The 72,089-nt window shown below is 36.4% G+C and overlaps 5 protein-coding genes and 2 long non-coding RNA genes across 7 annotated transcripts in view; 2 read left to right on the forward strand and 5 right to left on the reverse strand.

The window, feature by feature from the left end:
- Positions 1–9,042, reverse strand: part of LOC144341619 (uncharacterized) — a 28,869-nt gene extending 19,827 nt beyond the window's left edge. Inside the window, exons 1-2 of the mRNA XM_085499070.1 lie at positions 8,923–9,042; positions 7,558–7,733 (exon numbers count right to left, since the gene is read on the reverse strand). Of these exons, the coding sequence (XP_085355196.1) occupies positions 7,558–7,711 (154 nt within the window). The 5' untranslated portion in view covers positions 7,712–7,733; positions 8,923–9,042. The remainder of the gene's footprint in view (positions 1–7,557; positions 7,734–8,922) is intronic.
- Positions 9,043–10,645: 1,603 nt separating this feature from the next.
- Positions 10,646–12,091, reverse strand: LOC146742813 (uncharacterized). Its single transcript, XM_085499474.1, has one exon. It carries the CDS (start codon positions 12,089–12,091, stop codon positions 10,646–10,648), a length of 1,446 nt encoding a protein of 481 aa, XP_085355600.1.
- Positions 12,092–16,039: 3,948 nt separating this feature from the next.
- On the reverse strand, positions 16,040–18,162 carry LOC100369435 (AAC-rich mRNA AAC4 protein-like). The gene is made up of 3 exons (XM_006824167.3): positions 17,960–18,162; positions 17,243–17,448; positions 16,040–16,621 (listed from the first exon to the last, which is right to left on the reverse strand). Exons 1-3 carry the CDS (start codon positions 18,037–18,039, stop codon positions 16,428–16,430), a joined length of 480 nt encoding a protein of 159 aa, XP_006824230.2. The 5' UTR covers positions 18,040–18,162; the 3' UTR covers positions 16,040–16,427.
- Positions 18,163–19,504: 1,342 nt separating this feature from the next.
- Positions 19,505–50,571, forward strand: LOC100369586 (solute carrier family 22 member 15-like). The gene is made up of 10 exons (XM_085499499.1): positions 19,505–19,848; positions 21,873–22,078; positions 24,414–24,543; positions 27,743–27,834; positions 42,612–42,842; positions 43,326–43,460; positions 43,940–44,025; positions 44,281–44,392; positions 46,159–46,231; positions 49,936–50,571. Exons 1-10 carry the CDS (start codon positions 19,606–19,608, stop codon positions 50,176–50,178), a joined length of 1,551 nt encoding a protein of 516 aa, XP_085355625.1. The 5' UTR covers positions 19,505–19,605; the 3' UTR covers positions 50,179–50,571.
- A 5,990-nt stretch (positions 50,572–56,561) lies between these two features.
- Positions 56,562–57,464, reverse strand: LOC144341620 (uncharacterized). Its single transcript, XR_014929462.1, has 3 exons — positions 57,375–57,464; positions 56,865–56,930; positions 56,562–56,772 (listed from the first exon to the last, which is right to left on the reverse strand). It is a non-coding gene; the product is annotated as an uncharacterized LOC144341620 (long non-coding RNA).
- Positions 57,465–58,803: 1,339 nt separating this feature from the next.
- LOC146742814 (uncharacterized) lies at positions 58,804–59,133 on the reverse strand. Its single transcript, XR_014929463.1, has 2 exons — positions 58,990–59,133; positions 58,804–58,848 (listed from the first exon to the last, which is right to left on the reverse strand). It is a non-coding gene; the product is annotated as an uncharacterized LOC146742814 (long non-coding RNA).
- A 4,550-nt stretch (positions 59,134–63,683) lies between these two features.
- LOC144341621 (uncharacterized) lies at positions 63,684–64,837 on the forward strand. The gene is made up of 4 exons (XM_078005298.2): positions 63,684–63,887; positions 64,067–64,211; positions 64,480–64,588; positions 64,738–64,837. Exons 2-4 carry the CDS (start codon positions 64,076–64,078, stop codon positions 64,835–64,837), a joined length of 345 nt encoding a protein of 114 aa, XP_077861424.2. The 5' UTR covers positions 63,684–63,887; positions 64,067–64,075.
- Positions 64,838–72,089: the final 7,252 nt, after the last annotated feature.

Genomic DNA, 72,089 nt, shown 5'->3' on the forward strand with positions numbered 1-72,089 from the left:
TTGATGGTAAGGACGAACTTGATAGTTATTTATTGCGGTTTGAGAGGTTTGCAACGAATGCGAGTTGGCATAGAGATGGATGGGCCACAAAATTGAGTGCGCTGTTGACTGGTAGAGCACTGGAAGTATATTCTAGGATGTCCGACACTGATGCGGTTGACTATGATCGTATGAAGGTGGCGCTGTTGACAAGATACGATTTCACAGAGGATGGGTACAGGAAGCGATTCTGTGAAATTAAACCTGAAAGTTCCGAGAGTCCTGACCAGTTAATTGTGCGGCTTAAGAATTATTTTGCTAAATGGGTTGAGTTGTCAGGCACTGCAGCAACATATGATGGTGTTACCGACTTGATGGTGAAGGAGCAGTTTATTGGTGCCTGTACAAGAGATCTTGCAGTTTATCTTAAAGAAAGAGCACCCAAAGATTTAGATGAGTTGGCCGTAATAGCAAAGCAGTACCTAGTGGCACATGGTCGACAGTTATCCACAAAGGACCAGGTGAGGCGTAATGATAATGAGACTGCCATTAGAGATACTGATGTGGGACAGGGCAGTAGTATCCGGTGTTTTGTATGTCAGGGTGTTGGTTATCGAGCAGCACAATGTCCATCCCGCGTTACTGATGTCAATCATGACAAAGGTAAACAGTGCCTTCAGTGTGGTGCCATGGGACATGTGGCTAAGTTCTGCTGTAGTGGACAACACAGGGGTCAAGAAAGAAAGAGTGTCAAACCCAGCACTACTACTGGTGCAGCTGCAGTGGTTAAAAATGTATTCTAATATCAGTGCTAGCTGTGCTGTTCAAATTAGCAGTGATGTGCCTAAAATGATTGAGAAGGACCATTTGTTGTTAGCATCGGGGGAGCAGTTAAAGGTTGTGAATGGTGCATGTATGGAATGGAGTGGCGTTGTGGAGGACAGGACTTTGCCTGTGGGTCAAGGGAAGGTTGGTGACACAGTTGTGACCATGTTAAGAGACACTGGGTGTAATGGCATTATAGTCAAGAAGAGCTTGGTACCAGATGACCAGTATACAAAAAAGATGGGTCATATATTGATGGTTGATCGTACTGTAAGAAGGGTTCCAGTCGCCATGGTGGAAATTGATATGCCATATTTGAGAGGCACGGATGAAGCATTATGTGTGCAGGACCCAATCTATGAGTTAATTGTTGGGAATGTGCCCGGAGCAAGACCACCAGATGACCCGGATCCAGTGTGGAATGTGAGTGGAGCAGTAGCAACCAGAGTGCAAGCGAAGAAATCTGGTAAGGTGAAGCCGCTCAAAGTGTGTGATGTAAAGACTGGAGCACATGTCACAAAAGACAAATTAATCGAGATGCAGCAAGCAGACACATCGTTGAAGAAATATTATAATAAGAGAGAACCAGAAGTGAGAGGGCACCATACAACCGAGTTCCAGGTATATGGAGGCTTGCTATATCGTGTGTATCGGAATCGTTCAGTTCCAGGAGGCAAGACGGTACGTCAAGTGGTTGTGCCGAAACTGTTGAGGACTCGTGTTATGGAGATTGCCCATGATTCAATATTTGGTGGACACATGGGGATAAAGAAGACAGAAGACCGGATTGTGACTAGCTTTTATTGGCCTAAGCTACATCAAGATGTTACCAGTTTTTGTAGGTCATGTGATGTGTGCCAGAAGACTATATCAAAGGGATCAGTTGTGAAGGCCCCATTAGGTAAGATGCCTTTAATTGATATGCCATTCAAGCGTGTGGCTATAGATTTGGTTGGACCAATTACACCAGCCAGTGACGGGGGCCATCGATACATCTTAACTATGGTGGACTATGCTACACTGTATCCAGAGGCCGTTCCACTTAAAAATATAGATACAGAGACTGTAGCCGAGGCGTTGATTGACTTTTATAGCTGATTGGGGGTTCCAGAAGAAGTACTAAGTGACATGGGGTCTCAGTTTGTGTCAGAATGCATGCAAGAAGTATCAGGATTGCTCAGCATTAAGAGACTGACGTCTACGCCCTATCACCCCATTTGTAATGGACTGGTGGAAAAGTTTAATGGTACTTTAAAGAAGATGTTAAAGCGGTTGTGCCATGAACAACCAAGGCAATGGCATCGGTTTATTAGTGCTTTACTCTTCGCATATAGAGAGGTACCACAGGAGTCAACTGGTTTTTCCCCATTTGAGCTGTTATATGGTCGAACAGTTAGAGGCCCAATGAAGATCCTTAAAGAGTTATGGACCAAAGAAAGCGATACTCCTGAGATAGTTAATAGTTAGTATGTGTTTGAGTTGAGAGATCGGTTAGAACAGACTTTAGAGATTGCTCGAGAGGAATTACAAAAGGCACAGAACCGATACAAGTGTTACTATGATCGTAAAACGAAGAAGCGAGTGCTTAAAAAAGGATATAAGGTGTTAATTTTGCTACCAACTGACAACAACAAGCTATTGATGCAGTGGAAGGGTCATTATGTGGTGGAGCAGGTAATAGGCGAAAACGATTATCGAGTGAGGGTAGGTGACAAAGTGAAGATGTATCATGTAAATATGTTAAAGTTGTATGTTGAGCGGGAGACATCACCTACCTAACTACCTGAACTTTTGAACAGTATAGTAGAATGTTATTCGTTTATGACTTGTCGCATACGACTTGTTTACCACTTCCGTGTAACTGAGAATGTTCTAGAACCGTACTGTGTCTGGGTGGAAGTTTTAGAAGTTGGTTGAATAGGTAATAGGACACTGTAGAAGGCAATAGAAGGTAATGGAACATTCTAGAGTTTTGTAGTAAGTTCAAGACTCATTATGTATGCTGATGTAATGGTCTATTTATAGACAGTGTGGGTATATATAGGGGAGTTGTTCAGCACTGAGATCAGATCGGAGATCTCGTTGAATTGTATTGGAGTTTCTAGTTATTGGAGTAGTGGAGTTTTACCGCGTTATTGTACTTGATGTTTGCAGAGTATAATAATACCAGTACCAGTTGAAACCTCATCTGTTGGCTCCGTGTTCGTATTTTATCATCGCCGCCAGGGAAGTCTTTTTGTTACTGTTGCCATTTTGGTATTTGAACCATCACACCTGTACTATACCAATTACGGTAATAGTACGTTGCGTGTGACATCTGGGGGCTCGTCCGGGAGCAGTGAAGACATAGAAGACAACATGGCCAGCGGGATAAAAGATATGTCGAAACAAGAGTTGATGGAGTGGGTGGATGAACTGGGAATGACTGGAGAAGACAAAAGGAAATTTATTTTGGAGCAACTGAGTTCTCAGCGAGCTGAGAAACAAGTGGCAAGGGAAGAGAGAAAGGCAAAAATGAAATAGAAGCAGAGGTGAGAAAAATGGAGATTGAAGAAAGAAAGGAAAAGTTACGGCTGGAAGCGGAAGCAGGCTAAAGAGAGAAATTGCGAATGGAAGCAGAACAGCGAGAAAAGGAAAAGGAAGCAGAGGTAAGGAAAATGAAGATTGAGGAAAGAAAGGAAAAGTTACGGCTGGAAGCAGAAGCAGAACAGCGAGAAAAGGAAAGGGAGATGGAGGAAAGAAGGGAAAAGTTACGATTGGAAGCGGAAGAAAAGGAAAGAGAATTTGAGTTGAGGAAATTAGAGCTGCAAGCAGCTATGCCGGGGTTCCAACAGGCTGATTTTGGCGGTCAACGAAATGTGGTCAGTGATGCACAGCCACCAAAGTTGCCTGCATTTGTTGATGGTAAGGACGAACTTGATAGTTATTTATTGCGGTTTGAGAGGTTTGCAACAAATGCGAGTTGGCATAGAGATGGATGGGCCACAAAATTGAGTGCGCTGTTGACTGGTAGAGCACTGGAAGTATATTCTAGGATGTCCGACACTGATGCAGTTGACTATGATTGTGTGAAGGTGGCGCTGTTGACATGATACGATTTCACAGAGGATGGGTACAGGAAGCGATTCTGTGAAATTAAACCTGAAAGTTCCGAGAGTCCTGACCAGTTAATTGTGCGGCTTAAGGATTATTTTGCTAAATGGGTTGAGTTGTCAGGCACTGCAGCAACATATGATGGTGTTACCGACTTGATGGTGAAGGAGCAGTTTATTGGTGCCTGTACAAGAGATCTTGCAGTTTATCTTAAAGAAAGAGCACCCAAAGATTTAGATGAGTTGGCAGTAATAGCAAAGCAGTACCTAGTGGCACATGATCGACAGTTATCCACGAAGAACCAGGTGAGGCGTAATGATAATGAGACTGCCATTAGTAATACTGATGTGGGACAGGGCAGTAGTATCGGGTGTTTTGTATGTCAGGGTGTTGGTCATCGAGCAGCACAATGTCCATCCCGCGTTACTGATGTTGACCCTGGATAAAGCCAAGTTTGCAAATGACCGAGTGATGAGATGGGCGATGACTCTGCAAGGATATAATTATCGTGTTGAGGATATTCCTGGACGGGACAATGTGGTAGCGGACTACCTGAGTAGATTGATGGACTGAGGAACTTTTGAACAGTATAGTAGAATGTTATTCGTTTATGACTGTATTTCATATTTTATTATATTCTACTGTATGTGATTTCGAATTTTTGTACTCAGAGCTTTATTCAGTTCGATTTGATATATTGTATTGTTGTTTTATTTGAAATTGTTATCATATTTGTATTATTGACGTCGTTGCTAGTCATGTAATATTATATGTTATAATATTCTTGAGAGGGGAGGCATGTCACATACGACTTGTTTACCACTTTCGTGTCGCTGAGAATGTTCTAGAACCGTGCTGTGTCTGGGTGGAATATTCTAGATTTTTTTTAGAAACTGGTTGAATAGGTAATAGAACACTGTAGGAGGCAATAGAATGTAATGGAACATTCTAGAAATTGGTAGTAAGTTCCAGACTCATTATGTATGCTGATGTAATGGTCTATTTATAGACAGTGGGGGTATATATAGGGGAGTTGTTCAGCACTGAGTTGAGATCGGAGATCTCGTTGAATTGTGTTGGAGTTTAAGTATCTAGTCATTGGAGTAGTGGAGTTTTACCGCGTTATGGTACTTGATGTTTGCAGAATATAATACCAGTACCAGTTGAAACCTCATCTGTTGGCTCCGTGTTCGTATGTTATCATCGCCGCCAGGGAAGTCTTTATGTTACTGTTGCCATTTTGGTATTTGAACCATCACACCTGTACTATACCAATCACGGTAATATTACGTTGCGTGTGACATATATACTGTTGAATTTTAAATTACCCATAGCTATGTGAATTTACAATATTATTATAATCTTAATTTTCATTTTTTCCATTTGGTTTAATCATGAAATAAAATATCAGAGAAACTCAAAACAATGAAATACATAGTAACATACATGTACATATAATACAAGTCTGTAAATTATCTTCATGCAATAGTTTTATGAGGGTTAACTTAACACAATGCTTACTGAAAACTTCCATAGATAGCAACCATGTCAGCAGGCAATGTGTAAATAGAGATTGTCAGTAGTGACAGCACTTGTTACATTGTCAGTCTTGGAAAATGTTCCAGACCACTATAAGTGGATAGCCTCTTATACATAAATATATTTCTGAAATCCGGAATAAAATGTATTATATCTTCGATCCCTTTGCATTTCTGGCACAATCTTTTTTTTTTTTACTTCTATTTTCTTATGCCTGTCAATTTCTATTTGCAGATTATGTGAACTTAGTCTAATTCTCTTCTCCTGTATTTAACCCTTTTTTTCAGTTGCTGTGATTTAGTTATGCTATAATTTTGAGTCTGGTTGTTATTGTCATAATTCCATTTGTAAATGTAGAATTTGATACAAGAGTGCATAAACTGTTTTTTGGTGACAATACTTATGTTTGCCATTTAGCTTGGTTAGCCATAATTTTTTTTCACACATATTACACAAGGTAATAATCATTTTTTGGCATTTCAGACCCAGATGTTTCAGCCACTACTTTTTACAAAGGTGGTTGTTTTGCCTGCTGTTTTTTTTTTGTTTGGGAACATTGAGCATATCTACTATATCTACTATACAATTTAAAATAATTATTAGTTGGAATGGTACATGAAAAATTGCAAGGTTTTCAATTTTATGTTGTGTAGGTCTATTATAAATACCATGCAAAATACAACTTTTCAAAATCGATAAATATGACATGATTGTTTATTACACTTCCATACCGGATGTATTTAAAGTCTACAGAAACTAAATAATAATTATATAGGTTATACAATACATCACACATTACATTATTATTACATTATCAATATTCTAGAAAAAATAACAAAAATAGCACTACTAAAGTCGTGTCCAAAGGTGCATCATATTCTTGACTATGATCTTACTTATATGATTACATGCACATATACAAGTTTGGTTAGTTTATTCCTAATGTCTTAAAAAAATAGTATAGCCATTTATATACAACTTTAAAAAAATGATTTTGAAATGATCAAAACATCCAACATTGAAAAAAGCCTTGTTCAAAACATACTGGGGCAAAATGGCCAAAACTTTTGTGTACTGGTATGTACATTATATGCCATTTAAAAACTTTGAAGGTAGAACATGGCAAGCAAGGTTTGGCTAAAGACTTATTTTACTGCCACATTTAGGAAGCAACAGCACAAAAGCAAATTAAAAGTAGATCTGTAATTTAGACATTCTCTAAAAATCCATTTGTAACCTGTTGCTACATTACACACAAAACAAATATATTCTTTATGTTTGTAAATTACATTAAAACAAACCAATGCAGACAATGAAGGAGATATTGTGAATGGGATGTGTTTATTGCAATTCAAACAGATTACTTTACCAGTTCTTTTATTACAGCTTCTTTCATTGTGTGCAATTGTGTTAGCAACATGATTTCCCTGCTTTGTTGACTATTGACTCTATCTTTGATAGCTCCACTGAAGCTATTGATATTTAATGTGTTATTTGTAAGTTGAGATTAGTGTTCAGTATTATGGCAGCTTGACTTGTTTATACTTTAAAACACTGCTTAGTGTAAACTAATGCATTTTCATTGCTAGAAATTGTTTGGCATATCAAACTGTAAACTGAATTTCATGGAGCAACATGCAGATCCAAATCACAACAAGTAGCAGCAAAACTGTTTTACAATACAGTTACCAGTATCCCAAGGCACACAGACTACCAAATCATTTCCTAGGACTACCACTTTTTCAAATTAGTGCCCTACCTGGACTACAGGAAATTTCAAAAATTTTAGTAGTTTATATTCTAAGTTTGTTCCCAAATTATAGGTGTCCCAACAAAAATTAGTCAAAATGACATTTGATTATTTTAATTCATACTTTTCTGCATAGATGTAAGTACATAGATCATGGTTACTAAAAAAAGATATTCTGATCCTGATGAATACCCAATATTGCTATTGGACTACAAGCTCTTCATTTTTTTTTTCAATATTGAGCCCAGCAGATTATCTTAGTTTAAATAAAAAGACCTAATTTTAGCAGTACAGTTTAAAAGAAAACAATGTGTTTACTGGGTTTTACAATGATTTTTTGGGGGGGAGGTAGTATTACTAAATATACTCACTTTTCCTGATATCCACAAGTTTTTTGAGATACTTGGCTGAAAATTCATATATGTTGTCAGGCTGGGAGAAAAGAATTTCTCGTGACAATGTGTTAAGGATATTCCTAAATCCAGGTGGTAAAGCGAGTCGTTCTGGTCCATATTGGACTGACATGATTCAGCTGGATGGATGAAATCTGCAATACAGTATGAAAAACATGTAGTCATTAATAATAAATAGTCAGGCATATTATAATTGTTACAGTGAACGACAGAAATACAGGATACATCTCAAAGGTTTAATAAATTTTTATAAATCAAAATGGCTGTTAGATTTAAAATTGGCCAGTTGACCATTTTCCGTTCACTATGAGAATCACGCATTATGCGTGAAATCGAACGTAAAAACAGGACAAACAAAGATCATAGCGTCATAGTGTTGTCAAACATCGCGTGGCATTCAACAAACGTGAAAGTATTTTAGGGATATTTCCAAGCTTAATAATGTGCTGTACACATTTGATGATGGTCAATTTCGATGAAGGTATTCAAAAGCAATATTCCTCTGTCGAAGATCGGCCAGTCGATGTGAGCTACAAAATAAAGAAATTTGAGTTCAAAATCAAATCGTTCATTTTTGCGACAGAGGTTCGACGCGCATCTTTCATGCAACTCGCAATATCTCGCAGTTGAACGGAAAATCACCTATTCTGAAATGGTACTGTAACACCATTATAAGTTCTAAATATTATTATTATTATATTATTATTCTATAAATTATTATTATTTTAATTTTAATGCATGCAACTTTACAGTAAAGTAAATTAGCCACTCGTGTTTCACTTCTTGGTTTCTCAATGCATTCTTCAGGTCGTGAAACCCTTTACACTTCCATAAAAAGGTTGAAAAGTGTGACGTAGTCATTGGTCGAAAATAATATAAACAGCAGTTACACAAATGAGCTCCTACAATGAAGTAGTCTAATTTCTGTTCTAATTTCATATTTGATTGATGTTCCAGCGATTCACAAAAGAAGGGGGTCATTTGGATTTAAATGAAACTGATTTTAAAATTAGTTTATAAATTTTTTTAAATAATTTTTAAATAACATTTATAAATAAACATGCATTGGCTGACTTCAGTGTAACAATAAAGTGGGAAGGATTATTATCATACGACACATACAAAATACGACATTCATTCACTGGGATATCATATCAACCCTGTGTTGATTTGACATCTCAGCAAATGACTGCTAAAAGTGTGTTACGATCTGTTCGGAAAGAATCATGAAAAATGATGCATCGCCATTTTCTTTATTTTCGTAGATGCAGTTGCGACATCGTCGATTATGCCGTTTTAAAGATTGTTTAATTGTAAGCTTACCTGTCAAGGACGACTTATAACTTCCTTAGCCTTCGGTGACAGCAGAGTATGAAGTATTCGTTGTAAATACAATTACCATTTCAATGAAACCATGCGCTAAGTTTGTTTTGAGAGGGTACGGTTGCCACGCGCTGATTTGCGCATGCGTACGTTACCTCAAAAGTTGAGCTGGCAACTTTACAGATTTGGTACACCGACAAAGTAACACAGCCTGATATTTTATTATCAGAGCACACACACACACAATAAACAAAATCTGTATTAGCTAGGACTAACGTGAGGAGTGAATAGTTCTTTATTTGCTGGTGAAATGCTCAGATTCAACAACTCACACTCTAACGGAAAGAAATTAATATCTATGACTACGATAAAGTGTCACGTGGTACGAGTGTGAAATGTTCTCTGTCTGATATCAACAAAGTACTAGTACATGTATATGTCGGTTCACAGGTCTGCTAGTGCTCACTCCTGTCATTTTGGACTTTCCGTGACTTTTTTTCGCAGGATTTTCGATTTGTTTTGTCGGCACAGTTTCCCGGGCAAAGTTCATTGATCTTCATTGGACCAAACTACCTAACTGTTTAGGAATCCATGCTAACATGACATATAAAACTAAGCTTCAATCAAGTATGTATGAACTGTATGTGATTAATGTTTTAAATGAAGATACTCATACTTTGACTTCGTCAGATCTAGAGAAAGCGGAAATACTTAATACATATTTTAGTTCAGTTTTCACACAAGAACCTGAAGGGACATTGCCTCATTGTGAGAGGAAGAAAAATATTAATAATAATAAGTGTGTGGAGAAGAAGCTTGCAGCACTAAATGTATGCAAGTCACCTGGTCCAGATGAAATCCATCCTAGGAGCTTAGCCATGTACTATGTGTTCCCTTATCCATAATTTTTTAATGTATCATTAGAGAAAAGTAAAATTCCATATGACTGGACTTTGGCTCATATTTAACAACTATTTTACGATGAGTAATAAAAGGGTTGCTGGGAATTATCATACAATCAGTCTAACTATTGCAGTATGTGAAAGTACAAAACTCAATAACCTATTATCTGAAAAACAGTTTGGTTTTATTAGTGGTCGTTCCACTGTCCTACAATTATTGAAAGTATTGGACTCGGATGTTAGGTAGTTGATGTTCTTTATTGTGATTTTATGAAAGGATTTGATACGGTGCCTCAAGGCTGCTGCATAGGTTTGAGATTGCTGTGGAATATCTGATCCCGTATACTTTCCTGGATTCGATCTCTTATGACAAGTCATGGACAACTAGTGAAAAATAAGATGTGTGTCGGTATAACATTAAACTAAAAACAAGAACATGAAAATGTCTCTGTTTTGACATTTATCAAAAGCAGAAGCAATGAGACAAGAATAAATCAAACTAAATGACAACATTGATAAGATATAATGTTTATTTATTACGTTGTAATGAACAAAATTAGTTATTTTTAGAAAATTAAAAATATATAATAGCGAAATAGAACTTCCCATACGCATATTTTTATATTCAATATTTTTTTAAAAAACTATAAACTTTACATTATTAAACCCGGACATTATTTACCTGCCATAGACTTTATATGAACTTGCGTGAGAAAAACCGACGCTCGCGTACGGCATCGACTCGCTTAGCTATACGCAGTAAACGTTACCTCATGTGTTGGTTAAATACACGACATGGCACGAAAACAAGTATTCCCAGCTTAGTTGATTTTTGAGCGCATGGGCACGTGAGTTGAGTCGGCACCAATCAAAAGAGCGGCACCAATCAAAAGAGATATGTTCAAATCTTTATGGTTTACAGCAGGATGCGCTAGCTGGAGTCCTTTGATGTGCGGTAAATTCAGTACAGCTGGGCAAATATGATTGTTAATTGGATTGCAGATTTCAGGAACAATTAACGTAGATATTGATATATCAGGCCCCGTTGTTGTTTTTACCGATAGCGTTACGTAATTAAGCCTTTGCGGCGCGGATTTCTTATTGCCAAAGGTGGAGATTTGGACCGATGTTTGTCCCTGGTCTGGCGTAAGGTGTAAATGTTTGGCTAATTTCTCGGAGATAAACGATCTTGTAGCTCCTTCGTCAAATAGGATTGTTGCGTCGGCCGATGCTTTATCCGAGTAGACTTGAGTAATCGCCGTTTTGAGAAGTACGTTGCCGCTAGTTGATTGAAGGTCGGTTGACACAGAATTAGCGTGGATTTTCTGGCTCATGGTATTGCTTGAAGTGTCTGGTTTCGATAGTTTTGGCGATTGTTTGGACGCATGATGAATCGTAGTGTGGTGTTTGCTGTCGCATTTCCGACATTTAAAGACAGATTGACAAGAACGCGAAGAGTGTCCTTTGCTTAAACAATTAAAACATAGTCCTTTCTTTTTGATGATCTCGAAGCGTTGCATATGGTCGGTTACGTTCGTGCAATCGAAGGGACGATGTGAATTACTGCAGAAAACACAGTTTGGTTTGCGAGTTTTTATGTTGGTTAGAAGTGCTTTAGCAGAGAACTGTGTATTATGCATAGGCGATTCGTTGTAGGCGAAAAACGATACGGAATTGTTAGAGATTTCGCCAGCCTCCATTGCTTCGATCTCCTTACACACAGATTCACGTAGATTTTTAAATGACCAATCGTCGGTTCCATGGTCGCGAGTGATGATTCGACGGAAATTTCCTGGAAGTTTTTCTAGGATGATAGGTATGAGGAAATCTCCGTACGAGTCTTCGCTCTTCCCAAGTGCTTCTAAGCCTCTTCTGTAACTCTCCATGTTGTCGTAGAAAAACTTTAGTGAGGATAAGTCATTAGACGGTTTTGGCAATTCCCAAAGTGCTTTCATATATGCATTTCGTATTTTATGTTTCAGTCCGTAACGTTGTTTTAGTGATTCTAAGGCGTGTTTGTAGTTCTCGTTTGTCAGTTGTAATCCCTCGATTACTTTAGCCGCTTCTCCCTTTACATATGCTCGTAGGTATTGAAACTTATTTACCTCATCCAACATGTCGTCCTTGTCTATAGCCGCTTCAAACGTGTCAATACAACTTTGCCAAGAAAGAATATCACCTGAAAATTCTTCGAGATCTAGTTTAGGTAGATTTACAGTTCGTCTTCTGGACGCTGAGTTGTTACTTGTGAACGACGTGCTTGACATTTCAGATGATGTCTGTGTTGTTGGCGTTGTTGGTGTATCGCTGCGTCTCCATAGTTGGATGAAGTTCCTTATCTCCACGATTCTTTCTTTGATATCAATGACGTAGTTGTCTGCATCAAGAAATAGATTTTCGAACTCTGTTTCGTCGGCTCTCTTGAGAATTTATTCATCCAGTGCTCTGATCTGCTCCAATCTTGATGTAATATCTTCATGCGTTGCGATGAGAACGTCCTTTTCATGTTGCGTCAATGGGTCATCTTTGGACATGATGTCAGTGGCTTTTTGTAACTGTCTCGTCATTTGAGCACGGTGTCCTCTTCTACTTGCAGAATGTTTAACTCGTTCTGCCATGTTTCTATGCGTTGTAGAATTTCTTCCAAAGTACGTTGATCCTGGTCTCGGCACCAAATGTGCGCATGGGCACGTGAGTTGAATCGGTAGAAACCCGGAATAGAGAGATCGAGACGACAAGTTTACCGTGCGGTAACAATAACTCAACTGTTTATTCGCTTCACTAGATTACATGCAAGTTACAATGAAACAACAAACAAACTACTAATAGTAACACCGGGATGTGATTGGTTGAAATAACTGTGGGTGTGGCAACAGCAGTGGGTGTCTAATTAGGTCAGACTAACAGTCTCCACAATTCTCACTATACAACTTACAATTATTGAATGAACAAGAAGACGTGTAAGCAAACATATTACTAATCGAAAAAACGACTACCCTGCGAAGCGTCGCGTCGTCGAACGGCATCATGGGATACACCGACGCGCACTATTGTTGGAATTATGACGTAGTAGCATCTTTGCATACAAGTACAAGACCGTCCTGAACCGAGCAAAAACTGTTTTTTTAGTTGTCACTGGTCGGAAAACATCGACCATGGATGACAAGGGTAAAACATACAAAACGTTCAAGACGAGCTTTCAACTTGGAAGCGATAAAGGCAAACCATGCACTAGTTACTACACAGATTATATCGTGACTAAACGATATTTGACGGCTGGTCCAGATCCACCGTTTCCACCACCAGAGCCAGCAGAGGTAAGAATGCACGATTGAATATTTGTGAATGCATTTTCCCTCTCCTCCATGCATGCTCTCCACTCGCATTTGTAAACAAACTTAAGGAAATATTCAACTAATATTACTACCATACGGGGAATAATGAAAGGCGGTGGCTGTGTGATTGTGTACCAGTGATGCAAGTTGTTCATTTCATCCAAGTTGTATTGCGTTTAAAAACGCTTTATTTCGAATAATATATATATATTAATTGACAAGAGAAAACGTTAAATTATTACGAGTTTATGACTGACACAGATACATACAACGTATAATTGGTGCCATGGAGTATTAGTCAACAAAATCGCAGTGCCTATATCTGTCTTTTTTTATATTACAGGTGATTCCCAAGCAACACAACCCAATGGTGGAATGCACAACACATAAACGAGACTTTATTAACTATGGTAATGACACACTCTTAAACTTAGCGACGTCCAGACAAGACTCAATGAAAGCCGTGAAGTGTGCTCATACGCGTGACTCGGTGGTGATCGCCCGCAAAGACTATGATCCACGACACCGGCACGCTGCTACCATGACGACCAATAAATGGTACTTTCGGGATCGTGACGGCTTCAGACCAACTGAACAGGACACGTTGCAAGGCAATATATCTCCGCCGACTCACCACAGGTATCATAGACCGTCAACTATCATCAGACCTCGCCCTGGATTACGAATGAATTTACCGGCCCTCACGCGAGATCGTGTCTGGGACGTAATGAGGATGGTGAAGTCGCCGGAAAGAAGGAATGTAACAGAGTCCAAGAGCGCATATCGTTGGAGGGAATCCTCGACCAAACCACCTGCCGGTATTTTGAGATACAGTAAGGAGTTGAAGAAATGACGAAAATGTAATAGTTTATCAAACAGAAATTATCTCGAAATCTTGCAGTTCTAGATTTATTTAAATATTAATTTGAGTAGCATATACTAATACTAGTTGTACTGGAGTCATTATTTATAATGTATGTGTCATTACAAGAGATAAAGAGGAAGGGGACTCCTTCAAAACAAACTACCATGGACCTTGGTAGGTCCATGGTAGAACCAAAATAACGCGATGCAAAATCGTTCCTATCGTCCGTGCGCACGGTTTTGCTGCCGTTCAGAAATCCCTTACCACGTTGAAACGATTTGCTGAATATTTTACGTTGAAATTTCGTGACGATTTTTTATGCACCTTTTTCGATTTAGCCACGCCCTCTACCGACGAAGTGCTTCTGTTACTTATTGAAATTGGGATGTGTAGACACTGTTCATGTCAATAGAAATGAATTATTTTGTTACCCCGACTCAGATCGTAATCAACACTGAATGACGTAGTACCGAAATACTGGGGTATCATACACGCCTTATAATTTTCACTATTTTTTCGCTGCCCCTATACACAGTAACTCTGCTATATAGACTCTGTTTGGAGGGACTGTGCCTATATTTGCAGTAGTGTTGAGAATGTGCTAACAATCGTTCTAACCAGGCTTCAATACAGTTACAAGTTTCCTAACCATTTGGGAGTAAGCTAGGGTCACATGACGAACAAGTGTCAGCTAAAAAATCACATCGTCATTATTTAAATTTGGGGTCACAAGTTCCTATAAAATAAGGTAGTGTGGAGGAGTGTGAAAGTGGACGGTCGAGTCGACCGATAGGTCGATTAGTGAGACAAGTTTATTCGTCCCAAAGTCAATTCATCCCACAAGTCGATTCGTTGAACCGATATGCTATGTACATGTACTAGTATTTCTCCACAGCTATTTATTTCATTGCCATGATTGACAGACGACACGTGAACGTACAGCTAATAATTAGGCAAGATCAGTAAAACACCATCGAAAATAAAGTGAGAAGAATGTTCAAAAGTAATTAAAATGTAAGATATATGCGAGTACTGATCAGAAGTTAAAACTTGAGTAAACAACGCACAAAATGATTGGCAGTCGTGCTATATAAGTTGCGTTCACGCACAGCTCCTTAGCACGGGCTAAGAGGTCAAATTCTTTAGCCCGTGCTAAGCAAACGTGCTAACGCTTAGCACGGGCTAAGGAATGCTAAGTACGGGTTAAATCTGATCCGAATTTAAGATGCGGTCTAGACCCTTAGCACGGGCTAACGAAGTGTGCGCGAACGCTTAGCCCAGGGCTAAGCGCCCTCTGCAGCGACCTTTGGGTGTGAACATCATGCACGTGATTAAATATATCCAACTTTCTCATTCCCAAAATGGCAACCGAGCTCAGTGTACACGCTTCCATACTGATCGCGTCGCTGTAGTAGAGCGTACAGCAGCTCCAATCGTAGACAAAATAAATTTGGTTCGCTGTCAACGACAAGCATTAATAAAACTCTGTATTGTGTTACGCCGTTGTATACTGTTTCTGTGCATCCAAATAAGTTGGGTCCGTCTTCTCTCGCGTTCCTGTGCACGTCGCTTCAAAATTAGAACGAAACTTGTCAGCAGCAGAAATATAACCTCGCGCTTGTCATCCATTTTTCGTTCGTAAATAGCGGCTTACCAAAGGTCACCGACTAATGGCACCCCTTAGCCCGTGCTAACGACTGGCCCTCCCTGTGCGTGGACGCAATTGGGTCTAGCCGAAATGCAAATATGCTAGATAAGCCTAAATCAGCTTAAATCTTAGCCCGTACTTCGTGTAACGTGAACACAACTATAGACTCTGTTTGATGTCAACTCCCTGTACTCAAACATAAAAATTGACATCACGTTGCCCAAGATCATAATCCTGACGACCAAAAAAAAGTTGACTAATCGACTTGCGGGACGAATGAGAATTGGGACGGATTGACTGAATTTGCGACAGCAGCCCCAGAACTGATTCTCAGTCGTTCATTGTATCACACTTTGCAAAACCTATGTATGTTGACATTTATATTTATATTTAAAAGTGAAAAAATAAAATACATTATTTTACAATTACTTGGATATACATGTACATATAAACAGTTGGTATCTTATTGTACTTGGGGGGAGTGGGCTCAGGTAAGTCTCGCGATGTTTTCAACATGGCACCATAACTTCTCGGATCGACAACACGTAATTATGTCACATAGAGGGTAAGTTACTGTTATCAATTTAATGACGATGGTAAAAATATTGAATCAATAAAAGAATACGGAAGTGGGTGGATATCATTATCGTCGCCGGGGCGCCACTGTGCGATATGAGCGTGTTCATCAGTAGTAGTCTGTCATTGGCACGTAGCGATCTTCGACGTTGTTGTCCGTGTAGTAGTAGACTCCCGTATTATTCATTGTTTCTAAAAATAGATTCGTGTTTATTAACTGTGGTGATGAGAACAACAGTATTTGATGTGATCGTACTGGGAAGTCCATTATAGGCTTTTATCACTGTGTTAGTCACGTGACTCGACGTAGACCAAATATGTAAGATTTGTTTGGACCAGTCTTCTAGCGAGTTTTTGGTGGCATTGATGACACCTGTAAATAAACAACGATTAATTAATGAATTTGCTCGAGACAAAGACGATTACGTCACATAATAAGCACAAGTCTCGTGATTGCCGGTATCTCGCATATAACAAGATTCAAGTCATCGTCTTCAATGTGCATGGGCCACTGGTACATTTTACTACTCCAACAACATTTAATTTGAACAAAAATATATTTATATATCTGTGTTATGGTAAGTCTCTGTCACTAGTAGTCTGCTTTACGTGTTCATGTCCGATTATACCTACTTACTTACTAGAATTGATAATATAGATCAATTGACCGCGGTATACGATTATTGTCAGTACTATCACGGTTACTAAAACTTCTAATAACCGCGGTATGTGTACTATGTATACAATAGGCGATATCGTACGAATCCAAGACGTTTATAATACATATACATGCGTACGGATTCAGCATTTGTCTTTTATCGCTGTTGTGACTTTGTCGGAACCAATTTGTTTATTTTTGATTTTCTTATGTAATATACTATTTATCATAGCAAGACTCGCTGTGCTATTATCACCTGTTACCGCCAGGAATGATGGTTGTCCTGCTTTCACGTGACTGAATTACTAGTAATCTCAAAAATGTATGATCACTCACCATTCAACTTTTTGTTCAGCAATTTTTCTGCATCTTCTATGTCGAATTCTCCTTTGTATTTCATTGCCCTGGTAACAGACACGCCCAGTTTTGTGTTGAATATCTGACACGTATAGTCAGTAATAGAACCACCATATGGAAAGTACGCAACCTCCATCTCGGTTTTCAACAACTCAGCTCCATAACAGCGTTTCAACAATTCATAGCTATAATAACAAATAAAAAAAAATCACTAACTAAACTTATAACTGGTGTACATTACAATGATGTAACGTCTTAATTAGGTTCACTTTGTTCTGTAATGCATTCTGCATTCAGGTATCGCTTTCTACAATATGGTAACCACATATATGGGTAACTATAGCAACTCTCCTTTCACTGCAATTATATGCTTATGTTTTTATTCTAATTTTCCACTTTTTGACTGTGATACCCCCACACGAAGCAGGGAAAGATCCAGAAATTTATCTGGTTCTTTCTATGTAAAAATGAAAAAAAATACAAAATCTTTAAGGACGTAAGAAATTTACCCATATTTATCTGCCGTGTGAGATACGACACTAAAGACGAAGTTGTCAGCACCGAGAATTGTACCTGAGCCGGCATACTCTACTAAGCGCAATAAGTTTTGTGCAGTTCAAACATTTACGAAAACTATGATATCTATGAAAGTTGTCAAATGCACTGATGAAAGAGAATGTATGTTCGATGATTTACCTCAAAACTTCAGACTCGACGGAACTTCCACCAGCATTCGGACATTCTTTCATTCTTTGAGCCGCTGCCGAAAGTGACATATCACCAAATTTTCTGAACGGTTCGTACTCGCAGTGTACCACGTTGTGGTCGTTTCTATCGGCGATACATTTCCGGAATTTAAAGACGTCGTGCAACCTAACGGCGAAGTTTTCCCCCACGTAAATGTGACATGGGGAGGACGAACGTTGTCTGACAAACCCCTTATATCCCCCTTTAGAAAAAGCAGTCCCCACACTTCCCAGGCCGTGGGGGACGTGTCGTGTGCCACCCGATAAAATTCCTACGCCCGTGTTTGCGGTGCATGGCGTTCCCTCTACGTCGTGTTGTCATACTTGCCGTGATCGTCTACATGCGTTGTTTGGCTATAACCCTGGAATACTCTCACGTCACTCGTACTACTGTCATACTTGCTAGTCAGTGATTGCATAAGTCACTCGACAGGTTGCAAGTTATTTATGCAGCTAGTGAATGATCTAAATATAGCAAAAAAAGTGATACGTCATCACTAACCAATCAGCAGAAGACATTAAAAAAGACGTCATTGTACATAAATAGGTTGGTCATTGGTGGTTCGTTTCCCTCGCCCTACAGCCTGAGTGACGTCGGTGGCGTATTGACCTGATGTGTTTCATCTTATTGTCGGCAATAACAGTATAAAACCATCATTATAACCACCTGAGAGAAAACACAAAACTTAAATACCCTGCACAGACAAAAAACAAACAATACATTACATGTAACTATTAAAAAGAAAATATTTATCACAGAAATAAAACTTACTGTGTTTATCTAGTTACTAGTATGTGTATTATATTATGACAATTGCATATTGTTATAAAGTTGTTTAGTTTTGCTTTATTCCCTCTTCTTTCACAATCTAGGATAGGGAGGGGGTAATTGTAGTTTTCTTCTACCTAATTTGCTTTCCAACTTGAAATTATGGCCGCCGTTTTCTGGAGAAAGACTGAATCTCTAGTGCGTCTATTTTTTCTAAAAGTACATTGTCGCTCAGTTCATTAATTGAATCGCTTGTTGATTAGATAATGATGACTATCTCCTAAATATTAATTACAACTCACGATGAGAACACAATATGATTTCTAGATTGACCAATACAATGTGTACTTATAAAACGTCTTATAACAATGTTGTGGATGAAAAGTGTTACATATTGTGTGAGGCGATGTAACGTGACTACTTAAACTGAAAGAGTAAAACACGTAGGAAGTCTTAGCTATTCGGTCGTTTTGGCGAATCCGATGCTACGGAGAAGGAAAACAACTACCTCGCCCTAAGCGTGAATCCGATGCTACGGAGAAGGAAAACAACCTCGCCCTAAGCGTGAATCCGATGCTGTAGCATTTCTTTGATTTATTTGCCACATTTGGCAATAATAAAGAATGTGATGTGCGAAAAATAATGAACATTTTTATTTTCGATTCCGATGCCAATACGATACCAATCCGTTTCCGATGCCGACTTTACACTGCTGAAGCAGCCGATCTGACATGTACATGTGTAAACCCCCTAATCTGAATGATGGAGCAGATTTGACGAGATACACCGTGACTGACTAGGAACTTTTGGAAACCGTAGAATTGACAATGGACTTTGATCGCATTTTGAAGAATATTGGTGAATTCGGGAGACAGCAGAAGCAGCAATTTGTTGTTGTGTCCACAATATGTTCGTTCTGGGGGCCACCACATATGCTATGTCTGGCGTTCGCCGGTATCACTCCCGACTTCCATTGTCGAGGTCAAGGCAACATTGCCGACGATGACGTGTGTGCAAGAGACTGTCAACGTTATATTTATAACAAAGAAATCACATCCATAGCAACAGAAGTGAGTATAATTTGACACGTGAGCATCGTTCCTCGAGGTCATGACTGCCACGGTGGCGTGGACGACTGACCTCAGATCGGAAATCCCGGAAGTGAAATATGTACAACTGACACTATCCCTGGGTTGGGGTTACCGGTACATGGTGGGTTGTGTTGGGGTTATATGGTGGGTTGGATTGGGTTGGGTTGGGGTTAGGGTAGTATTTGTGCAAATGCAATACTGGTGATGGTGGTTGCCGTAGTGTTGGTGCTCTGAGTTCCCTTGGGTGACTTTCTTCCACATGTTAATTTCTGTTCACATTTGGACTTGACATCACCTCAACACAAGATTCCGATGAAAACGATCAATTTTACACTCACAGACCTGTGTACACAGACCTACCATATATTATGTCTGCACTACTATGCTGCTTTCCATTAAAAATAATGCAACTTTATAGGGGAAGTCTAGGATAACAATATATAAAAGTGATCAACATAAAAGTGATCAACATTTTTTAAATTCATTTTTTATTTTTTTGACGCATCGAGCCACTGGTGGCACTGTATACAATCAAGAGGAATGCTGTTTTACAGTTTTCTATTGACCACAATAGTCAGAGTGGCTCAAGACCAAATATACATGATTCCATCGTTTCGTACTAAATGCTTTCTATTAATAATTTCACTTTCAAATAATATTCATGAGATATGTCTATGTCATAACCTTGTTAAAGGTTATTAGCATATTGTGTACTAACTCTGTTTCTCGTTTCCGCATGCAACTATGCGCCTCAGACGTTTTTCCTTCTAAAGCATTCCAAAATGCGCTTGTACTCACACTTGTCGCAAATTTCTTCCATTTTAGTTGAGTATTCAAAAAAATTTTTTTTTTTTAAATTTTCATGAAAGGAGAAATTGCCTTTTTTGAAATTTCCATGAAACGAGAAACAGAGAATTTTGTTTTTCCTGGCCTTAGGGCTGTTTTTCCGTATTCCACAAGACATGCGTCATCACAGTGAGGTCAATTGAAATTTACTTTACATGCATCATCACGTTCAGCATCGTCAATGAGGTTTCACCACATTGATGGTGCTGAAGTTTGTGGTTATATTTGAGGCCCACACATAAGCGATGCTACCAATACATACACCAGCTAACAAGCCACACCAACCCAGTGACAGCTGAGGATTTGTACACACTCCCACCATATCATACGCTGTAATATGCAATTACAATTCTGGTTTCTCAAAACCATACAGTGTATCTAGTCCACCATCTTGATTCTCCAGCAAAGGGTTATGGGTAAAATATGACTTGGCCATTGCTGTAGAAAATTGAGAAATGAATTTATCTGTAAATTCTAAAGTAGGATGTCAAATTTGTTGCAGGTTTAGAACATGGTACAGTGAAAGGCGTAAAGCAGTGGATGCTATAAATGTTTTATAATTATAAATTTTTATAAATCAAAATGACTGGTAAAATTCAAATTGACCAATCCAGAAATGATATGAAATCTAATTAATATTAATTAGTTAGTTCAACATCATTCAATCAGCAATCATTTCAATTACACCTTGAACTTATTGAGCATAATTTAAGTTGTAGCAAAAAAATAAAAATATTTCATAAATTATTTTTCAAAACACAAACTGTTTTGTATAAAATGTTGTCATCTACAATGAACTTTCTGGCAATAACTTTGCAACATTTTAATTCCCATTATACCACTATTAATATTATATTATTGTGTAATTATCATGCACAAGCAAATATACACACTAACAATTTGAACTAATTCTCATCATTATGTCCCAGATTATGAATGAAATCATGTGGTAGTAGTGATGTCATATTTTACCCATAGTTACTTAGTAAAATATCAAAACGATGGACTACTTGTAAAAAGTTGAATATGTATAGAACGTACAGTGATTATAGAAAAACTAAATTGTATTCCTCTATGTTTTCAGAGCTCTTTCCCCTGGAGTTGTCAGCTTTCTACATCACTTGTTATTTTAACTTGAAATCATATATCTCTTTCAGTGGGACTTGGTTTGTAGTGAAAGTTATAAAGTTGGTTTGGCGCAATCCATGTACATGTTAGGTGTACTGTGTGGTAGTTATGTATTTAGTTTTATATCAGATACGTATGGAAGAAGGAAAGCATTCTACCTCAGTACTTGTTTTCTGACGTTGTTTGCTTTATCAAGTGCATTGGCTACATCATATCAAATGTTTGTTGCATTAAGGTAAGATTTAAATAAAGTAATAATTTGTACAGATTCTTACATGTACCCAGATGAACACAATCATGATTGACCATAAACTACCATGATTGACCATAAACTACCATGATTGACCATAAACTACCATGATTGACCATAAACTACCATGATTGACCATAAACTACCATGATTGACCATAAACTACCATGATTGACCATAAACTACCATGATTGACCATAAACTACCATGATTGACCATAAACTACCATGATTGACCATAAACTACCATGATTGACCATAAACTACCATGATTGACCATAAACTACCATGATTGACCATAAACTACCATGATTGACCATAAACTACCATGATTGACCATAAACTACCATGATTGACCATAAACTACCATGATTGACCATAAACTACCATGGTTTACCATAAACTACCATGATTGACAATCAACTACCATGGTTTACCATGTTTGACCATCAACTACCATGGTTTACCATGTTTGACCATCAACTACCATGGTTTACCATGTTTGACCATCAACTACCATGATTGACCATCAACTACCATGGTTTACCATAAACTACCATGATTGACAATCAACTACCATGGTTTACCATGTTTGACCATCAACTACCATGGTTTACCATGTTTGACTATCAACTACCATGATTGACCATCAACTACCATGGTTTACCATGTTTGACCATCAACTACCATGGTTTACCATGTTTGACCATCAACTACCATGTTTGACCATCAACTACCATGGTTTACCATGTTTGACCATCAACTACAATGGTTTACCATGTTTGACCATCCACTACCATGATTGACCATCAACTACGATGGTTTACCATGTTTGACCATCAACTACCATGATTGACCATCAACTACCATGGTTTACCATGATTGACCATCAACTACCATGATTGACCATCAACTACCATGGTTTACCATGATTGACAATCAACTACCATGGTTTACCATGTTTGACCACCAACTACCATGATTGACCATCAACTACCAAGGTTTACCATGTTTGACCATCAACTACCATGATTGACCATCAACTACCATGGTTTACCATGATTGACCATCAATTACCATGGTTTACCATGATTGACAATCAACTACCATGGTTTACCATGTTTGACCATCAACTACCATGATTGACCATCAACTACCATGATCAACCATCAACTACCATGATTGACCATCAACTACCATGGTTTACCATGATTGACCATCAACTACCGTGATTGACCATCAACTACCATGGTTGATTGCATTTTGTTAATTGAGACCTGACCATGATAGTTGATGGTCAGTGAAAATGGTTGAAATCATTTAGTTAAATGGGACTTGAGCATACTCAGTGACAAAGTCGTTAATGGTCAATGGTCAACCAGATCTTTTTTAATATGATTTGCCTATGTTCAGTGACTGTGGTAGTTAATGGTCTTTGGTCAGTCGTATTATTCCACTAGTTCATTTGACTAGCATTATAATTTATTTGATGGTAATTCCCTCAATTTGTTTTGCTTCAGACATAACACATGTATTTGTATCTCCATTTCAATTACACTTTTGATCTTATTGAGGATATTTTAAGTTGTAGTGAAAACAATTATAAATATTATAAATATTTCATAATTCATTTATTTTTCAAAACACAAACTGTTTTGTATAAAATGTTGTCATCTACAATGTTTCAATATGAGGTGATACTGACTAACATAAATTTGCTGTGATACAACTCGTTTGTGCAAATCACTGGCACAGACAATCAGACCTTGAACATTATCTTGTTATAGTTTTTTGTAATTTTGTATTTTATTTTATAAACAAAATAAATGAAAAAGACAAATCTGGATTCACAACATTTTCATTCATGTCTCAAGTCAAGTGCCTATAGTCACATACAATTTTAATTTTTTCTCAAAGACTCAAGAAATTACTCACTCAACTTTATTTGGAGGATTCCATTTTTACTCAGTCTTGTCAGAGGAAACACTGGTCCCTATCATGTTGTGATATTTGATGAAGAAATTGTTTGGAATATAACTTTGTGTCTCATTTCTGAGCCAAAGATATATATATATATATTTTAAAATGTAAATTAGGCTTGACCCTGGCAACCATCAACTACTATAGTTGACCACAGTTTAGAAAAGATATTTTAACTGTCAGTTTGTGGCTTTGACCATGCTAAGGACCATTTCATTTGATGGTTGACCATCAAATATCTTGGTGTCCATGGTCAAAATTGGCAAACCATGGTCATTATGTTGCCTGTGTAATTCTGTATCCCGGAAAAACCTAATAAAGTCATATTGTTTTTATTACAGGTTTTTTACAGCAATGTGCAATGGTGGCGTTGGATTAACAGGTTTTATCTTGGCCACTGAAACTATTGGACCAAAGTATAGAGCATTGGCTGGAACTTTGGTCCAAGTACAGTTTGCATTAGGCATTGTGGTGAGAGAAATTTATTCTGGGTCATCCTAGCGAGGGTCACTCTGGGTCACTCCTGCAGGCTTTATTCTGGGTCATCCTAATGAGGGTCACTCTGGGTCACTCCTGCAGGCTTTATTCTGGGTCATCCTAATGAGGGTCACTCTGGGTCTCTCCTGCAGGCTTTATTCTGGGTCATCCTAATGAGGGTGACTGTAAATCATATTACCTGTATTATGAAGTTAATGTATTTATACAATGATTGTATCTATCTGTACATTAATACCTCTGACATGCCTGGGCTGATTTTGTTGATACACATACATAATTCACTTGGAATACACATTTTTTTGTAAAGATTGGTTTCAAGATGGCCACATGAATCCGTGATACCTGGCGGCCATTCATTATATAAAATACATGGCACATAAAGTAAACATGATTATGACAAAAAATCATTTCTCAATATTGAAAACGACAACGGAAATTGAATGTTACCCATATTTTCAAATGCGCATTTGTCGAATTGAAATACAAAATATGCTATAGAAAATTACATTAGCTGTGTGGGGGGGACAATTTGATACTGAATAAGTATCTGGGACTCGTCGTTAAACTTGGTCCCCACGCTAGGTTCGAAATATTTAACTTGGGGTTTCACCTGGAATACTGCCGCAATGGACAGTTCGCGGGTTGACAGAATCATGATCACAGCGATAACACTGAACTCGAACAACTTTATTATCGCATAATTCTCGAAGGAACCAAACACTAACACAATGTAACACAATGTCCAGTAGCAAGTACAAAACTATGTAGGTTTACAATGTAAAGTTCCACGACAAAACTTACAGCAGACGGCACACTGGTAAACAATAACACAACTCTCGAATTCTACTTTTTTTGAATGGGGGGGTCCCCTATTGAGAGTAAAAGCCCGCGAAGAGTCCTGATTGGTCAAACAGCGATCACTCTTACATCATGAATAAATGGAACAGTAAAACGATATAATCGATGTACTATGTAAAAATACAATAAATGATAACGATATAAATGATATATTATTGATTGCAAATATTCTCAATGTATTATCGATAGTCTCAACGACAAGCTGCGGTACATAATACGACCATTTAATATTTAATTAGGAACGTTCCAATAAACATATCACAATATGTGATGAATTCAACATTGGCGAGTGTATAGCGCACAAATCTAAATTGATGTATTGAAATCAAAATTTAAATATTCAATGCGTCTTGGTAGGACCCGACCTAGTTTTGACGTAAACATCGTGAGGCGAGGGATCAACCAACAATATTTCAAAATGGGTATTGGAGTAGAGGGCGTGTCACTTTGTCAGTTTATTGCTAGTAAATGCTTCATCTTAAAATTTATTTTGTGGACGTAATGCGGAGTAATTCTTCTGAATACAGCGGTACTCTGTTTACATGTTTTTTCTTTTCAGTTTGATCTTGATACGACTTTCAATACAATGTAGATTGTTCAATCCCTATGCCGACAAAATTTGTAACCATAAGACTGTTTTATTTGTTATTTTGTGACATTGTAGCAACAAAAGACACCATATAAAACCAGTGTAACGAGTACAGTGCGTATCACTGTATTACGTGCTAACTTGCCGCTGCCTTTCCTAATCATGGCGTTAAATTCTGCGTTGAAATTGGATAGCAACTATATAAACCAGTCATTCATTAAAACATTCAGTCTACCAGCTCTAACCGGTAGTTCTAATTCCAGTATTTCTTCCTGCACCCTGATATTAACCAACATACTGCACGCACCAATCCCAACATGACTATTACGGGCGAGCTTCGTACTGTTCTATGCACTGTTTCGTCGTGTGTCAGTGCAAGTCATGTCGACATATTTCAACTACCAGCTAATAGAAAACGCCGTAATATTAGAGGAGTGGCTTAAATGACATTCCACTAGCTGTTCACCCAATGTTTAACCAGCAATTAGAGTTTTTCAGTTTTCAGCTGGTTTGGGTCTCTATCCGGTTCCCCCGCCGAAAATGTTTCCATGTCAAAGGGCCGGATATGGCAATGCTACCATGTATCAAATGCCGCAGCTTGGGTTTTTTTATAACAGGTCAAGACCCAGATGAAATAATGAAATTTGACTCCAATAATCCAATTTTCAATTTGCAGAATAAATCAAGAAAACTACACAAATTGACTCCATTTAGGAATTCCTAACGGTTAGTCCGAACGCACGACACCGTTGGAGGCGTGGCCTGTTCAGAATTTATCAACAACCAATCACAAGGCTGGTTACGAACTAGTTGAGCAAGGCTAACCGAGTCGTGACCTCGATGAGTAAATTTGTGTAGTTTTCTTGATTTATTCTGCAGATATCGGTAAAATGTAGGTAGGGCTTTGGCGAAATTTGAAGAAGCAACTAATATTCTTCAACCTGGTATTTTTTTTATATTTTATTTTTCATTTTTTTCATCTGTTTTTTCGAGTTTAAAAAATGTGAGCTGGCTGGAGCCTTCATCCCTTGTCTATTTCTTACACTAGATACCAGCCGATAAATCAACAAAAAAGTGTTAATAAAGTTTGTCCATTATTCATGTTTTATTTATGGTAATTGCACAGCAATTGGCAACAGCAAAAATTGAATTTAGTGAATTTGCGTAAGGACATCAGGTGACCGTCTAATGCAGTTGTTTTGTGATCTCATTAAAACTGGTGACCATATTGTTTTGTGATCTCATTAAAACTGGTGACCATATTGTTTTGTGATCTCATTAAATCTGTGACCATAATGTTTTGTGATCTCATTAAAACTGGTGACCATATTGTTTTGTGATCTCATTAAAACTGGTGACCATATTGTTTTGTGATCTCATTAAAACTGGTGACCATATTGTTTTGTGATCTCATTAAAACTGGTGACCATGTTGTTTTGTGATCTCATTAAAACTGGTGACCATATTGTTTTGTGATCTCATTAAATATGGCTAACTGGTGACCACTTTAGTTATATATATATCCTTACATTCAAATGCTTAAAGAATCATGATTTATTATTATATTTGTGGCAATCTCTGTTGTCATTGTCTCAAATTATTGACAGGGAATGAGTTATTGATTGATAAGGATTTATTTTATTTATAAATGTACATATATCTATTATACAATATATCAATATTAATATTTGTTTTGTAAAGTAATACAAGTCTTCGTAATTCTAGGTGTATGGTATATTGGCGTATTTTGTGAGAGATTGGAGATATTTAATAGGATTATCAACGGCACCTGGATTAGTGTTTTTAATGTCATATTGGTAAGTCGAAACGATAAAATATGGACAATTGATTTATTGAACAAATATGCTGTCAATATTTTCTGAATCTACATTCAGCCCTCTTTATTGTCTACAATTTTTTATATCATTTTCCATATTGAGTCTAAGTCACCCTGTCACACGCAACGTAATATTACCGTAATTGGTATAGTACAGGTGTGATGGTTCAAATACCAAAATGGCAACAGTAACATAAAGACTTCCCTGGCGGCGATGATAACATACGAACATGAAGCCAACAGATGAGGTTTCAACTGGTACTGGTATTATTATACTCTGCAAACATCAAGTACAATAACGCGGTAAAACTCCACTACTCCAATAACTAGATACTTAAACTCCAACACAATTCAACGAGATCTCCGATCTGAACTCAGTGCTGAACAACTCCCCTATATATACCCACACTGTCTATAAATAGACCATTACATCAGCATACATAATGAGTCTGGAACTTACTACCAATTTCTAGAATGTTCCATTACATTCTATTGCCTCCTACAGTGTTCTATTACCTATTCAACCAGTTTCTAAAAAAAATCTAGAATATTCCACCCAGACACAGCACGGTTCTAGAACATTCTCAGCGACACGAAAGTGGTAAACAAGTCGTATGTGACATGCCTCCCCTCTCAAGAATATTATAACATATAATATTACATGACTAGCAACGACGTCAATAATACGAATATGATAACAATTTCAAATAAAACAACAATACAATATATCAAATCGAACTGAATAAAGCTCTGAGTACAAAAATTCGAAATCACATACAGTAGAATATAATAAAATATGAAATACAGTCATAAACGAATAACATTCTACTATACTGTTCAAAAGTTCCTCAGTCTATCAATCTACTCAGGTAGTCCGCTACCACATTGTCCCGTCCAGGAATATCCTCAACACGATAATTATATCCTTGCAGAGTCATCGCCCACCTCATCACTCGGTCATTTGCAAACTTGGCTTTATCCAGGGTCAACATCAGTAACGCGGGATGGACATTGTGCTGCTCGATGACCAACACCCTGACATACAAAACACCCGATACTACTGCCCTGTCCCACATCAGTATTACTAATGGCAGTCTCATTATCATTACGCCTCACCTGGTTCTTCATGGATAACTGTCGATCATGTGCCACTAGGTACTGCTTTGCTATTACCGCCAACTCATCTAAATCTTTGGGTGCTCTTTCTTTAAGATGAACTGCAAGATCTTTTGTACAGACACCAATAAACTGCTCCTTCACCATCAAGTCGGTAACACCATCATATATTGCTGCAGTGCCTGACAACTCAACCCATTTAGCAAAATAATTCTTAAGCCGCACAATTAACTGGTCAGGACTCTCGGAACTTTCAGGTTTAATTTCACGGAATCGCTTCCTGTACCCATCCTCTGTGAAATCGTATCTTGTCAACAGCGCCACCTTCACACGATCATAGTCAACTGCATCAGTGTCGGACATTCTAGAATATACTTCCAGTGCCCTACCAGTCAACAGCGCACTCAATTTTATGGCCCATCCATCTCTATGCCAACTCGCATTCGTTGCAAACCTCTCAAACCGCAATAAATAACTATCAAGTTCGTCCTTACCATCAACAAATGCAGGCAACTTTGGTGACTGTGCATCACTGACCACATTTCGTTGACCGCCAAAATCAGCCTGTTGGAGCCCCGGCATTGCTGCCTGCAGCTCTAATTTCCTCAACTCAAATTCTCTTTCCTTTTCTCGCTGTTCTGCTTCCATTCGCAATTTCTCTCTTTTGCCTGCTTCCGCTTCCAGCCGTAATTTTTCCTTTCTTTCTTCAATCTCCATTTTCCTCACCTCTGCTTCTATTTCCATTTTTGTCTTTCTCTCTTCCCTCGCCGCTTGTCTCTCAGCTCGCTGAGAACTCAGTTGCTCCAAAATAAATTTCCTTTTGTCTTCTCCAGTCATTCCCAGTTCATCCGTCCACTCCATCAACTCTTGTTTTGACATATCTATTATCCCGCTGGCCATTTTGTCTTCTATATGTCTTCACTGTTCCCGGACGAGCCCCCAGATGTCACACGCAACGTAATATTACCGTAATTGGTATAGTACAGGTGTGATGGTTCAAATACCAAAATGGCAACAGTAACATAAAGACTTCCCTGGCGGCGATGATAACATACGAACATGGAGTCAACAGATGAGGTTTCAACTGGTACTGGTATTATTATACTCTGCAAACATCAAGTACAATGACTCGGTAAAACTCCAAAACTCCAATAACTAGATACTTAAACTCCAACACAATTCAACGAGATCTCCGATCTGAACTCAGTGCTGAACAACTCCCCTATATATACCCACACTGTCTATAAATAGACCATTACATCAGCATACATAATGAGTCTGGAACTTACTACAAATTTCTAGAATGTTCCATTATCTATTCAACCAGTTTCTAAAAATTCCACCCAGACACAGTACGGTTCTAGAACATTCTCAGCGACACGGAAGTGGTAAACAAGTCGTATGCGACACACCCCAAAATACCATATTACCATTTTACCATATTATTTAATATGCATTCGCTTACAATGTTATTAAATAGTCACATTTAAGTGTACACGTACACCACATTAGACTATTAATCAACTGATTCTATTGAACACACGATATGTAATGATTAAAATATGTAAATTATCATTTTCTGACTTTATTTAGAAACTAACTATTATATAGCATTACCTCATCCAATTTGTCTGAAATGTTTGCTCATTTTTCTTATGCATATTAGCTAATACAATGTGTATCAGATATTCATTAGTATTAGTAAAATGGAAGAATTTCCATTATCAATGGCCGAAACAAACAAAACCTGAACAATGAACTTGTCATCACTTTATGGGTTAAATGTCATCACTTTATGGGTTAAATGTCATCACTTTATGGGTTAAATGTCATCACTTTATGGGTTAAAAGATTTCTGAAACAACAACATAATGATTGTATAAATCTGATTAGGTAATGAGTATAGTGAGTGAAATACAGTGTAGATTCTCAGCAAATTATTCTTCAAACAGGGTCTATGTAATTCTTCAGACATGGTCTATGTAATTCTTCAAACAGGGTCTATGTAATTCTTCAAACAGGGTCTATGTAATTCTTCAAACAGGGACTATGACATTTTTCAAACAGGGTCTATGTAATTCTTCAAACAGGGTCTATGTAATTCTTCAAACAGGGTCTATGTAATTCTTCAAACAGGGACTATGACATTTTTCAAACAGGGTCTATGTAATTCTTCAGACAGGGTCTATGTAATTCTTCAAGCAGGGTCTATGTAATTCTTCAAACAGGGTCTATGTAATTCTTCAGACAGGGTCTATGTAATTCTTCAGACAGGGTCTATGTAATTCTTCAAACAGGGTCTATGTAATTCTTCAGACAGGGTCTATGTAATTCTTCAAACAGGGTCTATGTAATTCTTCAAACAGGGTCTATGTAATTCTTCAAACAGGGTCTATGTAATTCTTCAAACAGGGACTATGTAATTCTTCAAACAGGGACTATGACATTTTTCAAACAGGAACTATGACATTTTTCAAACAGGGTCTATGTAATTCTTCAGACAGGGTCTATGTAATTCTTCAAACAGGGTCTATGTAATTCTTCAGACAGGGTCTATGTAATTCTTCAAACAGGGTCTATGTAATTCTTCAAACAGGGACTATGTAATTCTTCAAACAGGGACTATGTAATTCTTCAAACAGGGACTATGTAATTCTTCAAACAGGGACTATGTAATTCTTCAAACAGGGACTATGTAATTCTTCAAACAGGGACTATGTAATTCTTCAAACAGGGACTATGTAATTCTTCAAACAGGGACTATGTAATTCTTCAAACAGGGACTATGTAATTCTTCAGACAGGGTCTATGTAATTCTTCAGACAGGGTCTATGTAATTCTTCAAGCAGGGTCTATGTAATTCTTCAGACAGGGTCTATGTAATTCTTCAAACAGGGACTATGTAATTCTTCAAACAGGGTCTATGTAATTCTTCAAGCAGGGTCTATGTAATTCTTCAGACAGGGTCTATGTAATTCTTCAGACAGGGTCTATGTAATTCTTCAAACAGGGTCTATGTAATTCTTCAGACAGGGTCTATGTAATTCTTCAAGCAGGGTCTATGTAATTCTTCAAACAGGGTCTATGTAATTCTTCAAACAGGGTCTATGTAATTCTTCAAACAGGGTCTATGTAATTCTTCAAACATGGACTATGACATTTTTCAAACAGGGTCTATGTAATTCTTCAGACAGGGTCTATGTAATTCTTCAAGCAGGGTCTATGTAATTCTTCAGACAGGGTCTATGTCATTTTTCAAGCAGGGTCTATGTAATTCTTCAAACAGGGTCTATGTAATTCTTCAAACAGGGTCTATGTAATTCTTCAAGCAGGGTCTATGTAATTCTTCAAACAGGGTCTATGTAATTCTTCAAACAGGGTCTATGTAATTCTTCAAACAGGGTCTATGTAATTCTTCAAGCAGGGTCTATGTAATTCTTCAGACAGGGTCTATGTAATTCTTCAGACAGGGTCTATGTAATTCTTCAAACAGGGTCTATGTAATTCTTCAGACAGGGTCTATGTAATTCTTCAAGCAGGGTCTATGTAATTCTTCAAACAGGGTATATGTAATTCTTCAAGCAGGGTCTATGTAATTCTTCAAACAGGGTCTATGTAATTCTTCAAACAGGGTCTATGTAACTCTTCAAACAGGGTCTATGTAATTCTTCAAACAGGGTCTATGTAATTCTTCAAACAGGGTCTATGTAATTCTTCAAACAGGGACTATGACATTTTTCAAACAGGGTCTATGTAATTCTTCAGACAGGGTCTATGTAATTCTTCAAGCAGGGTCTATGTAATTCTTCAAACAGGGTCTATGTAATTCTTCAGACAGGGTCTATGTAATTCTTCAAACAGGGTCTATGTAATTCTTCAAGCAGGGTCTATGTAATTCTTCAAACAGGGTCTATGTAATTCTTCAAACAGGGTCTATGTAATTCTTCAAACAGGGTCTATGTAATTCTTCAAACAGGGACTATGACATTTTTCAAACAGGGTCTATGTAATTCTTCAGACAGGGTCTATGTAATTCTTCAAGCTAGGTCTATGTAATTCTTCAAACAGGGTCTATGTAATTCTTCAGACAGGGTCTATGTAATTCTTCAAACAGGGTCTATGTAATTCTTCAAACAGGGACTATGACATTTTTCAAACAGGGTCTATGTAATTCTTCAGACAGGGTCTATGTAATTCTTCAAGCAGGGTCTATGTAATTCTTCAAACAGGGTCTATGTAATTCTTCAGACAGGGTCTATGTAATTCTTCAGACAGGGTCTATGTAATTCTTCAAACAGGGTCTATGAAATTCTTCAAGCAGGGTCTATGTAATTCTTCAGACAGGGTCTTTGTAATTCTTCAAGCAGGGTCTATGTAATTCTTCAAACAGGGTCTATGTAATTCTTCAAACAGGGTCTATGTAATTCTTCAAGCAGGGTCTATGTAATTCTTCAGACAGGGTCTATGTAATTCTTCAGACAGGGTCTATGTAATTCTTCAAACAGGGTCTATGTAATTCTTCAAACAGGGTCTATGTAATTCTTCAAACAGGGTCTATGTAATTCTTCAAACAGGGACTATGACATTTTTCAAACAGGGTCTATGTAATTCTTCAGACAGGGTCTATGTAATTCTTCAAGCAGGGTCTATGTAATTCTTCAAACAGGGTCTATGTAATTTTTCAGACAGGGTCTATGTAATTCTTCAAACAGGGTCTATGTAATTCTTCAGACAGGGTCTATGTAATTCTTCAAGCAGGGTCTATGTAATTCTTCAGACAGGGTCTATGTAATTCTTCAAGCAGGGTCTATGTAATTCTTCAAACAGGGTCTATGTAATTCTTCAAACAGGGTCTATGTAATTCTTCAAACAGGGTCTATGTAATTCTTCAAACAGGGACTATGACATTTTTCAAACAGGGTCTATGTAATTCTTCAGACAGGGTCTATGTAATTCTTCAAGCAAGGTCTATGTAATTCTTCAAACAGGGTCTATGTAATTCTTCAGACAGGGTCTATGTAATTCTTCAAACAGGGTCTATGTAATTCTTCAGACAGGGTCTATGAAATTCTTCAAGCAGGGTCTATGTAATTCTTCAGACAGGGTCTTTGTAATTCTTCAAGCAGGGTCTATGTAATTCTTCAAACAGGGTCTATGTAATTCTTCAAACAGGGTCTATGTAATTCTTCAAACAGGGTCTATGTAATTCTTCAAGCAGGGTCTATGTAATTCTTCAGACAGGGTCTATGTAATTCTTCAGACAGGGTCTATGTAATTCTTCAAACAGGGTCTATGTAATTCTTCAAACAGGGTCTATGTAATTCTTCAAGCAGGGTCTATGTAATTCTTCAAACAGGGTCTATGTAATTCTTCAAGCAGGGTCTATGTAATTCTTCAAACAGGGTCTATGTAATTCTTCAAACAGGGTCTATGTAATTCTTCAAACAGGGTCTATGTAATTCTTCAAACAGGGACTATGACATTTTTCAAACAGGGTCTATGTAATTCTTCAGACAGGGTCTATGTAATTCTTCAAGCAGGGTCTATGTAATTCTTCAAACAGGGTCTATGTAATTTTTCAGACAGGGTCTATGTAATTCTTCAAACAGGGTCTATGTAATTCTTCAGACAGGGTCTATGTAATTCTTCAAGCAGGGTCTATGTAATTCTTCAGACAGGGTCTATGTAATTCTTCAAGCAGGGTCTATGTAATTCTTCAAACAGGGTCTATGTAATTCTTCAAACAGGGTCTATGTAATTCTTCAAACAGGGTCTATGTAATTCTTCAAACAGGGTCTATGTAATTCTTCAAACAGGGACTATGACATTTTTCAAACAGGGTCTATGTAATTCTTCAGACAGGGTCTATAATTCTTCAAGCAGGGTCTATGTAATTCTTCAAACAGGGTCTATGTAATTCTTCAAACAGGGTCTATGTAATTCTTCAAACAGGATCTATGTAATTCTTCAGACAGGGTCTATGAAATTCTTCAAGCAGGGTCTATGTAATTCTTCAGACAGGGTCTATGTAATTCTTCAAGCAGGGTCTATGTAATTCTTCAAACAGGGTCTATGTAATTCTTCAAACAGGGTCTATGTAATTCTTCAAGCAGGGTCTATGTAATTCTTCAGACAGGGTCTATGTAATTCTTCAGACAGGGTCTATGTAATTCTTCAAACAGGGTCTATGTAATTCTTCAGACAGGGTCTATGTAATTCTTCAAGCAGGGTCTATGTAATTCTTCAAACAGGGTCTATGTAATTCTTCAAGCAGGGTCTATGTAATTCTTCAAACAGGGTCTATGTAATTCTTCAAACAGGGTCTATGTAATTCTTCAAACAGGGTCTATGTAATTCTTCAGACAGGGTCTATGTAATTCTTCAGACAGGGTCTATGTAATTCTTCAAACAGGGTCTATGTAATTCTTCAGACAGGGTCTATGTAATTCTTCAAGCAGGGTCTATGTAATTCTTCAAACAGGGTCTATGTAATTCTTCAAGCAGGGTCTATGTAATTCTTCAAACAGGGTCTATGTAATTCTTCAAACAGGGTCTATGTAATTCTTCAAACAGGGACTATGACATTTTTCAAACAGGGTCTATGTAATTCTTCAGACAGGGTCTATGTAATTCTTCAAGCAGGGTCTATGTAATTCTTCAGACAGGGTCTATGTCATTTTTCAAGCAGGGTCTATGTAATTCTTCAAACAGGGTCTATGTAATTCTTCAAACAGGGTCTATGTAATTCTTCAAACAGGGTCTATGTAATTCTTCAAACAGGGTCTATGTAATTCTTCAAACAGGGTCTATGTAATTCTTCAAGCAGGGTCTATGTAATTCTTCAGACAGGGTCTATGTAATTCTTCAGACAGGGTCTATGTAATTCTTCAAACAGGGTCTATGTAATTCTTCAGACAGGGTCTATGTAATTCTTCAAGCAGGGTCTATGTAATTCTTCAAACAGGGTCTATGTAATTCTTCAAGCAGGGTCTATGTAATTCTTCAAACAGGGTCTATGTAATTCTTCAAACAGGGTCTATGTAACTCTTCAAACAGGGTCTATGTAATTCTTCAAACAGGGTCTATGTAATTCTTCAAACAGGGTCTATGTAATTCTTCAAACAGGGACTATGACATTTTTCAAACAGGGTCTATGTAATTCTTCAGACAGGGTCTATGTAATTCTTCAAGCAGGGTCTATGTAATTCTTCAAACAGGGTCTATGTAATTCTTCAGACAGGGTCTATGTAATTCTTCAAACAGGGTCTATGTAATTCTTCAAGCAGGGTCTATGTAATTCTTCAAACAGGGTCTATGTAATTCTTCAAACAGGGTCTATGTAATTCTTCAAACAGGGTCTATGTAATTCTTCAAACAGGGTCTATGTAATTCTTCAAACAGGGTCTATGTAATTCTTCAAACAGGGACTATGACATTTTTCAAACAGGGTCTATGTAATTCTTCAGACAGGGTCTATGTAATTCTTCAAGCAGGGTCTATGTAATTCTTCAAACAGGGTCTATGTAATTTTTCAGACAGGGTCTATGTAATTCTTCAAACAGGGTCTATGTAATTCTTCAAACAGGGTCTATGTAATTCTTCAGACAGGGTCTATGTAATTCTTCAAGCAGGGTCTATGTAATTCTTCAGACAGGGTCTATGTAATTCTTCAAGCAGGGTCTATGTAATTCTTCAAACAGGGTCTATGTAATTCTTCAAACAGGGTCTATGTAATTCTTCAAACAGGGTCTATGTAATTCTTCAAACAGGGTCTATGTAATTCTTCAAACAGGGACTATGACATTTTTCAAACAGGGTCTATGTAATTCTTCAGACAGGGTCTATAATTCTTCAAGCAGGGTCTATGTGATTCTTCAAACAGGGTCTATGTAATTCTTCAAACAGGGTCTATGTAATTCTTCAAACAGGATCTATGTAATTCTTCAGACAGGGTCTATGAAATTCTTCAAGCAGGGTCTATGTAATTCTTCAGACAGGGTCTATGTAATTCTTCAAGCAGGGTCTATGTAATTCTTCAAACAGGGTCTATGTAATTCTTCAAACAGGGTCTATGTAATTCTTCAAGCAGGGTCTATGTAATTCTTCAGACAGGGTCTATGTAATTCTTCAGACAGGGTCTATGTAATTCTTCAAACAGGGTCTATGTAATTCTTCAGACAGGGTCTATGTAATTCTTCAAGCAGGGTCTATGTAATTCTTCAAACAGGGTCTATGTAATTCTTCAAGCAGGGTCTATGTAATTCTTCAAACAGGGTCTATGTAATTCTTCAAACAGGGTCTATGTAATTCTTCAAACAGGGTCTATGTAATTCTTCAAACAGGGTCTATGTAATTCTTCAAACAGGGACTATGACATTTTTCAAACAGGGTCTATGTAATTCTTCAGACAGGGTCTATGTAATTCTTCAAGCAGGGTCTATGTAATTCTTCAAACAGGGTCTATGTAATTCTTCAGACAGGGTCTATGTAATTCTTCAAACAGGGTCTATGTAATTGTTCAGACAGGGTCTATGTAATTCTTCAAGCAGGGTCTATGTAATTCTTCAGACAGGGTCTATGTAATTCTTCAAGCAGGGTCTATGTAATTCTTCAAACAGGGTCTATGTAATTCTTCAAACAGGGTCTATGTAATTCTTCAAGCAGGGTCTATGTAATTCTTCAGACAGGGTCTATGTAATTCTTCAGACAAGGTCTATGTAATTCTTCAAACAGGGTCTATGTAATTCTTCAGACAGGGTTCATGTAATTCTTCAAGCAGGGTCTATGTAATTCTTCAAACAGGGTCTATGTAATTCTTCAAGCAGGGTCTATGTAATTCTTCAAACAGGGTCTATGTAATTCTTCAAACAGGGTCTATGTAATTCTTCAAACAGGGTCTATGTAATTCTTCAAACAGGGTCTATGTAATTCTTCAAACAGGGACTATGACATTTTTCAAACAGGGTCTATGTAATTCTTCAGACAGGGTCTATGTAATTCTTCAGACAGGGTCTATGTAATTCTTCAAACAGGGTCTATGTAATTCTTCAGACAGGGTCTATGTAATTCTTCAAGCAGGGTCTATGTAATTCTTCAAACAGGGTCTATGTAATTCTTCAAGCAGGGTCTATGTAATTCTTCAAACAGGGTCTATGTAATTCTTCAAACAGGGTCTATGTAATTCTTCAAACAGGGTCTATGTAATTCTTCAAACAGGGTCTATGTAATTCTTCAAACAGGGACTATGACATTTTTCAAACAGGGTCTATGTAATTCTTCAGACAGGGTCTATGTAATTCTTCAAGCAGGGTCTATGTAATTCTTCAAACAGGGTCTATGTAATTCTTCAGACAGGGTCTATGTAATTCTTCAAACAGGGTCTATGTAATTGTTCAGACAGGGTCTATGTAATTCTTCAAGCAGGGTCTATGTAATTCTTCAGACAGGGTCTATGTAATTCTTCAAGCAGGGTCTATGTAATTCTTCAAACAGGGTCTATGTAATTCTTCAAACAGGGTCTATGTAATTCTTCAAGCAGGGTCTATGTAATTCTTCAGACAGGGTCTATGTAATTCTTCAGACAAGGTCTATGTAATTCTTCAAACAGGGTCTATGTAATTCTTCAGACAGGGTTCATGTAATTCTTCAAGCAGGGTCTATGTAATTCTTCAAACAGGGTCTATGTAATTCTTCAAGCAGGGTCTATGTAATTCTTCAAACAGGGTCTATGTAATTCTTCAAACAGGGTCTATGTAATTCTTCAAACAGGGTCTATGTAATTCTTCAAACAGGGTCTATGTAATTCTTCAAACAGGGACTATGACATTTTTCAAACAGGGTCTATGTAATTCTTCAGACAGGGTCTATGTAATTCTTCAAGCAGGGTCTATGTAATTCTTCAAACAGGGTCTATGTAATTCTTCAGACAGGGTCTATGTAATTCTTCAAACAGGGTCTATGTAATTCTTCAAACAGGGTCTATGTAATTCTTCAAGCAGGGTCTATGTAATTCTTCAAACAGGGTCTATGTAATTCTTCAGACAGGGTCTATGTAATTCTTCAAACAGGGTCTATGTAATTCTTCAGACAGGGTCTATGTAATTCTTCAAGCAGGGTCTATGTAATTCTTCAGACAGGGTCTATGTAATTCTTCAAGCAGGGTCTATGTAATTCTTCAAACAGGGTCTATGTAATTCTTCAAACAGGGTCTATGTAATTCTTCAAGCAGGGTCTATGTAATTCTTCAGACAGGGTCTATGTAATTCTTCAAACAGGGACTATGACATTTTTCAAACAGGGTCTATGTAATTCTTCAGACAGGGTCTATGTAATTCTTCAAGCAGGGTCTATGTAATTCTTCAAACAGGGTCTATGTAATTTTTCAGACAGGGTCTATGTAATTCTTCAAACAGGGTCTATGTAATTCTTCAGACAGGGTCTATGTAATTCTTCAAGCAGGGTCTATGTAATTCTTCAGACAGGGTCTATGTAATTCTTCAAGCAGGGTCTATGTAATTCTTCAAACAGGGTCTATGTAATTCTTCAAACAGGGTCTATGTAATTCTTCAAACAGGGTCTATGTAATTCTTCAAGCAGGGTCTATGTAATTCTTCAAACAGGGACTATGACATTTTTCAAACAGGGTCTATGTAATTCTTCAGACAGGGTATATAATTCTTCAAGCAGGGTCTATGTAATTCTTCAAACAGGGTCTATGTAATTCTTCAAACAGGGTCTATGTAATTCTTCAAACAGGATCTATGTAATTCTTCAGACAGGGTCTATGAAATTCTTCAAGCAGGGTCTATGTAATTCTTCAGACAGGGTCTATGTAATTCTTCAAGCAGGGTCTATGTAATTCTTCAAACAGGGTCTATGTAATTCTTCAAACAGGGTCTATGTAATTCTTCAAGCAGGGTCTATGTAATTCTTCAGACAGGGTCTATGTAATTCTTCAGACAGTGTCTATGTAATTCTTCAAACAGGGTCTATGTAATTCTTGAGACAGGGTCTATGTAATTCTTCAAGCAGGGTCTATGTAATTCTTCAAACAGGGTCTATGTAATTCTTCAAGCAGGGTCTATGTAATTCTTCAAACAGGGTCTATGTAATTCTTCAAACAGGGTCTATGTAATTCTTCAAACAGGGTCTATGTAATTCTTCAAACAGGGACTATGACATTTTTCAAACAGGGTCTATGTAATTCTTCAGACAGGGTCTATGTAATTCTTCAAGCAGGGTCTATGTAATTCTTCAAACAGGGTCTATGTAATTCTTCAGACAGGGTCTATGTAATTCTTCAAACAGGGTCTATGTAATTGTTCAGACAGGGTCTATGTAATTCTTCAAGCAGGGTCTATGTAATTCTTCAAACAGGGTCTATGTAATTCTTCAAACAGGGTCTATGTAATTCTTCAAGCAGGGTCTATGTAATTCTTCAGACAGGGTCTATGTAATTCTTCAGACAAGGTCTATGTAATTCTTCAAACAGGGTCTATGTAATTCTTCAGACAGGGTCTATGTAATTCTTCAAGCAGGGTCTATGTAATTCTTCAAACAGGGTCTATGTAATTCTTCAAGCAGGGTCTATGTAATTCTTCAAACAGGGTCTATGTAATTCTTCAAACAGGGTCTATGTAATTCTTCAAACAGGGTCTATGTAATTCTTCAAACAGGGTCTATGTAATTCTTCAAACAGGGACTATGACATTTTTCAAACAGGGTCTATGTAATTCTTCAGACAGGGTCTATGTAATTCTTCAAGCAGGGTCTATGTAATTCTTCAAACAGGGTCTATGTAATTCTTCAGACAGGGTCTATGTAATTCTTCAAACAGGGTCTATGTAATTCTTCAAACAGGGTCTATGTAATTCTTCAAGCAGGGTCTATGTAATTCTTCAAACAGGGTCTATGTAATTCTTCAGACAGGGTCTATGTAATTCTTCAAACAGGGTCTATGTAATTCTTCAGACAGGGTCTATGTAATTCTTCAAGCAGGGTCTATGTAATTCTTCAGACAGGGTCTATGTAATTCTTCAAGCAGGGTCTATGTAATTCTTCAAACAGGGTCTATGTAATTCTTCAAACAGGGTCTATGTAATTCTTCAAACAGGGTCTATGTAATTCTTCAAGCAGGGTCTATGTAATTCTTCAGACAGGGTCTATGTAATTCTTCAGACAAGGTCTATGTAATTCTTCAAACAGGGTCTATGTAATTCTTCAGACAGGGTCTATGTAATTCTTCAAGCAGGGTCTATGTAATTCTTCAAACAGGGTCTATGTAATTCTTCAAGCAGGGTCTATGTAATTCTTCAAACAGGGTCTATGTAATTCTTCAAACAGGGTCTATGTAATTCTTCAAACAGGGTCTATGTAATTCTTCAAACAGGGTCTATGTAATTCTTCAAACAGGGACTATGACATTTTTCAAACAGGGTCTATGTAATTCTTCAGACAGGGTCTATGTAATTCTTCAAGCAGGGTCTATGTAATTCTTCAAACAGGGTCTATGTAATTCTTCAGACAGGGTCTATGTAATTCTTCAAACGGGGTCTATGTAATTCTTCAAACAGGGTCTATGTAATTCTTCAAGCAGGGTCTATGTAATTCTTCAAACAGGGTCTATGTAATTCTTCAGACAGGGTCTATGTAATTCTTCAAACAGGGTCTATGTAATTCTTCAGACAGGGTCTATGTAATTCTTCAAGCAGGGTCTATGTAATTCTTCAGACAGGGTCTATGTAATTCTTCAAGCAGGGTCTATGTAATTCTTCAAACAGGGTCTATGTAATTCTTCAAACAGGGTCTATGTAATTCTTCAAGCAGGGTCTATGTAATTCTTCAGACAGGGTCTATGTAATTCTTCAGACAGGGTCTATGTAATTCTTCAAACAGGGTCTATGTAATTCTTCAGACAGGGTCTATGTAATTCTTCAAGCAGGGTCTATGTAATTCTTCAAACAGGGTCTATGTAATTCTTCAAGCAGGGTCTATGTAATTCTTCAAACAGGGTCTATGTAATTCTTCAAACAGGGTCTATGTAATTCTTCAAACAGGGTCTATGTAATTCTTCAAACAGGGTCTATGTAATTCTTCAAACAGGGACTATGACATTTTTCAAACAGGGTCTATGTAATTCTTCAGACAGGGTCTATGTAATTCTTCAAGCAGGGTCTATGTAATTCTTCAAACAGGGTCTATGTAATTCTTCAGACAGGGTCTATGTAATTCTTCAAACAGGGTCTATGTAATTCTTCAGACAGGGTCTATGTAATTCTTCAAGCAGGGTCTATGTAATTCTTCAGACAGGGTCTATGTAATTCTTCAAGCAGGGTCTATGTAATTCTTCAAACAGGGTCTATGTAATTCTTCAAACAGGGTCTATGTAATTCTTCAAACAGGGTCTATGTAATTCTTCAAACAGGGACTATGTAATTCTTCAAACAGGGACTATGACATTTTTCAAACAGGGTCTATGTAATTCTTCAAACAGGGTCTATGTAATTCTTCAAACAGGGTCTATGTAATTTTTCAAAAGGGACTACCGGTATAGAATTTTTCAAACAGGGATTATGTCATTTTTCAAACAGGGTCCATTTCATTTTTCAAACAGGGTTTATGTTATTTTATTATAAATTCTAGGATTGTACCAGAATCACCACGGTGGTTGATTACAAAAGGACGAACTCAAGAAGCTGAAGATATCTTGCACTATATAGCTATTAAAAATGGAGCAAAAACTAAACTAGGATTGGTTCATGTAGAAGATCATAACAAGAAACCTAACCAACCACCTGGCAAGATTTACGGATTTCTTGATTTATTTAAATCTTCTGAAATCAGGAAAAGAATGCTGATTATGATATATACATGGTAACTACCAATTTCAACCACTAACTAACCATAACTAGTAGCAGACACTGTAGATAAGTAATAGTACAGGTATTTGTATTTCTGCTTTATCTTGGATTGAATCAATAAATGAATCCATACCCTGGTACAACAGGAACCTGGATTGATTCACTCTTTACTTTTAGGGGATAGTACCGGTAGTTGAGGTTTTGTTTGTTATAACCTGGTTTCAGCCATATCTGGCTATTGTATCTTCACTATTGGTCCAGTTGTCAGCTCAGTTGTCAATTTGTGTTTGAACTTGGCAGTCAACTCAAATCTCAATTCATTTGTTATTTTCAGAGTCAAATCATATCAAGTTAATGCCTAGATACTATATTAATGTCATTATGATAGGATTCAAATCACATATAATTGTCAAACATGGAATATAATAACTGTGAAAAGTGCACTGTATGTAGAGTTTACACTTATACTATGATTGCTATGTGTTGTCTTATTCAGGTTTACATGTAGTATGGTATACTATGGTTTAACTATGAATGCCAGTCAGCTTGGAGGTAATAGATATCTAAATTTTATGTTGTCTGGAATCGTTGAGTTGCCAGCATATTTTGTATGCATGTTATTCATTGATAGGTAAGAAGTTATAAATATCACCACTTTTTGAAATCTGTGTCATCACTTTATGGGTTCAATGTCATCACTTTATGGGTTCAATGTCATAACTTGATGGGTTCAATGTAATCACTTTATGGGTTCAATGTCATCATTTTATGGGTTCAATGTCATCACTTTATGGGTCCAATGTCATCACTTTATAGGTTCAATGTCATCACTTTATGGGTTCAATGTCTAATTTTATGGGTCCAATGTCACGACTTTATTGGTTCAATGTCATCACTTTATTGGTTCAATGTCATTACTTTTATGGATTCAATGTCATCTACTCCATTGTTCATTCAGTGTCACCACTTCAGGCGTTCAATGTAATCAAATTAATGGCTTAATGTCACCACTAGTTTTAAATTCAAACCCAAAGTAAATGGCTTTAGTGAGATGTTAATCACACCTACCAACCTTTATATAACTTGTACTTGACATTGACCATATTGTAGGTCTGGCAGGCGGAAAACATTGTTCTGGTCAATGATTCTTGGTGGTTCAGCATGTTTACTGCTGCTGGTTATCCCAGACTCATTGGGTGAGATATGTTTGCTTTTTCTCACACTGGATGAAATATTTTTTTTATCAACACCATGTGTTTCGAGCAAAATATTGAATTGGATGAAATTAATTAAAGCTGATAACATCAATTCACATTTTACATATTTAATAACATCTACATATTTGCATAATTTCGGCAGTTTGCAATGTTTTGATATGACCTGATTACAGTTTTCTTGTGAAAGTATTTTACAGCATTGCTTAGTAACTCTTGTACCTCTATTTGTTGCAGACTACTCGTCATCATTTAAAACAATGTTTGCGTTGATAGGTAAAATGGGAATCTCTTTAGCGTTCAACGTGATTTACATTTATGCTGCTGAGCTTATACCGACTGTACTCAGGTATGTACCAGTGTAAAACTATGTTTACATTGTTTTGGTAACAAACTTATACCGACTGTACTCAGGTATGTATCACTGTAAAACTATGTTTACATTATTTAGCAACAAACTTGTACCGACTGTATTCAGGTACGTATCAGTGTAAAACTATGTTTACATTGTTTGGCAACAAACTTATACCGACTGTACTCAGGTATGTATCAGTGTAAAACTATGTTTACATTGTTTGGCAACAAACTTATACCGACTGTACTCAGGTATGTATCAGTGTAAAACTATGTTTACATTATTTGGTAACAAACTTATACCGACTGTACTCAGGTATGTATCAGTGTAAAACTATGTTTACATTGTTTGGTAACAAACTTATACTGACTGTACTCAGGTATGTATCAGTGTAAAATTATGTTTACATTACCCACCATGCCCACCATTACCCACCATAGACTCTTTCATCTCCGCCTCATCAGGAATTATTCTGAGCGGCTCTGCCTGGCTCTGTTGCTTTTTCCTGTCCGGGTTTCTAGCGTGGGTCATTGCCGCAGCCGTGGCATCCGACATTCTAGCTGGTAGAGTAAGTTTCTCTTGTCTTTTCACCCTTGTGTCGTTTTCCCCTTTGTGTGTTATGTTTTTCCACAACAAAGAAATTAAAACCCGGCGCCACCACGTAGCCACTTGTTGGTTTCATGGCGACACCTTTGACAATTGTATTTTGTTTTCCTCATGCATGTCGTCTTTTATTTACAATGTATTTAGAAATGGATAGATGCACTGGCAATGCCAGAAGCTCGCCGCCGGTATTGTCCCCTCAGTTTTTGAGGCTGACCAGCAACCATTGTACATGGAACTTGCAAGACTGGAACCCGCATGCTAAATGCTACCGATGTATTACCTGCGTTTGGGGTTCGTTGTCTGCCCAGAGAATATTTGCAATCACTGGGGTTCTGAAGCCTGGGATTCTTTCCAGCAAATTTTTGTTTTGCTAACTGGGTAAAGCGAGATGGCCGCGTTCCATGGACATTCTCATCGACCCATTCTGAGACTATCCAACATGCCCTGAGAGTGGAGTTGCGACCCATCAATTTCCTTGAATTTGTGGGCGCCACACTGGAGCGCATTCTTGTGCGTGCCCAGGACTCTGAGATCTCAGATGCAGAAAGCACTCGCCTCCTAGAGCAGGCGACACAGTTAATGGTAGGCCACCGTACGGCTATGTGCGAAATCCTCAAGTGTCATATGGCTCTCTTGGCCAGGGCTTTTACTGTGCAGCGGGCGCGGTCTTAGACGCATGTGTTTTCAGCAGCGAACTGAGTTAGGGAGTACGCCACCACTCAGTTACGCAGACTGGATATCGCCCACCCTCTTTGATGGGGAGATAGCGGGTGCAGTCGCCGAGCTTTGGGGTGTAACAAACCAAATGGTCCAAGTCGAATCCGCTAGCCAGTTGGCTGCTGCCAAGGGTAAACGGAAGGCGCCCCAAGCACAGAAAACGCAACACCCTAGGACTAACTCCTAGCGCTAAGCAACCTAGCAGAATGCCTAGTCACCGTTCCCTCAGTGTCCCTCCGAGAACTAATGCGGCTCATCAGAATGCTGACCTCCGTTCGAAGGGTAGTTCCCTAATTATACATAGGTATCATGATTTAAGTAAAATTAATTGGAATGTTATAAAATTAATTATTTGTCAGATCAATATTCTGTGCTTTCTTGTGTCAAGCTATTATAAGTATTCAATGATGGTAACCATGGTATCTCTTAATTTACAGGAATACTGGTTTAGGTGTGTGTGCAATGTCAGCACGTGTTGGTGGGATTGCAGCACCGGCAGTTGTACCATTTGTAAGTTTACTTTATGTGATGGCTTTACATGGTGGTACATTGTCTGGCTTTATGTGATGGCTTTACATGGTGGTACATTGTTTACTTTATGTGATGGCTTTACATGGTTGTACATTGTTTGGCTTTATGTGATGGCTTTACATGGTGGTACATTGTTTACTTTATGTGATGGCTTTACATGGTGGTACATTGTTTACTTTATGTGATGGCTTTACATGGTGGTACATTGTTTGGCTTTATGTGATGGCTTTACATGGTGGTACATTGTTTACTTTATGTGATGGCTTTACATGGTGGTACATTGTTTACTTTATGTGATGGCTTTACATGGTGGTACATTGTTTGGCTTTATGTGATGGCTTTACATGGTGGTACATTGTTTACTTTATGTGATGGCTTTACATGGTGGTACATTGTTTACTTTATGTGATGGCTTTACATGGTGGTACATTGTTTACTTTATGTGATGGCTTTACATGGTGGTACATTGTTTACTTTATGTGATGGCTTTACATGGTGGTACATTGTTTGGCTTTATGTGATGGCTTTACATGGTGGTACATTGTTTACTTTATGTGATGGCTTTACATGGTGGTACATTGTTTACTTTATGTGATGGCTTTACATGGTGGTACATTGTTTACTTTATGTGATGGCTTTACATGGTGGTACATTGTTTACTTTATGTGAGGGCTTTACATGGTGGTACATTGTTTGGCTTTATGTGATGGCTTTACATGGTGGTACATTGTTTGGCTTTATGTGATGGCTTTACATGGTGGTACATTGTTTGGCTTTATGTGATGGCTTTACATGGTGGTACATTGTTTACTTTATGTGATGGCTTTACATGGTGGTACATTGTTTGGCTTTATGTGATGGCTTTACATGGTGGTACATTGTTTACTTTATGTGATGGCTTTACATGGTGGTACATTGTTTACTTTATGTGATGGCTTTACATGGTGGTACATTGTTTGGCTTTATGTGATGGCTTTACATGGTGGTACATTGTTTGGCTTTATGTGATGGCTTTACATGGTCGTACATTGTTTACTTTATGTGATGGCTTTACATGGTGGTACATTGTTTGGCTTTATGTGATGGCTTTACATGGTGGTACCTTGTTTACTTTATGTGATGGCTTTACATGGTGGTACATTGTTTGGCTTTATGTGATGGCTTTACATGGTGGTACATTGTTTACTTTATGTGATGGCTTTACATGGTGGTACATTGTTTGGCTTTATGTGATGGCTTTACTTGGTGGTACATTGTTTGGCTTTATGTGATGGCTTTACATGGTGGTACATTGTTTGGCTTTATGTGATGGCTTTACATGGTGGTACATTGTTTACTTTATGTGATGGCTTTACATGGTGGTACATTGCTGGCTTTATGTGATGGCTTTACATGGTGGTACATTGTTTACTTTATGTGATGGCTTTACATGGTGGTACATTGTTTACTTTATGTGATGGCTTTACATGGTGGTACATTGTTTGGCTTTATGTGATGGCTTTACATGGTGGTACATTGTTTGGCTTTATGTGATAGCTTTACATGGTGGTACATTGTTTACTTTATGTGATGGCTTTACATGGTGGTACATTGTTTGGCTTTATGTGATGGCTTTACATGGTGGTACATTGTTTACTTTATGTGATGGCTTTACATGGTGGTACATTGTTTGGCTTTATGTGATGGCTTTACATGGTGGTACATTGTTTGGCTTTATGTGATGGCTTTACATGGTGGTACATTGTTTACTTTATGTGATGGCTTTACATGGTGGTACATTGTTTACTTTATGTGATGGCTTTACATGGTGGTACATTGTTTACTTTATGTGATGGCTTTACATGGTGGTACATTGTTTACTTTATGTGATGGCTTTACATGGTGGTACATTGTTTACTTTATGTGATGGCTTTACATGGTGGTACATTGTTTACTTTATGTGATGGCTTTACATGGTGGTACATTGTTTACTTTATGTGATGGCTTTACATGGTGGTACATTGTTTGGCTTTATGTGATGGCTTTACATGGTGGTACATTGTTTGGCTTTATGTGATGGCTTTACATGGTGGTACATTGTTTGGCTTTATGTGATGGCTTTACATGGTGGTACATTGTTTGGCTTTATGTGATGGCTTTACATGGTGGTACATTGTTTACTTTATGTGATGGCTTTACATGGTGGTACATTGTTTACTTTATGTGATGGCTTTACATGGTGGTACATTGTTTACTTTATGTGATGGCTTTACATGGTGGTACATTGTTTACTTTATGTGATGGCTTTACATGGTGGTACATTGTTTACTTTATGTGATGGCTTTACATGGTGGTACATTGTTTACTTTATGTGATGGCTTTACATGGTGGTACATTGTTTACTTTATGTGATGGCTTTACATGGTGGTACATTGTTTGGCTTTATGTGATGGCTTTACATGGTGGTACATTGTTTGGCTTTATGTGATGGCTTTACATGGTGGTACATTGTTTGGCTTTATGTGATGGCTTTACATGGTGGTACATTGTTTGGCTTTATGTGATGGCTTTACATGGTGGTACATTGTTTACTTTATGTGATGGCTTTACATGGTGGTACATTGTTTGGCTTTATGTGATGGCTTTACATGGTGGTACATTGTTTGGCTTTATGTGATGGCTTTACATGGTGGTACATTGTTTACTTTATGTGATGGCTTTACATGGTGGTACATTGTTTGGCTTTATGTGATGGCTTTACATGGTGGTACATTGTTTGGCTTTATGTGATGGCTTTACATGGTGGTACATTGTTTACTTTATGTGATGGCTTTACATGGTGGTACATTGTTTACTTTATGTGATGGCTTTACATGGTGGTACATTGTTTGGCTTTATGTGATGGCTTTACATGGTGGTACATTGTTTACTTTATGTGATGGCTTTACATGGTGGTACATTGTTTACTTTATGTGATGGCTTTACATGGTGGTACATTGTTTACTTTATGTGATGGCTTTACATGGTGGTACATTGTTTGGCTTTATGTGATGGCTTTACATGGTGGTACATTGTTTGGCTTTATGTGATGGCTTTACATGGTGGTACATTGTTTACTTTATGTGATGGCTTTACATGGTGGTACATTGTTTGGCTTTATGTGATGGCTTTACATGGTGGTACATTGTTTGGCTTTATGTGATGGCTTTACATGGTGGTACATTGTTTACTTTATGTGATGGCTTTACATGGTGGTACATTGTTTGGCTTTATGTGATGGCTTTACATGGTGGTACATTGTTTGGCTTTATGTGATGGCTTTACATGGTGGTACATTGTTTACTTTATGTGATGGCTTTACATGGTGGTACATTGTTTACTTTATGTGATGGCTTTACATGGTGGTACATTGTTTGGCTTTATGTGATGGCTTTACATGGTGGTACATTGTTTACTTTATGTGATGGCTTTACATGGTGGTACATTGTTTACTTTATGTGATGGCTTTACATGGTGGTACATTGTTTACTTTATGTGATGGCTTTACATGGTGGTACATTGTTTGGCTTTATGTGATGGCTTTACATGGTGGTACATTGTTTGGCTTTATGTGATGGCTTTACATGGTGGTACATTGTTTGGCTTTATGTGATGGTATGTGTTTTGTGTTGTGTTCATACAACTTTTAACTATTTTCTGTACAGGGTGAAACGCTGGCATTTCTTATATTTGGTGGCACTGGATTCACGGCTGGTATACTGGATTTCTTTCTCCCAGAATCCCTAAACAAAGCGTTACCGGAAACTTTGGATGACTTGAAAGAAACACTGACAAAAAGTGAAGAGCAGGTGGAGAAAATAACACAGAAACAATTAAAAAAACTTGAAAAACAAATTGGTGATATCAAGGATGATAATTTGGATGATGAAACAACAACAATGCTATGAGACCACCCTTGCTGAAACAGAAGATAATGTTTACCACACAAGTGAAATCAGAAACATTGTTTGTATTTTAAAGTCATAGATAATGCACAATGTTTATGAAATAGAAAGGAAAAAGTATGTAAATAAAAACCTGGATGATCTAAGTACTGTCATGCAATGATTGTAAGATGGGTGAAATGTGAGCTAGAGAATCTATTTACAAATGAATGCTACTCAAAATAATTCATGGAACACAGGATTTAAAAATCAAATAGGTTTGGGCCATGTGCATTGATGTTATATACAGGCAGTATTGGCACAATGTCTGTTTCAATCTGCCACACTTGTCTACATTATGTGTTAACATGGTAACTTGAATAAAGATAGAATATTGTCCTCCTGTAAGAATGTTAAGCTTTGCATGTACTGAATGCTTATTTGAAATCATAACTGCCAATTTTGAATACACTTAACAAAGACATGTTGCCTCACATTTTTATGTTTTTGTCTCCATGTGTACATTTAACAATCAAAGAGAGAGTCAGAGCTCCCTGGTGGTTAAACAAGGTCACTACCATGTGAGAAACAGGAAAAAAACTAAGTGTGAGCCTCTCTGTTATTTACAGCCTGTCCTAGACAGTCGAATTAATTACCAGAATGGTCTTTTTATTCATCTAATATGAATTTATAGAGAATCATTTGTCTTGTCATGGACAATCACTCCCTTCCCCCTACACATATCTCAATGGCTGATCCAGAAGTTACAATCAATGCCTAGCCTTGACTACAGTGACTAGTGACATCCATGATGTAACATTGTGTTGCATGTGTCACTACAAGAGGTGCTTCCATGAACAGGCATTTTAATTTGCAATGCTCTCTTTCAGTAGTCATAATAAAACCAATTTTTGCATAATTTTTTTTATTGTGTAAGTTTGTGAAAATTGTGTTTTCCTGAAATAATTTATCTTTCTATTGACTAAGTTTGATTAGATTAAGTTTGATTAGATTAAGTTTGATTAGATTAAGTTTGATTAGACTAAGTTTGATTAGACTAAGTTTGATTAGACTAAGTTTTATTAGACTAAGTTTTATTAGATTAAGTTTGCTAATCTGTTTGAGTAGTATATATTTTCAAGTCCAGATTTTAGGATTTGGCAATCGTGGTCCAATTTTTCCAACATATCTGAACTTGACAAAGACATAGTGTGATTATTTATAAGTGAACACTACTTGCTTTCACAATCCATCCGAGCATTTCCATGTATTTGAACAGATTTTATTATTTTTGCACATCAGTGTCTCTTATGAATTCAATTCAAAATAGCTATATGGCGTTGATAACATTTCAATTTTAAACTATGATATTAATGCCAGTGTTTTCGTTTTTATATTCATCTTAACACATTCATGTGTATATATCAATTGTCATTACTTAATAGTGCATTGTACCATAACACCAATTATTATTGTTAAACAGCATTTGATTGTTATTCTGTATGGCATATTGTCATGAATATATACCAATAATGTCTATGTAAGTGAAGAACCTGGAATATCACAGAAATGTACATTACTATTTAATTACCCATGTTGCAAACCATACAAATAGGTTACCATGGTGATCATCCTATACATGGATTAACCATTGTGGTGTATATTCTAAGGTGTGTACTATGTCTTAATTTTTCCGAAAATGTAATAAATATTTCAAAACTATTTATTTTTGTTATTATTGTCAATTAAACTTATGAACTAGATTTTTCCAGTGATGTTGTATGTTAATGATGTCTTGTGTAATCAAATGTAATGAAAAGAACATTTTACAAACTATAGTTTTCCTATATTTGTATCGAAAAAACATGTACATCAAATGAAATGTTTATTTATTCTTTTCAATAATTATAGCTTAAATAAATTGTAAGCTGAACTGTAACACCAAAAAATAATTTTATCAAATAAATTAAATTTTATCAACATTTTTTATCTCATTCTGAACCTTCAATTCAGCATTCTTGACAATCTTTGTTGTGACCCAAATTAACATGCATAATATACAAATAATAATAATACACAAAATGTGTGGTTTTTATTAAGCTATCAATTATGGAGATGTGTTTCTAGCAATCATAAATATAACAGAATGTCTTTGCTTTGTGCTTACCTCATTCAATACTGTAAAGGGGGTAATTATTCACTGGGTTTTAATCAGTGAAATTTAAACCCAGTGAAAATTAGTCATTTTACAGTAAGTTGATTGTTTGTTATGGTTTATGCAACAGGTTTAGCTAAACAAACATTATGATTTTTCAGATTTCCAAACTTCTCAGACATATAGTTCCTCGCATGCCTTTGACTTCTTGTTAAATGTACTACTTTAGTCTGAAATATGTCAGGGATGTTAATACCAGAAAAGTTATCTGGATTTTCAAAATATTTGTCTTTTGCAAATTTTGCTTATCAAATTGGAGAAAGCATATGAAGACAGCTTTACTGGCAGTGATTAGCCATGCTGGACTGAGTGGAAAAGGAAGTCGTTGCAATAGTTAAGATGTATAGGAAGCTGTGTTATCATTACATTACCTCAGATCTATGCTAAACAAATCTTTGATCCATGCACTACCTGGTATGTGTATATTGCTAGAATCCAGCCATCTTTCACGTACTGATTAGTGAGCTTTCTTGTTTGCTGACCAAAACTAACGCGACTGAGGATATCAAATGATCTAGAAGCTTAGATATACTAGGAAATAAAGCACACACAGGCCAAAGTGTACATTCCTAAAATGTACGAGCCAGGAAGTATTGTGAAATTGTGGTCAAACTTACTATTTCATATAACGTTTACTATTTGAATTTAAATACTTGACAAACTTGTAGTGTATTTAATAACGAATTATGTTATAATTGAGTTTTCCCAAACATAAAACGATTAATTATTGGCAGCTTTCGACATATTATGTTCGTGTGTGTGCAATACAATATGACAAAAATGTACGAGTAATATTCCACCCCAATTATTTTGAAATTGTATGTACGTGGTTGATTGACTCTTAGTGTTTTTAAAGACCTACAGTTATATGGGACAATTTGTCTGCGTTGCTTGACAAGTAATTTCAGAAGAAGAAGAAATTACCTGCAATTTCATAAAATTAACATTCACAGTCGGACAATCTGTCATGAAAAATAGACATCTGCAATGAAATATCTTGTAAAATGTTCTGGAAAGTCTAGAAAGTTATATGAATGTCGATTACATTGGTTGACGTCATAAAGGCAATATCATAAGAAAAGTAATTTAGTAATATTAATACAGTAAAAATGGTAAAAGTAATACAGTAAGTAGCCTACAAAGTCAGACATTCCCTTTGAAAGTCTGAGACGTTGTGTGGAAACTTTCGCCTAGTGAAAAAATTAATTATAGTCTGCAAAGTTTGTAAAGATATTGGAAAGTCGGGAAAGTTTTTTGTAGATGAGAATGTTTTTTGCAAAGTCGGGAACACTCTTTTGAACGTCAACAAACTTGTCTTCGGAAATTCCGTTCTCAAGGATTGATTTGCAAATGTGTAAATTATCCTTGTTTAACAGTCTCCATCTCAGAATTTATTTCAGCCAGTGTTTATTTAATTTCAATAGGATGTCATGATTAGATTGTAGTTTTGAGATTAATGACATTAAGTGTCATTTACAGTGTAACAGTTTGTATATCAACCTTTAGATGTTTCTTATTCAGCAATTCATCAGTAGGTTTACACAGAATAAGAATAATTCGTTACATCAAATGTTGGTAGAACTGGAAATGTATTACACTCAAATAAAAGAACATCTTCTGAGGAAATGAACAAGGGAGAAGAGAAATAATATTTTTCCAATAAAAAAATCTCAAATCATTATAGCAAATTAAAAAAATCTGTTTTTTTTCGATGTATCTCTAATGGGTGTTTGGAGCACTGCTATGTTTTAGAGTAATTGCTTTTGAGAGGTTTAGATGAAGTGTCTAATCAGATGCACTTGAAATATAGCTTTTTTGTTAGTCTGCGAATGTTGTTGAATAGTAATGTCTGACAATGGATTATCTAACATGTTAGCAGTGTGCACAGTGATTTAACCTTTTGGTGCGAAATTATTCCCTTAGCAGCACGATTATTATGTTCTACATTAGTACTATTCCATAAATTGCAACAAAATATTAACAAATGTCACAATGTTTAGTAGTTTATTTTTATGTTTTCGGACTCCCGTCAAATTTACATTGGAACCACATGTTTCAAATTTACACTGATGAGAATGAAAGATGTGAATACCTCTTGGATTAAAAATACAATGCTTTTGTCAAGATATACTAGACCATCAAAGGTGTTAACTAGTGGTGAATTACTGTGCTGAAAACGCTTAATAAAATGTTATTAAAACAGACTGAATGTATCCCGTAAATATTAGTCAGATATACTGCAGTGTTTCTGGAAGTCACTGGCTTAGTCATTTTGACAAGGTCAGCCAATTAGTCTGTCACGTTACGCAAATTGAACGTAATTGTTGAACTACAGAACGTAGATATTTAGCGTATAACCATATATAACATAGTGTTTAAATGACAGCAGTGAGTTGGCAACACCTAGACTATGCCTGCTAACCTGCTAACTACTGGAAGGATTGATCAGAAGTGAATGACCACGAATTATAGTCAGACGACTCCTGTATAGAAGAGGTATGAGGTGTCTCTTTAACTTGACAATAAATGATGATAACTAAATAATAAACGTGTTCGCATTCATAAAAATACGAAACTAAATATCACAATCCTAAAACCATGAAAGTACACTAGAATTATGTCACAGTAACTAAGTGAGTCTAATATTGTCTTCAGATATATATATATGGGTAACAGTCTTTTTTATAAATAATTGTAATGTGAACAAATATTCATCTTGAATACAAACACTACTCTCAATGAAAATTTTCAATGTTCATAAACAGTTAAATCACGTACATTTACTTTGCATTACATGGTATAACAATGACAATATACATAAATATTTGTATATGTCCAGTTTCATGTACTAGTAATTATCAATCCAAGTGTCAGAAAGAACAATGTTCGGAAACAATGGCAAATTATATATTTTATATAAATCTATGATATGGACGGTATCGCTACAGCAAATTAGTGAGGAAAATAACATTAGCAATTATTCGAAAAAACTGCGTGAATGATAAATGAAAAACATTGGGACATTAATGCAAATAACTGACGTAATTTCAATTGATGAATTCGCGGTAATCACAATTTGAAGTTTAGCTGTGGTTCTCGACTCCTGTGGTGACGACATTTATTTTTCAACAATATGATTTTTAAATTTGCGATGAAAATCAAAATTTTATTTTCAATTTGAGACTGTTCATTTTATAGAATCCGCTATGGTATATTTTCAATTATTTGCACGAGTAGTCGGTCACGGACTCAAACAAAATATTAGATCAAAGGGAAGTGAAATCAACAATGTTCCCAGCACCAGATCTAAAACTAAGTAGGAGGGGGCTACTGAGCCTTCAAAAGTTTGTGCATTTTTATACCAATGTTTTGACAAAATCCATATCCATACCAAAGTAAGTACAATATTTTAAACCCATGTTTATATCAAATAAAATTTAACAATATTTATTTAAACGGATTTCTGGCTGTTTGGATGTTTATTTAAAAAGGTACCCTGTACAGCTCGCATATTGCAGTTATTTACCTGAGGTCAGAGTTCATCATCTAAACGACGCCTGGGTACATAACTGACTGGAAACATTGCTGATCCCACTTGACTTTGATATAGCATTAATAATTTCGTTGTGTCTGTGGCCACCGCCAATAAAATGAACAGTCTTAACTTTAAAATAAGATTTTTATTTTTATTGTTCATTTAAAAAATCCTATTTTTGAAAGGGTGATGTCGCCACCACTGGCATAATTTTGATAACCACAGGTAAACTTTACATTGAGATTGCTTACCTCCAACTCATCAATTGAAATTACGCCAAAAACCAAAATTTCGTATTCAAGAAAATATTAAAAATTCACTTGGCAGTCATTAGCCACGGACAAATTATCAAACATTTCAAATGTGTACATTATATAAAGGGAGCAGCATGACGAATAGGGCCGATCAGGTACATACAATTGCAGTCCAGTCACTAGCGGTGTCCAGTATGGGATTTGTCTTCAATGTGTGTACCTAAAATTGAGACAATATTACCATTTTACCCACACATAATGCAGTATTAATTCACTGCACCTAATCCCAGATATGTAGTAAATATCGACTTATGTGTTTAAGTAATAGTGTCAAATACTTTTTTTTAGCTTGAATTAATTTTAGTTTGGTGTGAATCGTTACCTTATTGCTGTCGCCTTCGCGTTTTCCCATTCAGTCGGTACCCTTTCTGCCAGGTCCTTTCTTCCAATTTGCTTTAATTTGGTAATAAGAAACTGGAAACTACCGTGTTTTGAATTTATATGTCCATGTTCATTAAGTGCGATTATTAATTCTCTGCCATTTTTTATATGTTCTCGGTCCCCTTTCTTTATGTCAGATCCCGTGAGTAGTGTTTTAAATTTATCAACTTCTTCTGAAAATGATTGAAATGTAATTACTTATCTAATCCCATCTATATTTTGAAACCGATTAAAACGTCTACGGTATTATTACTATTAAACTCACCTTCACTTAAGTCACCTCCAATGTTTAGCGCAAAGTCACCAATTGGATCGCTATGTTGAATCCCTCCTTAATAAAATAAAATAATAAACGTGTGTTGGATACTGTGATGTCTTGTGGTTTTAAAGCTGAAATACAATCAGCCTGACATACGGTAATTTTGTCTTCACATTTCCTAAGGCAGAATGTTGAATATAATCTAGTATCTACATAATATCATACCAAATTTGAATCAAGGGTAAACAACATAACGGAATCTAAATGTAAATCATTTAAAGTATCGTTATGAGCACATTGCAATCTACCCGACGCTCATATATACCATGTTAGGTACCACGTGTGCTTAATACGCATGCATGTGACGTGCGTTTCTATATATCTGACGACAATAACTTCATACCATGTTCGTATGCATATCTGCAAATACTCATGTCGCGTCAATAATTAATAATCCGGTAACAGTTTTGAACCATGTAGAAAACATGTATTTGCTCATTATTATGCATTTCTCACCTGTTTGAAATGAAGTTTCCCAAGTATGAGAACAAGAAGGCAATAATGAAGCAGTGGTTGTTGGCACTGCAGGTAATACTGGTGTTGGTGTTCCTGGTTCTGCAAATGTCAACTCAGTGCGCGGCTCTTCAAGTTGAAAACGACAACGTGCATATTACAAACGGAACATTCTAGAGTAGTTCTTCAATAATTAATTTATGAACAAAAACATTGTAACTTCGAATGAAGCTAAATACACCGATTGCATATAACATTTTAAAAAAACAATTCAAAACAATAATACATTTATACAACATATTTACACAACCAGAATTGAAACCAATGGACATGACACAAATCGTCAAAACGAACTCTTAACATGTGGTAAGTAAAACAGTTTTTTTTCAAGTAGTATACAAAGATGGGTTATGGTTCAGATAATTGTCTAGTCTTTGAAACAAAAATTTGACAATAAGATTTCAAGTTTTGTCTGAATATTTGATGCTTATGTTTAATTGTATTCTCACCTGTATGCAAAACTACCCTTTCCTTTGACTGTCTAGCTGCCAATGATTCTCTCGTTGATTTCAATAATGGTATTTCTGTATTCTGCGTTCGCCTCACTTCTGTAACACACACGCCATCAACACGGTTAGACACAATATAATCATAACGATATTACGTATGATTTATGGTGTGCACATATCATCTTAACACGTGTTTAAATAAGACTATGTAATGTTTAAGTATAAGACAATAGGCGATGTTTTTTAAAGCACACAGTAAGCTATAAATGTCGCATTTTAAACAACTCGACAAAATGTTTTGTGTATAAATTCACCTGGTGGCGCTGTAGTTGCACTTTCTGCTCCTCGTTCATTGATTATTGGCTGTAAACAAATAAAGACAAAACATGCACAATTATTGTTCCAAACCCAAACTATTAACGTTTCTGTACTAACTGTGTGAAAAGTTTTTTTCATTTCAGAGAAACTTACCTTTGACCTCTGAAGTGATTGTAAGTAATTGACTGAGTTGTCTACTGATAAGAATACGTATTGAATAGAAAATGTGACGTTATCACTATGATATCTGATATACAATCTATGCCTCAGTCGGTCAATGAGGGCGTAACAACAAACACCGAGCACGTAAACTATTCGATATGTAATTCTACTTCTAAAACCATTAGTCAGGGAAACGTAAACTTAATGCTATAAGTATTTAGCGTTACTGTGTGAACAATTGAATTCGTAACGTGAAACTGTTGTAGATAAATATAAAATAAATCATACCCAAACTATTGACAATATATTTTTTGGTACATTCCTAATTATAATTCCGCTAAGATTTGAAGTTAATTAAAACAAAAATGACAAACATGAGACCCCATCATTGGTCCCATTCGTAAAATCATGTAGTTAATATGTGTTACCCGACTAGTATAACGTTTATTCTTTGTTCTACACCTCGAAAACACCGTGGCCGATATCTCCTGTAATAAACATAAACACTTATAAGTACTTGTTGTAAGCATAGTTTCAAAAGTCAATTACTCAGATGGTATGGTATTCCACCATTTATATTATTATGTCGTCTTCGCCGAAAACAAAGGACTTAATGTCATGATAATTACCGTTTTTTTCTTCAAATAGCAAACCAATGCTGCAGTAACGCCGATAACAACTATTACCACACTCACACCTATTATCACAGTTGTTTTAGTAGTGGAGTCAGAATCTGATGACACAGGATTTTCTGTTATGTTTTTTTCTTCTATATGATCTGAAAATAATTACACTTACATGTTATATGGTCGTTTTACAAAAAATAACTCCAAAATGTGTGTTGTTTAATCATGAACTCAAGTACGGAAGTTATTAGAAAAGATCAAAATGTAAATAACATATAATGTTAATTACCAAATTGTAGCTTGAATATTAATATGCATATTTAGCTTTGCATAGTTTCAGATTATTTTTTTCTCAGTATTTTCAACATTACCAAATACCTGTATATAATTGTTCCAGTATGAACTCTAAAGCAAAGTAAATATTTATTTACATTTAAATATTTATTTACATTTATTTCCATAATACAATTTATATAGTGGACAAATTAAAGATTAAACATTTGAAAGGTCTATAAAATGAACAATTTAAGATTTGCAGATGACACATTGTTTATAAGTGACTCAAAAGAGCAGTTACATTTTGAATACAGTAATAATGCTACAAAAAGGGGATTATCAATTAACTACAAAAAAACTGAATGCATGGTGGTAAGCAAAGACGGATATATCAGATTGTGAAATAACAGTTCGAGAACCAGTGATAAAGCAGGTTGCAAAATTCAGTAACATTGGGAGTTTATTTACATTAGACAGAAGAAGTGACAGTGAAATAAAGAAGAAGATCGGTATGTCAAAAACTATTTTCAAAATGGGAAAATACTCAAAAATAGACAAAATTAGAGTAATAGATTGTTATATTATCTACCCACACCTACGGCGGTGAATGTTTGACAATATCACATACTATGAAAAAGAGATTACAATTAGTGGAATGTGGTTTTACAGAAGAATTTTCCAAATATTTAGGAAATGAGGAAATACTGACTAAGGCAGGAACAAAAAGGGAACTTGTTGGAACGACCAGGGAGATGCAGTTGAAATTGTTAGGGCATGTTTGAGAAAAGAAGACGTAGCAGTAATGAGAAAATTCAAAGTCAATGGATGAAATGATTAAATATTCAGAACAGCAATAGACAGGGAACCAACGTTCGGTCAGAACATGACACTTAGAGGAAGAGGAAATTTGGATTACTTCATTCTCACCTAGGATAAAAATATCACATTTGGTTAGTTCACTAGAATCAGAAAGTGAGACATAAAGATAAGTGCACCAGTATTCACCAATGTCACTGTTTATCACATCTGTTATAACAAGGTGGGTTTTATTGATAATATATCTTGAGTCGTCTCCAACATATTTCGTGTCACCATCTTGAAAATCTTTTTCGCCAATGAAATCCCATTCTTTTCCTTTGCTCCATCTTGCATTTGTCAAATTGTAATGCAAGGGGTCCTCTCTTATAGGGCAGGTGATGTACGAGTCACTGTAATTCTCCCTCCAGTAACTACACGTATATCCTGGTATATCTAATGTAGTAGTACAGTGTATTAATTAGAAACTGTAATTAATACAAAAACTATGCTACGAACAGAAAATAGTACAAAAATGTCTGTTCTTTTGTTAAGAGTCCTCATTGTTCCCACAAATATTACGTTAAAAGGGCGGTGATCGTCGCGCCACGCATGCGCGAGATATGGGTCTCATATATGAGCAAAGATGGCGACTTTGCATGTTGCTTAGAACAACGAGTACAAACTGATACGTAACCAAGCTTTAACTATGTTTGGTGATTGGAAGGTATCGAAGAGTCATCGGCAGTAATTTGTTAACAAAGCGCCCAGGTGATTTCCACTAGAAGAGTGTATTGGATTGTGGGTAAATCAATGTTTATCAACACAAATGCCGCACATGCGCGGCACGACAACTACCGCCCTTTAATTTATTGCACTTAAGTGACAAGAATAGGCTGATGGCGGGTCATAGAAGTCATCTGATATAAACAATGGCGGAATTTGAGATATAAGTATTTTTGTCAAGTTTAATTTTACTTGGAACGAGCGAAATTCGGTATATATTAGAAAGTTGCTATGCGATTTTGATATTCAAAGTTTTAAACCCGAATAATACATAGTGCAAACGGTGTATGGATATATGACCAAATACCGTGAATGTTTTGAATGATAGGTTGTATACTATCTCATAAAAACAACAACAACAGACGTGGTACTATACGGCAACGTACATGGACGGAAAGCGATCTAACTCTCGATAACACAATATATTATACTTGCCTGGTATTAGTCACTTACCTGAAATCATAATGATGGCGTATATTAAAATAAACTCAGTGTTCATGGCCTGTGTATCAAGCAGATGTCAACATTCAAGCAGATTGAAGTACTAATGACGTCATTTTCTTGGTAATGCGGGTCGTTAATTAGAAAACAACTACATTTTGAACAAAGTTCAATACACCGCCATTGATTTCGTGAACAGTCGCCCAGTGACGTTATCTATGGACCTCCGAAATCTGGTGTACACCGGTTAGTTTTCCAACTCAAAATATTATCATCCAAATTACGAGTCACTGGGGAATATACTCTGGTGTCCGCCTCTACATTATATATTTACAATATATTTGTCAATATGTGTTGTATTTTTTAATGTATAGAACGTTTTTGATTTTCAGCTATAATAGTTTCGGTTATAGGTGTATCGCCAATATTCAACATGGAGTGCCCAACTAACGTAGGTCAGTCGCGAATCATGTATTTTTTTTTTGAATTTTAAATATGCTTTTGATGTTTTACAACCCACTATAAGAACCAAAAAAACGGTTTACGCGATTCACGGAGCAGCACATTAAGCAACACACGCGTTGCCTCGGTGTATGATATAATCTCGTTGCAAAGATAAGTCAGGGAATGTCGCCGTCGCCATGTATGCCCCATGTAACAGTTACCGAGATGCCCTTTGCGTTGCTTCGTGCACTGATCTGAAATTATGTATATCGGCCTTTAACAGTCTTTCACAATCAGCGCATTTTTCTTCATGTGGTATACGGTAGAGGTGATAATATTTCACTGTTATGACAATGGAGAAAAATGTTTTAAATATATATACCTGTACCTGTATATATACCTGTAACTGTATATATATATATACCTGTACCTGTATACATACCTGTACCTGTATATATACCTGTACCTGTATATATACTTATTTGTAATAGATTCCAGGGTCATTGGAGTTAATACAATCCAAATATTACCAAACATGTATGTTCTTGTGGAAAGTGGTGTGAATGTGAAAATACGTTTACCTAATGCAACATCTGTTTTGGAGTTCACTGACGGAAAGGGTAAATATTCATAATTGTTTAAATATTTAACTCGACTTGATCATGACACAAATTATATCATAAAATCAAACCATTCAGTTTTACATGAGTTATGTGCAATAAATGAATAATGGTTAGACCTTTGACCTTTGCTCCTTTCGTTATCATATATTTAATATCACCAGGAACTACGCAAGCACTGGAAATAACAGCAGATAAATCACACTTGATGAGGTTCTTGGACTCGGGCAATAGCGGTCATTACGTATTTAAAGATAGCAATAACAAACTATTATCAGATATGTTTATGGTGGTTAACGACGGTAGGATTAAATCAGGTTCGTTATCTTATACACCGCACACACATATCGACGCACAGTAGAAAATAGTATTGAATGTAACAGCAATCCGTGAGTTACCTCCCAAAAATTTCTCGTTCACACGAGGTCACGTGATTCAACGATTTCTAGCGTTAGAAATATTCATAATTTATTAACATAATTGTAGTTTTTTGTTTGTTAACGTTTATCAGCTGATAAGGTCACGTGGCCAAAAGGAATCGATCCTATAACGTTGTCATTTGAATTACTGGACTTCACGTCCTAATTTCCATAGTTATTAGATGCAAATATTCGAATGTATTCTGATATTTTATTTATAGTCGATGTATATTAATTATAGCATATACTAATGTCTTACGTTGCCCATAGGGACTACTGTTCTAGGAAGGGCAGGTCGTCCTACATCTATCCATATCAAGCTCAAGCTCAGTGACGCAAAAGATGTGGCTTTTTTCAAACGTTTGAATCCAGGAATGACAACATACTTCACACTTATGCAGAAAGGAGGCGAAATCAGTTATGACGACGGCGATATACCGTGTACTATATATGAACCCGGTGTTACACCGTATCTTACCCAGGGAATACTATCGCTGAATTTCCAACCTCTCCAGTGTGATTTCAAAAATAGTACATATTTATTGAAAGAAACGTTTAATATGAGTCATAAAGTTTCAACTGAATTAAGTGGAATATTTGATGGTAAAAATAATTTAGAAAATTATACAACTCAATACAGTATCGCTATGTGTAATGTATTACATTTATTATTTTCAAAACCGCAGCTCACATATTGGATCATCGTAAAACCAACAACAATTACTGATGATCATTAAGCATTTTAGAATATTTTTATATTATCCTAAAGTATGATTAATGAATCTTTTTATGACGTCCATAATTGCTATCAAAATAAAGACAAATAGTAATTTTAATACACATTATTATTACAATATTAGTTGTATGTAAAATAACATAATGTACACTGTTGCAATTTAAATCATAACAACATACTGCGAGACCAAAAATCTGAAACAACCAATTTGAGTATTTTACGTGAACACTAATTACCTTTGATTCATACATAGATTTGGTTTCACCAAAAGTAGTGAAAGACGATGACCACAGTAAGGAGAGATATGTAAAGCTAGTTTGTGAAACTAACACTATTGACGAATATGATTACACTTGGTATTTTCAAGACAGAAAACTCAGCTTAGTAAGTACGGCATTTATACAAGACATTGTAAATAATTCGATTGTTGTGACTACATAACTAAAGTACAATGTATAAAATAGACGATTAGTAAGAGTAAAACTAGCGACACTTGCTAATTGACAAGACCTTGGAATTTGACCTACCATGACCTATTTATTTCATTGACTTTGTTCAACTAGGGCAAGACCATGTATATTAAAAACATCACTGCAAAAGATGTCGGAGAGTATAGATGCAAGATTGAAAACATCTGCAAAATAGCGGCAGTTTCAACAGCTGTGTATTTGAAAGAAGATGGAACGCTAGGTTTGCAGCCAGATAACAGTCAGTATCAGTAGTTATATTTACAACCTGTACTAGCGCTTAGAGCTAATTTAGGCTAAGCGCAATATAAATACTCTTCATAATTATTATTATTATTATTATTATTATTATTATTATTATTATTATTATTATTATTATTATTATTATTATTATTATTATTATTATAACTAATATTAATATGATACACGTAAGGTGGCAACTTATGTTTTGCCAGTGTTATTATGGGTGCATAGTGTGTGCAAATGTTATAAGTTGTATGTATTTGCAGAGTCTTTGACTGGCGACGAAACGTTACACTTGATAATAAAAATCGTGATACCAATAGTTGCGGCCATTATTATTTTCATTGTAATAGCTATATGTCGCTGCTGCTACAAGTAAGATATATTTTCACTTCGTGAATTACTGAAAATGTTCTCCCACTGTGTTATTACAATCCGGATGAATCTATTTTATCCCATTCAACGTAATAATACTGCTATACAGTCTTTTTCAGAAAATAATGCATAGTTGTTTTATGTTTCAGGCGTTGTAAAAAAAAAAATCAAGACGTCAAAGTCAAACTGATAGGATCAAATACTCACAATGTTCCGGATAAGACGGAGAATATAGTTTATCATTTCTAGCTCTCCTGTATAATTGAATTAGTCAAAACAACACAAAATATTTTATACTCTTGTGTCAAAACCGGTAAATATATCGCTAAGTTTTCTTACAAAATAATATGTAACATGTTATGTTTCTACTTGTAACATTACAAATGATGTAAAAATTGTTTAGAAGTATTTTCGCATTCTTGGATTTCATAGATTCATCATCACCAGTCAGCCAATCAACGATTTCTTGACTCCAGTTCGCAACAACTTTGAAATCTTATGTTAATATGACTGTAATAATTTTAGAATTTATTCTTATTATTCGATTTATATGTGTCATTATTATTATCTTTCAAATCGCGATTTGCAAAAGTCATATTTATTCCACCAACAATTCAAAATTCATTATCGATTTATTGAGATAGTGATCTCTTGCATATTGCACCATGGGTAAAAGAAAATATGAGAAGTCTGATTCCAGAAATTGCGGACCAAACCCGCAACCTAGCCAGATGTTTTTAAACAACCTGGTAAATGCCTTATATAATCAACACCTCTGACAACTATCAGCAATGCTGATTGCCTCAATACAGCTAATATTCGACAATGGTACGCAAGTTTCCATAGTATTATTCCACGATTATTGTGTGTGAACTCAAGGCTTATCTTATGATATTTAACATTGCACTGATATTGTGGTATTGCACAACTTAGTATTTTACGAAGGTGATTTGCAATTTATTTCAGACTTGCAGCCGACCTAATATTTTCGCATAGGTTATTCCATGTTTTACAATGAACGAGAAACATTTATTTGCACCGATTTTTACATCATTAGAATATGTCTTTCATTATTGTATTCAAGCATGATTCTTGATTTAACATGATTTGACAGTATAGTATGTCTCCAGGAATAATTTTAGACAGAGTTTAAATCATTAACTTAAACTGTGTTGCTAGTTGTCAAAACAACAGTTATCGACAGATTTCTGTGGCCAATTTTAAAGTTGGTAAATGGCATTCTGTTTCAGGATTTGTGGGTTATTAACATGTATTTTTTTACCCTGGTGCATATTACACATTGTATCACAAATGTTATTAACTCATTTTTAATCTAGTGTGTTTTCAGGCATCCTTTCATTGCGTCACTCATCTAGATTTGGAACTGCTCAGTTCTTCGTCAAATTTCTCGTTACATCTGCACGGACAACATTTTACAGTAGATTTTCCTGAAGATTTTACAATCTGTTACTTGAGGACTAAACATCAAACTATTTAGATCAATTCAACCTAGTATTTTGTTTTCCCATTTTCACTATACTATACTAAAGAAACACAGATATGAAATACGACTCTGTGTCTAATTTGTAACAATTATTTTTAGAGTTTTTAGTTATGTTGTTGTGAGTTGTGATTGAATAAATAAAGAATAAGCAATCTTATGCATGAATAAATTCCTTGGTATTTAGAGAAAAATCTGATTATCTGCAATAATTCTTTTATAGTTTAAGTTTAATGAACGCACTCACAATCTTTTACTTCCCATGGTTCAAATCTGACCAGCTTTGGTGCAGGACAATGGATGACACAGCTCGGAAAACGCATAGGTTCCAAGCGAGTGATAAACATAAACTTACATCAATTCAGACATATTGCCATCAGAGATGATGGTGTATTGATTTTATAAACTGCGTCAACAAAAATCAAGAAATTTAAGCATAAAACTGTTTTTTTTTGGGGGGGGGGCAACTGCTTATTCCAGCGTATAGCTCGAAAACCCCGAATTAACTTTATCAATATATCTGAAAATGAATATTATTTGTACTTGTAATACATAGTTTGTCATCTGACATAATTACTGCGTGGGCACTACTATACTGACCTGCAGTCTTTGCAATAGTTAATTTTAACAAACAATAAGTAATGTATTAGGTGGGAATTATTCGATAAGTTAATTAGATTAGTTGTAAGCTTAAATGTTAAACAGGTCAATGCGTGCATGCTATGACTGTCTGGTTCATTCCGCCACATTGTTAGCATGACAAAGTACACTAGAGAAGTTTTCTCTTTTTATTCTCCAAAGTTTATTTCATTGAAACGTACATCTTCGTAATCATGTCCCAAGAACAAAACATATACATCAATGTTAGATTTAATTGCATGACATTTCACTGACACAAGATGTGACCACTGATATGTGATGAAATTGTTTTTGCGTATCTGTTGTCCGACTTAATTAGCTGATTACTAGCGAATGGCTGTGTTATGTCTGTCATCGTATAGGCATTTGAGGTTCTGGACGGAACTCGACTCAGTGATTTGGAACTAATTACGAGATAACCGTCGCTATTCAGACTACTATTTCTGACAGTTTGGTATTCGTAGTTATTAATGTAGTGAACGATTACTCAAAAGATATGACGTGTCCAGTACTTAGTGTGATTGGCTTTATGATTGAAAGTTACGCCTTAGAGTCTTTTAACTGCTTTGTAATTGGTTAAGGTTTTGAAAATGAATAAAGAGTTTTTAGTCGGTCTTGGCGAGTACACGAGGACAGACGAGCCTTGGAGAGTCTTAGGGAGAGTCTTGACGCAGTTTTGGGTCAGCCCTGCGATAGTCTTGGGGACTTTTCCCCCAGGGCGCTGTGTCTTATAGAGTGCTCGACTGACCGACTAAGACGAGAGTTGAAACGTATTTCATTGTGCGTCTATTTGACTGTAAAGTTTAAGTGACTTTCCCGATCCCGCACCTCAAGGGGACGCGATATAGAGACGAGACGATATTCCCCCCTGACACGTGATGAGAACACGAGGTGAAGAATTTCCCCGTGATAGGTGTATGACATGGTGATAGGTGTATGACATGGTGATAGGTGTATGACATGGTGATAGGTGTATGCACATGGGTTCTATTTATGATATATTTTTATATATAAATTAAATTGTCAATTATTGGAGTTTAATCGACTGATTAGTTAAGCAACTTGCTTTAAGAATACACAGGGTAAAATACAGTTATGAATAAGTAATAATAATAAATTCAGTTTTAGCAAAAAAACAGAGACGTTAAAATCAATGTGACAAGTTGACAGCTAATCATTGTCATCAATTTAGTATTTAGCTGTACTGTACTAAACTGAATTATTTTGCAAAATCAATTTTAAGGTTTAATACAAATGGTTACAAGGAAAGATTTGCATGGACTCACTGAAAACCATTAATAGAACTATTCGACAACCTTTAAAAATGACATTTTCATCCGACAAAGCTCCACGAACGTGAAAATTAATTTCACCTCGACGATTTGTATACACTGACTTCATCATCTTCAAGTTTTATCGGCGACCCACACATCATAAAACACCATACACAACATAATATTTTACTAGGTCATCCATATATTTAATTAAAAAGTTGTCTGAAATACTAACATATATTTTACTATCAAAAAGGTGCTCCATAATTAATAGAAAATTGATATCACTGACTAACCCCGGTATGAATCAGATGTAGAAAGAGCATTAACCCATTTTGCACACCGGAAGTTGGATCTGCATGGCCCTGTTTTTTTTACAGTTTTTTAAAGCTGTCAAATTATTTCAAAACGCCCAATTAAGTGAAACTTGATAAAAAATAACTTGTAAGCGATCTCTCTATTTGCGTTGAATAATGACAGTATCACTGCATATTTTTAGTTTATTAAGTCTTTGTCCAGCGAAATAGCGCCTCACTGTGGTCATATGAATGCCTAATCTCTTCTCTTCTACACGCTGTCCATGTGGCAGTATATCATTGTAAGTCATTACAACATACAACAGGATTACACGAGAATGAGGTATTATTATATTGACAAAAGTAAACAACCATTATATACCTTAATATTACGTTTTTATAGAAAGATATTGACAATTTGGTATTTTTTTGATTGATAATTGTTGAATTATTCATATGCTAGATTTGTGTAGATTTCAACGATGACCAAAAACCATGCAGTAAATTGGCTAGATGTAATCTCGTGGTGTTTGTTATATTGTCTACATAACATTTACACTTATATGATCTTTTGAGGCGTTTAAAGGAGGCCATGTGAACGTCTAGACACAAATATAGAAAATCATCGCATAATTTCTGTACTATAACACTGGACATAATATATTGAACTTGTATAAACCCACGTGTATGTTTTATTCCAGGTCACATGCTTTGATTGTTATTGTTGAGAAAGTATGTCCATATCGAAAAACCATCGATTTCTAAAATGGCTGTCTTGACGTGTTGATTTAATTGCTGTGGAATATATTACTGTGGAAATATTACTGACTTGATAATGCAGACATATGTTTCGCAATCACAGTGTACGATACTCTAATAACCTTACTATGTGTTACGTATTATTGGATTAGGAGCTGATATTAATGAAACACTCGTATTACGGTGAGTAGTCACACGTGGGATATAGATAACAGAATTGTTACGTTTTCACGTCACTATTACTATAAACACTAAAAAGTATTCATTTTCACCAAATTTATGCAGCGATTAACAATAATATGTAGAGTATCTAATTGTTTATGCATTCGTTTAGCAATTAAACGGTATTAAATGAACTGTGATGGCGCTATTGTGTATGTACGACAAATGTATAATAAATGATTATTTATTACAGTCAAAAAATAAACTACTTGAATAATTTGTGGTAAAAGAGTGTTGAACCATTTATTACAGGGCGCCACTACTACAATCGTTTCATGAAAATTAAGACAGCCATTGGTACAAAAAAATCTTGATCTTGATAATCGAAACCTTTCAGCTTAATACAATGTAGCGCCCTCTTACGGTTATTTTGGTACTGTGTGAATATACATTGACTTGGATGAAATTATCGAACTAGAAATCAGTTTTTATAGAGCGGTCTATGTTTGCATTGTAGGTTTCAACTTAAAGAGTGTTGTTTAATCACACATAGTGTCGACTAAAACCAAGAAACAATCCAAATAAAATTCCATGCTGAGTAGTTTTACAGTAATGCCTAAATGTCTTATCTATGGATTGGGTATCGAATCATTATTTGATTACGTTAAATCGCATAATTTACATATTAACCTACAAATACACATAAATCATACTAATATGAGTTTGCGAAATCCCATTTTCGAAATAATCTTAAAATGAAAATTGTCATGTTGTAATTCCATACTTCTTGTTAAAATAGTTGTTATGCTTACCAGATCACGCCATGTTTTGTTATAATAGAAGACGTCTCAGCATGACATAAAGGTGGTGATAAATATGACCTGGGGTCAGTCAGTGATCTCAAATTCAGCAAAAATAACACTGCATCTTTCGGGACGACGGCGCTCTTTGATATTTACCTGTAATTAAAAAAAATATATTGAATGGTTTAAATCCTCTTTTTCATTTTTTTTCTTCTTCCGTCGTTGTTTAGCCATCTTTGTAAAGCCATTTAAAAAACCCACTGAATAGAATTGTCAGAAAATTGTCTTTAATGTCAGACTCTATTATGAACTGGTGCACCTAACTTTTAGAATGTGATTGATCAACTGGTTCGGCAGGCACAAAAATGGGGCTCTTATCCGTTTGATTTCCCATTCTAGCAGTGAGAGAACCCCCTGTCCAGTGCGAGTTATGTGGGCGCCCTCTCAATAGCAATAAGCAGGCCTTACACTGTGGCAGTCACCCATTGCCGCTCTACAAAGTCTTCAAATTTGCTATTTGTGGTAATTTAAAATATTGGTCGTCATCTTATCTTGATAACAGAGGGTAGTACTACGTGGTAACGTCTCTGACTTTTTTACTGCGTCATCAGATTTCCTCAGGAATCACTCTTAGAACCCCTGTTGTTTATTATTTAAAATTAACGATATTTTACAAATTAATATATTTGACCATGTTCGCTGATGATGTTACAATGTACATCATCATTTCATCACCTCCTGATTGCGACAAGTTGTAATCTGACCTCAATAAATTTGTCAATTGGGGTGACCGCATGAAATATTCTATTCATGTTAACAAGTTTATCAGCTTTTCAGAAGATTCAGAGGCGGCGGCACGAAATGTTTCATGGGGGGGGGGGAGATCTGCTCACAAACCTTACTAGGGGGTCCGGGGGCATGCACCCCCTTAAATATTTTGAAATCTAGACCATTTGAAACGCTACTTCCTTCATTTTGAGCGGCAAATTTTGTTGACACACAGTGTTTCAGCTCAATTTTGGAGGGGCGACGCCCCCAACATTTTTTTTAGAGGGCGACCCCCCGTGCCACCGCCACTGAGAGTAATAATTCCATCAGTTGATATTCCAACCACGATGCATTATTAGAACAGGTCCATGTCATTAAAGAGTTTGGCATTTACATCAACAGCAACATTAGTTATAACTCTAATAAGAATTTTCATTGTTTCCGAACATTTAAAAGTCTCAGTTATTTTATTAAATGAACATTTCACTTTTTTCGCCGTATCTGCTTTGGTCATACTTTGTATTTTATTCCAGATTTGTTATTGCGTATGTCCCTTGATCATTGTATTGAATAACAAAATTAATAAAACATTTTAAAACATTGTCATCATATAAATGCGTTAATGCCAGGTGCGAAAAAAGCTTCGTGTATTTTTCCATGTAAATACACTCGTTATTAGTCCCCGTTCGGACGAAGTCCGAAAACGGGGACTTATAATTCGGTCTCCGTGCGTCCGTGCGTCCGTGCGTCTGTGCGTCCGTGCGTCCGTGTGTCCGTCTGTTCGTGCGTCCGTGCGTCCGGAGTCATATCTCAGAATCCCTTGGACCGATTCCGTTCATTCTTTGCATGTGCCTAGTACTTTATGTGGGACATTTGCACATGCAGTGGTTTAGCGATTCGATTCAAAATGGCCGACTGGCAGCCATCTTGTTTTTTGAAAATGTTGTATTTTGGACATGCTTTGTCAGTTTTCATTCAAACTTGGTACATAGATTATACATGTTAGGATACATGTCCCCGACCGTCCGTGAGTTCCTGAGTCTGTCCGTCCGACCGTCCGTGTGTCCGTCTGTCCGTGCGTCAGTCTATCCAACGTCATATTTCAGAATCATGTGGACCGATTCCGTTCATTTTTTGCATGTGTCTAGTACCTTATGTGGGACATATGCACATGCAGTGGTTTAGCGATTCGATTCAAAATGGCCGACTGGCAGCCATCTTGTTTTTTGAAAATGTTGTATTTTGTACATGCTTTGTCAGTTGTCATTCAAACTTGGTACATAGATTATACATGTTAGG

This window comes from Saccoglossus kowalevskii, chromosome 5 (assembly GCF_978046115.1).
Source record: "Saccoglossus kowalevskii chromosome 5, keSacKowa6.1, whole genome shotgun sequence".
Lineage (NCBI taxonomy): Eukaryota > Metazoa > Hemichordata > Enteropneusta > Harrimaniidae > Saccoglossus > Saccoglossus kowalevskii.

Coding starts and splice junctions, on each gene's coding strand:
- LOC144341621 (XM_078005298.2), top strand. CDS start 64,076: ATGTATATTAAAAACATCACTGCAAAAGATGTCGGAGAGTATAGATGC. Junction 64,212..64,479: donor AGGTTTGCAGCCAGATAACA/GTCAGTATCAGT, acceptor ATGTATTTGCAG/AGTCTTTGACTGGCGACGAA. Junction 64,589..64,737: donor ATATGTCGCTGCTGCTACAA/GTAAGATATATT, acceptor TTTATGTTTCAG/GCGTTGTAAAAAAAAAAATC.
- LOC146742813 (XM_085499474.1), bottom strand. CDS start 12,091: ATGTCAAGCACGTCGTTCACAAGTAACAACTCAGCGTCCAGAAGACGA.
- LOC100369435 (XM_006824167.3), bottom strand. CDS start 18,039: ATGTCACTTTCGGCAGCGGCTCAAAGAATGAAAGAATGTCCGAATGCT. Junction 17,449..17,959: donor GTCGAGTCTGAAGTTTTGAG/GTAAATCATCGA, acceptor TTGTTATTATAG/CTATGAATTGTTGAAACGCT. Junction 16,622..17,242: donor GCTGAACAAAAAGTTGAATG/GTGAGTGATCAT, acceptor GTTTATTTACAG/GTGTCATCAATGCCACCAAA.
- LOC100369586 (XM_085499499.1), top strand. CDS start 19,606: ATGGACTTTGATCGCATTTTGAAGAATATTGGTGAATTCGGGAGACAG. Junction 42,843..43,325: donor CTGATTATGATATATACATG/GTAACTACCAAT, acceptor TGTCTTATTCAG/GTTTACATGTAGTATGGTAT. Junction 43,461..43,939: donor TGCATGTTATTCATTGATAG/GTAAGAAGTTAT, acceptor ACCATATTGTAG/GTCTGGCAGGCGGAAAACAT.